This window comes from Hemiscyllium ocellatum, chromosome 4, assembly GCF_020745735.1.
Source record: "Hemiscyllium ocellatum isolate sHemOce1 chromosome 4, sHemOce1.pat.X.cur, whole genome shotgun sequence".
NCBI lineage: Eukaryota > Metazoa > Chordata > Chondrichthyes > Orectolobiformes > Hemiscylliidae > Hemiscyllium > Hemiscyllium ocellatum.
In genome coordinates, this window is record NC_083404.1 from 21,862,997 (window position 1) to 21,935,085 (window position 72,089).

Below are 72,089 nucleotides of genomic sequence, written 5' to 3' on the forward strand. Positions count from 1 at the left end.
ATGTCCTTTACTATGTCCTCATCCCTGGAAAAAGACCTTGGCTATTCACCTTATTCATGCCCCTCATAACTTTACAATTACCTATAAAGGTCACCCATCAGTTTCTGACACTCCAGTGAAAATGGACCCAGCCTATTCAGCCTCCCCCAACAGCTCAAAGCCCTCCAACCCTGGCAACATCCTTGTGAATCAGATTCAAGAGGATGAATGGCCTAGTCTTGTTCTAATTTCTTATGATCTTATGACGATGAATTGAAATAATTTGACAAGGTTTCTTTACTTGCACTAAGCCAAATCCATGACCTCAAATGGAAAAAGGAAACATCAGATGCAGTGGAGCATTATCAGCTTCAGGTTCCCCTTTAATGTTTGCATCACCCTGGCTAGAAAATAGTTACTCCATTCTTTCAACGTCACTGAAATAAAATCACAGAGTGCCCCGAACAATACTTTGGAAGAATTTTCTCCACAATGCTTCAGGAAGGCAGTTCATCACTAACCTCTCAGGGTCAATTTGAGATATTCAGGAAATAATTATTTAAGTAGAATAGCATTAGCACAACAACTGGATTTGTGCTGCACTATATTTAGAAAGCGGTCTTATTGTGTCTTATTTTATTCATTCATAGGAGATGGAGATACCCTTGAGAAGCTGATGGTGAGCTGTCCTCTTGACCCACCGCAGTCCATGAGTGCATAACGTCTTTTATAAATTAATCCAATTTTAATGCAAAACTCTGAGTAGTATAAATAACGCAAGTTCCTGAGAAGTGGAAATCCAAATATCAAAAATTTATTTTTTATAAGTCCATACTGATTTTACTTCCTTTTTATTTCAAATAAATATCAAGCATTAGGCAGCAAGAAATACAGCAGGGATTTATAATCAAAATAAAATCACAATGCTATAATGTTTCCATTTTCCTTACTTGTAGATAAAATAGTGCCATTTGCATTACAAATGATCTTCAGTCTGTACAGAAGCAAACAGTCGCAATTTATATCTGATGCCTCAGATCAGAATCTATCTCAAAGGCAACTTGCATTTGTGCAGGTTGAATAAGCTGCAGCCTCAGCACAGAACAGATTGTATAAAATGCTGGCAATGTTAAAGACTTGAAAAAACTATTTGACTCAAGGAAATTGCTCTTTCTCAGGAAATGTCAATTCTGTGTTCTATACTCCTCATGATATTCAAACGATCACCTTTGGTAGAAATTTGTCAAATACTAAAAACCATACTAAATACCTTTTTCACTATCTTGTCTACCTGGGACTTCATTTTTAAGGAACTACGGACTGAGACTCCAAGGTCTCTTTGTTTGGTGACACTCCGCATGACCTTACCATTAAATGTATAAGTCCTGCCCTGATTTGCCTTTCCAAAATGCAGCACCTCACATTTATCTGAACTAAACACTGTCTGCCACTCCCTGGCCCATCAGTTCATCTGACAAAGCTCCCGTTGTACTCTGAGGTGAGCGTCTTGGCTGTCCACTACACCACCAATTTTAGCGTCATCTGCAAACTTGCTAACCAAGCATCCTATATTTGCACCTAAATCATTTAAATAAATGACAAAAAGCAGTGGATCCAGCACTGATCCTTGCAGCACAGTGCTGGTCACAGGACTCTGGTCCAAAAAAACAACCTTCAGTCTCCTACATTCGCATCAGTTGTGTAGCCAAATGGTTAGTTCTCCCTGGATGTCATGTGATCAAATCTTGCTCACCAGTCTATCATGTGGAACCTTGGTCCTTAGTTTCTTTTAAAGGGTGCATCAAGGTAGGTTTGCACGTGATGGTCTGCCATCAGCTCAGAGGGCGCAGGCCCAAGGATCAAGTGGGCATCAGCTTCACAGAAGCTGAGATTGTTTGCCAGTTCAGCTGAAGAGACCTCACTGGAGTACTTTAAAGGATGACTAACAGAGATGGTCATGTAAATAGAAAAGCTTCATACAGTAAGAGGCCTGTCAGAGAGCTTGGAGTCACTGTCAAGAAGAATTGAGGTGTTTGGCTCCAAATTGGCACATGTCTTTCTGCAGTCTTTAAAGCCCATCCTTTGCAGTGTGGACTGGTGGATTACTACATGAGGATGGTTACAGAATAAATCATGGCACATGGTGTGATGGCCATATTCAATTAAAATTAAAGGAGAAACTACCCAGTGCTGCACCAGAATCTTACTCTGAGGTTATGAATTCTCAGCTTGGAGCGGGGCAAGTTCAGACAGATGTTATCATGGTGGTGGATGCCAGTGTACAAAGGATTTGCAGAGTTTAACACCTGCAGAGATATGTATGTCTCACCAGATTAGTTAGACAGATGAGACCCCACAACACTCAGTCCTCTACCAATATCCCTCCTCACCTGCCATCATAGTGCATGGACCTAGTGTCTACTTCTGGAATGGCAGTATTTACTGCAATTGTGCCAGTGCCCTTTCTATTCCCTGTCAGCCATTCAATCCAGTTGGTTCAGTCTGAAGTGCTAGATGTTCTAAAGCTGTATCTGCTAGATGAACCTTTCAAAGTCTTCTGCAGTCTCCCCACCTCCGAAAGTCAGCAGCCTTGCATAGGGTACTCTGCAACAACCAGAGCAGAACTGCAACGGAGCACTGAGACAGGTAAAAATATCTATAAGACAAGCACCAACGAAAGAATCATCATGATCAGTTGACTTCTGCACAGAGGATATTGGATGAAATATAGTTGATATGAAATTATTATTTTGCTATAGTTCGCATTTAGCATTGAGGCCAGGAAGACTACTCTAACCTCCCATAACTGAGTTAAGATATGCCATGGAGCTGTTATGAAATACAGGTCAAGTTAAGTAAGTGGGAATTGGCAGATGAAGTACAGTGAGGATTGAACAGTAAGGTGGATAATTATTTGAATAATGAGATGTCAGGAAAAGGGGAGCTGCAACAAGAGTAGTGGATGCTGGAGATCTGAAACCCCCCAAATTAGAACATTGTCGTAGAAACTCAGCAACTCGATGAGAAATCTTACCTCTGCCAGATGCTGCCAGACATGCTGAGTTTCTCCAGCAATTTCTGATTTTGGGAGTTTTGAGGATTCCTGCTAACGTCATCTGCAGGACTGGAAGCAAATAGTGTTCTCAAAGGCCTTTCAGTAGCAACCAAAGCCTTTCAAACAAACAGCAGCATTCTCAGCAGATCTTACCAACTGTTATGAACCTTGTCAAACACCCCAAATTACCACAAATTCAGCAAGAATGCAGAGAAAATAACAACAGCTGATCTACACGATGATCTATCTAATTGGCATCAGCAGACACTCAATCATTGCTACTAATTAGTTGTCTTCAAGATTATGCATTACCTAGAGATAAGGTTAAAAAATTCAGGTCTAGTCCAAATGTGAAACACTGCCTGATATTAATTTGCCCACTCTGTGCATTCTGGTGCATACTCAGACTGCCTGCACTCGTGTAAGTTGATCTGGGTATGGGTTGGAACAGTATGTACACCACTTGCTACTAAACTGGCACAAGAGAACTGAATTTTGCAGACAGGTGACCTTTCTTTGCAGGGATGTTTAGCAGAAAAGAGAAGTAGTAATCTGCAATGCAGCACTAAGATTAAGAATGATGTACAAAGATTTTTCACAAGAACTCCATTCACAATTTTGAGTGAAACATGTTTAGAAGCAAAACAAATGTATTGTTTTCATTGAAATAAGCTGTATGAAGAAAATAAAATGTTACTTATATGCATGCATTTGATGGGTCAGATAGTGGAGTTCCTTTGGTGAGGCGTTTCCTGTCTTCAGCAATACTCTTACACAAACTTGCAGTGTTGATTCATGTTGTTGGAATACATTAATAATTTGGCATCAACCTTTCCTGAATGCATTGGAGTTTTTTTGTGTCTAATTCAAAAAAATCAAATAACAAGTTGCAAGTGGGAGGAAATATATTCAAAATTTATGAACATCTCCTGAGTCAGCAGAGTTAACATTCTGAAAACCTTCCAATAACCTGACTTGAACGTACTAACGTGATTTACAATCATTAATTACTTTAGAGACAATCATTTCTTTTAAAGGGTAACAACACTTTTTAATTTATTTTATGACAGAAATAATTACTCTGACTTTACCAGACATCAGCAAAATCCCTGTAAGGGAGCAAACAATGCAGTTTCAATTCTTATAGCAAAAACTGCCCTTCCTCATTGACCCTTTAGATTTATCACATGCTCAATAATAACAGCTATTAAAATGGCCAGGACCATCACCTTTGTCCTCAAGACAGAGAGACACCAATTGTGGAAAATTAGTCATATTTAAAAAGAACATGCAAAACTTTCCCAACCAGGTGGACTTGGCTTGAGAATGTGTGGTGTGGGAATGTTCTAAAAATTGATGTTAGATCAGGGATTTGATGTGAACAAGCCCTGTTTTGGCTTCTCCTGGAGTAAGCTGAAAAGGCCTCAGGGGAGTTGAAGTGTTTGATGCGCTAGCAACAGAATCATTTTTAAAGGCGACTTAGAGTGTTCTAAAGCATGGAATCTCATTCCCCTAACCACATGTTGTTTTCTATTCAAGCCAGTTGATTACATTGATATGGAAATCAATTTTTACTCAGCTTTATGCTTATTACAGAGTAAAACAATGTGAACATATACCTCCTCTGGTCAGCCACATTTATTTTAAGTAAGTATCACTTTAACATGCTCAATTAAAGATTCACTCTCCTGCTCCTAAGTCCCATGCTGTTACCGATATTCTTAAAATCTCAACAAATGCCCTGGCCTTGTATGCAATAAAACTCAATTGCTAGGCATTTCACAGATTCTACTCACTCACCTTAAATTAAGCCCACACTACATTTAAGGCACACAATTCACATTTTATTTCAAATTAAAAGGAACGTCCATACTTTTTGAAGAATAGTACTGCATATTGTAAGATGTCTCTCCACTAAATGCCTGACCTTTATTTCAGACAAGTGATTTGTTTGTACAGCAAAAGGCACTGAATTACTTAATTTCATCATTTAGTTTTAAAGATTTTATTTCTCTTCAACACTTGCTTCAAGCGAGGAAAGCTAATCTGTATTATTTTCATACACACATGATTTGGTAAAGTGTACTTATTTTCTTATAAGGAACAACTTATACTGTTCAGTGGCTGTACTATATTCAGAATATTCCCAGTGTGGAATTTCATTACAATGCTGATAATTAGACTCTCATATCCACTACCTCCAAAAAAAGACACTGTTTTAAAAGCTAAAGGACTTTTAACAACCACTTTTAATTTCTAAGTTTCCTAAGCTAAAAGGCAGCATTTCATATTTTATCTATTAGAAGGATTATTAAACTAGCCACACTCAAAAACCTATCGGAAAGATTAGTGTGTGAAGCATCTTAACTAAATGTGGCTAGTTTCATGTACTTTGAGTTACTGAAATATGGAAATCTTAAGTATGCTTTTTCCCATATATAATTTGTAATATCTTATTTGCCCTGAAAACATCCTCAACATTTGAAACCAATACAACCAGCTCAACTGAAATATTTTCCAGCCAATGAAATATATTCACTGTTGCAATATACAAAATATACTGAACATGATCTGAGAATGTGGAGTTAAAATCACATGACTCCAGGTTAGAGTCTGTTGGGGTTAATTCATAACTGGGGTGCCTAGGTGGGGGCTAGGGAATGTACTATTATTGCTACAACAGGCGTTGCCAGATTCAGTCCCTAAACAGTAAATCACAGCCATGCGGGAGGAAGCGAACAATTGCAAGGCTACCTGACTGAAGCCACATTCCCCATTGATTAGATCATGTCAAAACTAACAAAAGAACCGGTAACTGTCGGGTAGTGTAAATTGGAACGCATTATCGATGGAGTAACTGTTAATGCCCCCCTGACGTAAATCCCCATCGAAACCGGTGATAAATTATAATGCCTGTTAAACCCCCTATGGAGAACTATTGATTCAGTAAAGGAAAACGCCTAGCCAGGTAGACACATAGCAATTAGATTGATCGACCAAACAATGGACTACTGATTACAGAGTCAGAACTGCCGGACCCAGGATGGCTGAACTATTGTTCAGCACAGCAGGGGTAGACAGGCACCTCAGTGCGGCCAATGGAGACACAGATCCCCTCGCACACAACAGAACGGACCAATGAGAGGAACGATCAAGGGAGAATGGACCGGGGACTCGAAGAACCGGGAAATATAATTTCGCCGGGTCCGAAGAGAAAGTCGGAACGCGCCTTCTCCAGCAAGCCTGAAAGCTTGCTGTTACACGGACGTCTCTCTCTCTCTTTTCAAATAAAGCAGTTTTGTGCTTTTGAATCTGGCCTGGTGTCTCACTCTTTTCGGTACGAACACGGAGACGGGAGTCCCGTCTCAACAAGTCCAACAGGTTTAGTTGAAAGTGAAAGCTTTCGGAGCACCATTCCTCCTTCAGGTAGCTAGTGGGACAAACTTGATCTTTAAATAAACCTGTTGGATTATAATCTGGTGTTGTGCTATTTTCAATTTTGCCCACCCCAGTCCAACACCAGTACCTCCACATCATGGGAATATGAAACAGAAGGTACCTTCACTAGTGCATGCACGGTACTGGTTTAGCTTAATAACCAGAGAATCCTCGAGCATGGTAAACTTTCAATGCTGATTGATTTTCAGAAGGAAGAGTGGTCAAGTGGCCAGGAGCAGAAATGGCTATGATATTGGTTAAGAGTGACAATCAAGCATGCTGGGAAACTTGGTCAAGCTAATTTAAGGTCTGACCTAGGATGTGCAGTTGCCAGTGTTGGACTGGGGTGGATAAAGTCAGAAGTGACACGACACCAGGTTACAGTCAAACAGGTTTATTTGAAATCATGCAAGCTTGTGTGATTTCAAATAAACCTGTTGGACTATAACCTGGTGTCATGTAACTTCTGACTAGGTTAAAACAATGACAAGGACACCTTGTGACTTGTCTTGTAAGCTGCGACCTTCAGTTTTCTGTGTTGAACAAATAATGGAGATGCAGACATACTGACACCACTGTTACCTAATAGAGACCATGGTATGTGACAGTTTGGTGTAAACATTTAAAAATTGTTAGAGTGGAGTAGCTTTTATTTGTCATTTCTAGCAAATACAACTGACACAGTAAAAATGAGATAGCATTCCTCCAGGACAGAGGGTGCTACATGGACAGCACAAACTACACACTCTTAGGTGGCATACAGTGCATTGAAGTGCAAAACACGCAAGTTGCTGTGGAATAGAAGAATGATAAATAATAGACATTTTTCTAGCAGCAATTCAAAATCATGCAAAGAATTTCAGATGGGGAAGAGTTCAATCTTACTGCGTTAAGGAGCCTGATGGCTTGGGGGAAGAAACTGTTGCAAAGTCTGGCTGTGAGAGATCAGATGCACTGGTATCTTCTGTCAGATGGCAGGAAGGAGAAGAGTTTGAGTGAGTCTTTCACAATGCTCTAAGCCTTTTGGATGCAGCATGTGGTGTAAATGTCAGTAATGGAAGGAAGAGAGGCCCTGATAATCTTCTCAGCTGTCCCCACTCCCCGTTGCAGGGTCTTACAATCCAAGACGTGCAAATTCCTGAACCGGCAGTGATGCAGCAGCTCAATGAACCCTCTATGGAATGTGGTGATGTCGTTTAGTGGTAAACTCTATTGGCTGGGATAGAACATTGTGATTAGGTTTAGTCAACTCATTGGCTGATTGCCAGAGAAGTTTCTGAAAAAAACCAGCACACTTTGAGATAAAAGTTACCAGCACAAAGGATTTTGTGGGGGTGATCATGCAATGCTCACATGTGAGAAGTATGTGCCTTGAAGTCATCTTCAAAAAGACAAAGAATCATGAGGCAAGACCTGCAGTGAGTACAAAAGCTGGCCGCTACACTAAAATTGAGATGGTATTGGTTTCAAGTCAAACTTATCAAGTTAAAGTTTAGTATTAGGGTTAACTGTGAATTAAATTAAAGTGAGACTAAATGAAGTGAGTTTAAGTTGAAGTTGTTAGATGTTGTAAAAAGTAAATGTTGCAACAAACATGTATTGTATGCTGATTATTGAAAGAGCTAAATAATGAAGTTCTTATTTAATTAAATTTCAAATTGACATCCTGTCACACAGGAAAGAACATCTGGGAGGAGTTTGAAGTATTCTCTTGGATAACAGAAGTATTTGGAAAAGGCTGGGAATTCCTGCATGGACAATGTGAGAGAAATGAATAGGAGAGTCACCTCTAGATGGAGGTCAAAGAATACCTTTTGAGTTGTTTGAAAAGGAACCTTGGAAGCTGTTCAAATCATTTCAACCAGGAATGGGTTGATGTGCATGACCTGAGAAAACAAGGGAAAGAAACAGAAAAAGAGGGATTTCTTTTCATTAAATATTCAGGAGATAAGCACAAAGTGGTATAACCCATAGTATGCCATAAATGCATTTGCAATGCCATCGAATAGATATTCAAGAGGCTAAAGATAAAGAAACATGATAACACAACAATGTTTTTCTTTGCAATGTGGGAGATGTCCTCATTTAAATCCAACCCTTTACCAAAGAATGGCTAATAAATCAAAATCCTTTATGAAAGGACCTACTTAAAGCAATCCATTCATAAAATATGATGAGATTTATTGGATTCATGAACTGTCCACTGCTAAGGATATGCAACAGTATTGGAGCACTGAACAACAATCAACTTTCACCAGAACCAATCCAGCAGATGTATTGATTGCAAAGACAAACATCTTGCATGATTCAAACAGGTTCAGTGAGATTAAGAACCTCATCAGCAAATGCACTGTTGTAATGAATGCTAATCAAAGCATGTTACAGAGCCCTTATAATATATGAAATTCCAGAAAGACCATGGTTAAAGTTTGCAGTAGTCTTCATTCTCACAGGAATTGCTTATTTCATTACCCTTGACTGCTATTCTAAATTCTGGGAGTTAAACTAGCTGTGTTAATAGCTATTAGTGAGATTATAGATTTACTGAAAGCACACCAATCATAAAAGCATCCACCTTGTGATGAGCAACAATGGCTCTCAATTCAACAGTGAATATTTCAGGCACGTCCAAATGATTGGAGTGTTCAATTCCATCCATGTTCTCCACACCACCCCCATCAATTCGGAAGACTGAGATGGTTGTGACAAATGCCGAAGCAATCATAAAGAAATCAAGCAAGTCTAACATGGCAATCTTTGAGTGGAGTGATATACCAAATGAAGGATGGAAAATAGTCCATTCCAAGAACTATTGTCGCACCATTTGCAAACCTCTCTTCCAGTATCAAAATAAATCTAATGAAGCCTGATAATAACAAGTAAGTTGCAAATCAAGGTGAACCAAAAGAGAGCAGAATTTCACTTGGATAAGTGCTGTGCATTGCAGTCTGAGTGCAAACATTCAATGCCCTCAACAAGAGTCAACCCACATAACTTGGGACCAGATTAGAGTTGTCATCTCAATTGTACAGTGCGATTGCAAACAATCAGCTACACCATAGCAACTGCAGACTATTGTGGTGGACCGAAGGGCCTATTTCTATGTTGTAGGACTTTATGACATTCCTGATGAAGAGCTTATGCCTGAAAAATATATTCTCCTGCTCCTCCAATGCTGCCTGACCTGCTGTCGTTTTCCAGCACCACATTATCGTCCCTGATCTTCAGCATCTGCAGTCCTCACTTTTTCCTCTATGACATTAGCTGTTTACAATGAGAAATACGTGAGGTTACAACTGACTATAGTGCTGCAAGACCATCAGTCTGAGAAATCATCCGTTTCCCAGCTACAGCTGTGGACTAGCAATAATAGTTAACATGTCAATAGCACTTGCAATGGGAATGAAATTCTCCAGCCAAGGATAATCACCCCAGGAATCAGTAGTGTGAGATATTGTGTTATCGGTTATTGTTATTAACTCACTCACCAGTTTGCTAGATTCATTAATACCGGGTTTCTGTTCATTCATAACCCTTTACTAACCCATTATTTACTATAACATGTATTTTTTTTTGTCATTCATTCATAAAAACACAGTTCAGTAGTCTCCAAATTTAAGAACATCCTTTTCAAACCCATCACTGCATTTCCACACCTCATCAGCCCCTGCTGGAAACACTGTTTACCTCCACATACTGAACAATACCATCCTCATCAAGTTGCCATGAAATATTACCTGTTAAATACTTTTTAAATGGGCCATTATCCCTTTAAGAAACTAATTGACAAAACAGCACCTGCTTGAAGTTGCATGAATGAATGAAACTCTCACTGGCAAATAGTAAATAATTCTCACCATACAGCTGCAGTAATCAGTTTAATATCCTTATACTTTTATTATGATTTCTAACTTATTTAGAGAAAAAAGGCTAACATGTACTAATTTAAAATACAAAAGAAATAACCTCTAATTATGCAAGCAGACCAGGCAGACATCCCATCAGAAATAGCAGTCAGCAGGTCGCACATTTTTAACCCATCTCCTGTCTTCCAGGACAGAAGACCTTCAAACCTTTGTGTACTATAGAATGGAACTTTAATATAGGTGAGAACTGTGTATAAATAGGCTTTTGTAAGTACTGTATTTCAGGATTCTAATGCCACGTCGAACTTGTGATTGCTGAATACAGAGGAATCTTGATTATCCGGCAAGATCACAAGACCCCGATGTTTGGTTAAACTGTTATCTGGCATTCGATCATCCATAATTCAATTAACTGAATGAAATACTCCCCATCCCTATCCAAAGGATAATCAAGGTTCCTCTGTAAAGAGGCTATTTCGCCAGTCACTGATTCCGGTCATTATTTCAACACGATCCCGCACTAGATACCAGGTGAACAGTTAATGACAACACACAATGTGCACCATTAGAAGCCCTGCATGATTTAAAGGTTATATACAATACAATGCAAGAGCAGAGACAGTTGGAAGTAGACTTAAGAGAATTAACTCGCAATTTTGTAAATATGTTTGCTTGCTAACTATTGATATAAGGTAAGTCAGGTACCTTGTAGATGCAAATATTATTGCATGCATGTTTTAAATTTTGTTTTTATTTATGAAAAGAGTCATGTTTGCAGAAATCCAATTGTACATACTGTACCAGCCAGCTTGCCATAGCCATGTAATCTGTACTTCCACACACTTTCCCTTTAATTTGCCTAGGTTATTGAAGATAGTACTTCAAACAGTCTCTGAATTTTCACTCTGTCTGCTAATTTTATTGCCCAACTGTTCTCCAAATTCCCATTGAACTCTCACCACTTTATGATGCCTCGTCTCCTTTTACTTTCACACAGCTCTTTTATGGCTCCTCTATCCTCCAAACTATCCCAGAACAATCACTGCTTTTATGGCTCTCCGACATATTGGAAATTGATACACAGATGTCCGGAGTTCCTTCGGACCACTATGTCCAATGTCCTAACTTCTTGTACTCGAATCATGGCTTTGTGAAATTTATCCAGACATAGGAATTAGGTGCAGGAGTGGGCAATTCAACTCTTTGTGCTCGCTCTGCCATTTAACATGATTATGGTTGATCATAATCTGGTCTCAACTCTACTTTCCTGCCTGCTCCCCATTACCTTTTATCAGATTTTTCATCAGAAACATTTCTATTTCCTTCTTGAATCTGTTGATTGATTCTGTCTCCACTGCAGTCTGGGGCAGTGAGTTCCACAGATTCACAATCCTGTGAGAAGAAATTTCCTCATCTGACAAATCTTTGAGCAACTAGACAGACTAACAATGATTAAAGTTCTGACAAATTGAGTACATTGTCATTCATCATGCATTCCACACAAGACAGTATACAGCTCTCCTGTAATAGATCATTTTGATTTGATTTATTATTGTCACATATACCAAAACTTTGAGAAAAAGTATTGTTTTACATACTATCTGGGCAAATCATAGCTTACATCAATTTATCAGGGTAATAAAACAGAATGTAGAATAGTGTTCAGCTACAGAGAGGTGCAATGAAAGATCAACTCTAATACACAGCAAAGAGGGTTACCTCAGATTACAACAGGATCTTGATCAGATGGGCCAATGGGCTGAGAAGTGGCAGATGCGAGGTGCTGCATTTTGGGAAAGCAAATCTTAGCAGGACTTATACACTTAGGGAGTGTTGCTGATTAAAGAGACCTTGGAGTGCTGGTTATTAGATCCTTGAAAGTGGAGTCGCAGGTAGAAAGGAGAGTGAAGAAGGCGTTTGGTATGCTTTCCTTTATTGGTCAGGAGTTGGGAAGTCATGTTGCGGCTGTACAGGACATTGGTTAGGCCACTGTTGGAATATTGTGTGCAATTCTGGTCTCCTTCCTATCAGAAAGATATTGTGAAACTTGAAAGGGTTCAGAAAAGATTTATAAGGATGTTGCCAGGGTTGGAGTATTTCAGCTATAGGGAAAGGCTGAACAGGCTGGGGCTGTTTTCCTTGGAGCAAAGGAGGCTGAGGGGTGACCTTATAGAGGTTTACAAAATCATGTGGGGCATGGATAGGTTAAATAGACAAAGTTTTTTTTTCCCTGGAGTGGGGGAGTCCAGAACTAGAGGGCATAAATTTAGGGTGAGAGGGGAAAGATATAAAAGAGACCTAAGGGGCAACCTTTTGACTCAGAGGGTGGTATGGGTATGGAATGAGCTGCCAGATGAAGTGGTGGAGGCGGTACAATTGCAACATTTAAGAGGCATTTGGGTGGATATATGAATAGGAAGGGTTTGGGGGATATGGGCCAGGTGCTGGCAAGTGGGACTAGATTGGTTTGGGATATCTGGTCGGCATTGACGGGTTGGACCGAAGAGTCTGTTTCCATGCTGTACATTTCTCTGACTCCATGACTCTGAGAGATCCATTCATTAGTCTGATAGCAGCCAGAAAGAAGCTGTTCTTGAACATGTTGGTATGTGTTTTTAAACTTTTGCATCTTCTGCCTGATGGAAGAAAGTGGAACAGAGTGTAACTGGGGTGGGAAGGATGGTTGATTATATTCGTTGTTTCCGTGAGACAGCGAGAAGTATAGAGTGTGCCAGTGGAAGGAAGACTGGTTTGTGTGATGTACAGGGCTGTGTACACAACTCTCTGAAATTTCCTGTGGTCATGGGCAGAGCAGTTGACATTCCAAGCTGTGATGTATCCAGACAGGATGTTTTCTATGTTGGGCAGAGTTTGCATTACTGAGACCACTCCATGACTTATTTGAAGTAAATGTTCACCCTTATCAACTGGTGAATCTTACATTGTACCTGACAATTCTGCAGAAAATAAGTTCATATTTTTAAACGCTTTTCGTCTTTGTTTCATGAGCAATTATCCCTGATCTGAGAGGCATATGTGTTAAGTGCTAATGTAACATTTTGGCACGGGGAGATTACTCATGGTACATCTGATGGTGGAGGGATGCATGTAATCAGGTAGGAGAGTGATAGGTAAAGATGCCATGTGGGGTCTATTGGGTTCCTTTCTTCAAAAGAACTCAGTGCCTGATTGAAGGGGTTGGTATAGAGAAGCATGTCACACTGAGAGCCAGCCCTGCCCTTGCTGCCAACTTCCCCTTGATCCCATCTTTTGATCATTTTCTCAGCTATGACCTGGAATCCAGCAAGAATATGAGGCCTCACCCTTGTAGATGTCATGCGTCTCCAATGGCTCTGATTTACCGGCAGCTGTCAATTGGTATAGTTTCTGCACATGGGGTCATTGATGTCCTACAAGGACTTGTTGGTGTTCATCAAAGTTCCTGAGTTGCACTGAGTTCCCTAAAAGAGATGAGTGGGTTCTCCAGTTGGCAGGTGAGACCCATATCATCTCCATGAAATATGGCCAATAGAAAGTCAAATTAGTTTAGCATCTGGCTTACATTGCTTGAAACCAAATTATACTTGTGACATGACCATATTTTTCAGTTCAGCAAGAAATATTAGATCGGTGAGGATTGCAATACTTGCCGCTCATTGCGCTCTCATTATCAATGATGGAACATTCCTATCTTAATCTTCCCCTCTGCCTGAATACCTTACTACCATTTTATCTTGGTAGGAGCTTAAGTTAAAATGCATGCAAAGAAAGGCTTTCAGCTGTTCCACTACAGACTTGAGCCAAAATGAAAGCTGAGAATTAGCAAAACCTTAAACAAAAACAGAAGTTGCTGAAAAAGCTCAGCAGGTCTGGCAGTATCTGTGAAGAGAAATCAAAGATAACATTGAGTCCAGTGACCCTTCCTCAGAAAGCTGTTTTCGTCTTTGATTTACAGCATCAGTAGTTCGTTTGGTTTTTAATTAGCAAGACCTTACTCTGTCATCCTTTGTTCCAACTTCCTACTTAACAATTATTTAACTGAAATGAAACATCAATTCTCTTTGCATTGTTGATGGTGATTAGATGGCCAGGGCTCCTGATGGAAAGTGGAGGAGTAGATCTTTCCTGAGGTCATTAAGAAAATGTGTTCTGCATGGACAATCAGGAAGAAAAGATCTCTCAAAGGTCCTGCTGATGTTAAATTACAGCATTACCTTTGGAGATATGGTTGCACCTATGTCTTTATCTGCACATTTTAATGTGCAATCATAGCGGATCAGCAATGACTCTGCAATTATATTCATTTATCAATTTAATAGCATTCTCATAAGATAATAATGGGGAATGTTTTGAGTAGGTGTGAGGCATAAAAAATAGGGGCAAGAATGATTGTCCATGTAAAGTGCATTCTCCTAATGATCTCATGAAAGATTTACCCTTCCACCTTCTATTAAGAAGACCTAGCCATCTGGTCAGCATCAATGATGGCAAGAGAATTGATGTTTCAATTCAGTCAAATACTTGTTGGGTATTTCGTAGAGAAATTGGATCAACCTCTGTTTTTGCACATCTCCGAGTCAAAAGAAATGCATAATGTCTGCTAGTATTTAAATTATTTTATGTTACAGCTTTTTGTTTGTAATTGAGCAGAAATGTTATTCTAAATGTGATTGGGGTAGTGGTGATGTTGGGGTACAAGAGTATTCTCAGAAACTGAATAGGTTCAAAAGACTTTTGAGATTTACCAGGATGTTGCCTGATATGGAGGGGAGGTCTTATGAGGACAGGCTGTGGGACTTGAGGCTGTTTTCGTTGGAGAGGTTAAGAGGTTACTTAATAGAGACATGCAAGATGATCAGAGAATTAGACAGCGTGGACAGTGGGAACTGTTTTCTTCGGATAGTGATAGCTAGCATGAGGAGACAAAGCTTTAAACTGAGAGGTGAGATATATAAAAGACAGATGTCAGAGGTGGGTTCTTTACTCAGAGTAGTAAGGGTGTGGAATGTCCTGCCTGCAACAGTAATGGATTCATCAATATTAAGGGTATTTAAACGGGCCATTGGATAAACATGGATGATAATGGCATAGTATAGGTTAGATGGGCTTCAGATTGGTTTCACAGGCCAGTGCAACATTGAGGGGTAAAGGGCCTGTACTGTGCTATAATTTTCTATGTTCTAGGACCTTTGATAATTTTACTGTTTCAAAGTTGCTACGCAGAGGCAAATGATATTATTGGAGTGATCAAGTTTGACATGATGAGTGTTTCATTGTTTGATAGAAAATGATAACATTCTCATAAGATAGTGATGGAGAATGTTTTGAATAAGTGTGAGGCATAAATGATAGGGGCAAGAGTGGTTTCCACAGCCATTGATAATTCTTTAAATATTTGCTGTTCCAGGTAACCCAATCACCCCGTGGCTCAACACTTTAACTCCCCCTCCCACTCCACCGAGGACATGCAGGTCCTTGGACTCCTCCACCGGCAGAACACAACTACACGACGGCTGGAGGAGGAGCGCCTCATCTTCCGCCTGGGAACCCTCCAACCACAAGGTATGAATTCAGATTTCTCCAGCTTCCTCATTTCCCCTCCCCCCACCTTGTCTCAGTCGGTTCCCTCAACTCAGCACCGCCCTCCTAACCTGCAATCCTCTTCCTGACCTCTCCGCCCCCACCCCACTCCGGCCTATCACCCTCACCTTGACCTCCTTCCACCTATCCCACCTCCATCGCCCCTCCCCCAAGTCCCTCCTCCCTACCTTTTATCTCAGCCGGCTTGGCTCTCTCTCTCTTATTCCTGATGAAGGGCTTATGCTCGAAACGTCGAATTCTCTATTCCTGAGATGCTGCCTAACCTGCTGTGCTTTGACCAGCAACACATTTGCAGCTGTGATCTCCAGCATCTGCAGACCTCATTTTTTACTCAATAGATGGAGCTCTCAAGTGTCATTTAGTATTTCATGGACAAGGTGGAACATTTTCCTGCTCAATATTAACAGGATTGACGTAATCCTATTCAGTCCTCACCTAAGATTATCATGATTTAAGACCACAACCCATCCTTGCCCCAGTGATCAAGTAGCCTGAACTAAACAATGCACACATTAGTTTCATAGTTTGCTCTGAGCTCAAGAAATCTGACAAGAGGTAGGGCTTATAAGCAATTAAGCTTTAAATTGCAAACATTAATCTTAGTTTATTTGGTGATAGGAGACATCTTGTATCACTGAAGGTGAAGACTACTTGCTGAGATCATTTCTCCCCATCCAATTCCTTCCTCTGCAAACAGCTTATTCCTCTGTTTGCATTATCTTTCTCATGTCTAAGAGGTGGTCTCAAATAGAATAGCTACTAAAACATTTAACTAACCTCACTGCTGAGCTCTGAAACTTCGAATTCCTAGATGCAACTCTTATTCCTGATCATTTTGAATCGGTTTTCATTAAGCTTGTACTTTTTCTAACTTGCTTTGTGCTAACGTTGCCATTGAATTAATAGCCTAAATCTGCTAAATGGTTGCCAGAAGCCTTAAACCTGTTTCCCAGTCTAGATTTCTAGCTTCCCTTTTACTAAGGATGCATTCTATTGTTGGTGTTGTTAATTGGCCTCTTTTCATGGATTCTTGGTACAGAATTATTTCATTGGCTATTAACAAGCTCTTCCTTCTCTCACTGCTTGCTTTTTTTTCACTATTTCTATTCTCTATTACTGACTGTAAGGGATGTTTATTTGCTTATCGTTGATTTGATGGGTTCTCTGCAGGAGTTTTCTGTTCATTGATTAATGAAAAAACTCAGTGGCCGAGCTTCCCTCACAAACATCTGCACCCTCAGCATAGATAGAACCCACTACATCAGTGCAAAAGGTAAGGCTGAAGCATTCACAGCAATCTTTAGTCAGAAGAGCCAAGTGGATAATCAAATTAGACACTTCCAGTGGTCCCCAGTGTTTTCGATATTAGCCTTCAACCAATTTGATTCATTCCATGGCATGTCAAGCATCCTTGATAGTGGAGGCCATGAGTACTGGAAACATTCCTGATGAAGGGCTTATGCCCGAAACATTGATTCTCCTGCTCCTCAGATGCTGCCTGACCTGCTGTGCCTTTCCAGCGCCACACTCTCGACTCTGATCTGCAGTCCTCACTTTCTCCTGGAAACATTCCAGCAGTAGTAGCTGCACTCCTAGCCAAGCTGTTCCAGTACAGTTCCAATACTGGCATCCACCTGGCAATGTGGAAAATTGCCCAAGTGTATCATGTCCACAAAAAGCAGGACAAATCCCAAACGGTTAATTACCATTCAATCAGTTTACATTCTTGTAAATTTCTTTTGAACTCTTTCCAGTTTAATAACATCCTTCCCATAACAAGGTGACTAAAACTGAACACAATACTCCAAGTGCAGCTTCACCAATGTCCTGTACAATTGCAACATAACTTCCCAACTTCTATACTCAATGCCCTGACTGAGCTAAAAGCCTTCTTCCCTGCCCTGTCTACCTGTGACTCCACTTTCAGAGAACTCTGAACCTGAACTTCAAGATCCCTCTGCTCCACTGAACTCTTTACCATTCACCATGAAACTCTTTCCTTGATTTGACTTTCCAAAATGCAACATCTCACACTGATCTATATTAAACTCAATTTGCAATTGATTGACCCACTTACCCAGCTCAACAAGTTCCTGTTGCAATTTCTGATCACCTTCCTCACTGTCCTCACTGCCTTTGACACCAACACTCTATTTAACTGGGCACAGCATCAATGAGCCATAGTAAAACTGGAGTCAATGGGAATCAGGAGAGCACCCTTCCACTGGTTGGAGTTATATCTGGCACACAGGAAGACTGGTGTGTTTGTTGAAGGTCAGTCATCTCAGCTTCAGGACATCAGGAGTTCCTCAGGGTTGTAGTCTAATCCCATCTATTTTGATTTGCTTCATCAACGACCTTCCCTCTATCACAAACTCAGGGTACCATACGGTGACTTGAATCTTTTGCTGGAGTTATAACGCACATGTGGCATGTAAAGTATCAATACATATATGAACGTGCAATGAAGAGTCACCATGCCACACATATAGCCTCAAACATTTTCTTATTGATGTCCCTCCTATGCTTGATTATTCCTGAGGGCTGCTCATGATTGGCAGTGATTGACTTGTGGCCCAGCTATGTTTTAAATATAGTACTAGCAGTAGAAATCCTTGAAGGGCCCAGCAGTAATAGGTACTTCTGTTGTTGGTGAGTGCAGAAGAGAACCAGCTCAGAACCATAGAGGCCTGGAGCATATAAAATGAAGTGAGCCATGGAATTTGTGTGAGTTATCTCACCAAAGCTTACAGAGAGAAACCCTCCATGAAATCCCTCAAAATTGACACAATTGATTTTTTGATAAAATTTCACTGTTTTCCAGAACCAGAAGTAATGAAGAAAGTGTGTTGCTGGAAAAGCACAGTAGGTCAGGCAGCATCCAAGGAGCAGAAGAATCAATGTTTCGGGCAAAAGCCCTTCATCAGGAATGAGGTTTGTGGGTCTGGGCTGAGAGATAAATGAGTGGGGGGATAGGGTTGGGGGAAGGTAGCTGGGAAAGTGGTAGGTGGATGATTGTGAGGGAGAAAGTGATAGGTCAGGGGAGCAGTGATGGACAGGTCTGGAGGGCGGTGCTGAGTTGGAGGCTTATGACTGGGATAATGTGAGGGGAGGGGAATTGAGGAAACTGTTGAAATCCACATTTATCCCATGTGGTTGCAGGGTCCCAAGGTGGAATATGAGGTGTTCCTCCAGGCATCAGGTGGGAATGGTTTGACGGTGGAGGAGGCCCAGGACCTGCATGTCCTTGATGGAGTGAGAGGGGGATTTTAAGTGTTCAGCCACGGGGGAGGGGTGGGGGTTGGAGTTGGTGAGTGGGTGTGTCCCAGAGATGTCCTTCGAAATGATCTGGAAGAAAATGTCCTATCTCCACGATGTAGAGGAGACCACACTGGGTGAAATGAATGCAGTCGATGACATTGGTAGACATTGCAGATCATTTCAAAGAACATCTCTGGGACACCCAAACTCACCAACCCCATCACCCCATGACTGAACACTTAAACTCCCCCTCCCATTCCATCAAGGACATGCAAATCCTGGGTCTCCTCCTTCACCAAACCATTACCACCCAACGCTGGGAGGAGGAACGCCTCCTTGGGACCCTGCAAGTATTTGGGATTAATGTGGATTTCAACAGCTTCCTCATTTCCCCTCCCCCAACATTATCCCAGTTCCAAGTCTCCAACTCAGCACCGCCCTCCAAATCCCCTGTCCACCACTGTCCCCTCTGACCTATCACCTTCTCCCCCAACTTTCATCCACCTATCATTTTCTCAGCTACCCCCACCAGTCCCACTCCCCTCCCATTTATCTCTCAGCCCCAACTGACAAGCCTCATTCCTGATGAAGGGCTTATGCTCCTCAGATGCTGCCTGGCCCGCTGTGCTTTTCCAGCATCCCACTCTAGACTCTGATTGCCAGCATCTGCAGTCCTCACTTTGTCCTAGAAGCAATGAAGTCAATCAAGTCAGTTTCAATGGACTAAATGAACTATTCATGCTCTTATGAATAGTTTTGAAAGGTGTTATTTTAATTGGTCACATTTATAATTCTGATCATTCCAGGAAAAAATACAATTACAAAAACAACACTTGATCTCACCATAAACATAATGGGAAAACTTGATTTAATGCTAACTGTGTCCAAAGTAAAGATAACACAAATCGATTGATCTAATCACACGAGCCAACAGCAGAACTGTGTCCATAAAACATTACTTGAATAACTGGGAAAGAGGCATGGTGATATTTACTTCAATGGTTAAATCTGGAATTGAAGTTAGTGTCATGAAACCATCACCAATGATCATAAAGACTTATCTGATTCAATAATGCCCTATAGGGAAGGATGTCTGCTACCTTTACCTGAACTGACTGCATGTGTCTCATTGTGTCCAGTAATGCAGTTGAACCTTAACTGCCTCTGAAATGGCCTTTCAATACAAAGGCAATCGGGTTAGCAGCACGTGGGGGCAACACTGTACTGAAAAGAAATTTTAAAAAGGCAATCAGGAAAGAACAACAATTACTGTCCTTGCTAATGATTCCTGTAAAGAAACTAATAATATGGCAGCAGGGTATGTGAATTGTTTAAAGATGACAGAGTAGATTAGGACGATCTTTTTTAGGCTGACTGTAAGTAAATAGTGATATTATCATCTCTAACGGATTTGGATATAGGTCATCGGCATAATGTCAATAATAAAAAAACATACAGTTCACATTTCCTAAAATATCAAAGGAGGAAATGGACATTTTATTATTGGAGGTTGTACAGATGTCGAGTGAAATATACTGTAATGAAATGTGAGATTCTGTCAGCACAGTGGCCTGTGGCATGTGGGCAACCATGGACGCACCTGTGTCCTGTACAAACCCAGATCTGCAGCAAGTGTTACCAGATACCAAAGCATCAGCTCTGAGTTCTTCAGCAATACAAATAACTACTTCAATTCCTGATTGAGAGAGGTGGTCACATGGAGTTTTGGAACATAAAGGTAGCATGGAATTGGGGGATTACCAACCAGTCTAAGAAGTCCAGGTGTGTCATACAAGACTCCGCTGAGATGATCTTACTGGTTAGTGACTCTTTCCCATAAGCAAGGCGGGTCTGCCACCCTTGTCTCCAGACTTTGGGAAAATAAAACCCTAAAAGATTTGATAGAAAACAGGTTAAGGTTAATATTAAAACACTTATTAAATTGCCTGCAAAAAATTGAAAAATGTTGCGCAGTTTTGAGCCCCATATCTCTGAAAGGATGTATATGCCATGCAGCATGTTCAGAGGAGGTTCACGAGAATGGTCCTAGGAATTAAAAACTTAATGTATGAGGACTCTGAGTTTATACTCGATGGAAATTAGAAGGATGAAGGGGATTCTAATTGAAACATACAGAATACTGAATGGCCTGGACAGAGTAGATTTTGGGAAGATGTTTCCATTGGTAGGAGAGAGTAGGACCAGAGGGTATAGCCTTGGAGTAAAGGGAAGACTGTTTAGAATGGAGGCACTTCTTCAGCCAGAGAATGGTGAATCTATGGAATTCATTGCTACAGAAGGCTGTGGAGGCCAGGTCATTGAATATATTTAAGACTGAGATAAATAGGTCCTTGAGTATCAAAGGATTTCTGGGAGAAAGCAGGAGAATGGGCTTGAGAAACATGTCAGCCATGACTGAATTATGGAGCAGACTTGATCGCCTGAATGGCCTAATTCCTGCTCCCATGTCTTATCATCCTATAAATGTACACATCACTTCCTGATAGAAAATAAGCTTATGTGACCATTTATGACATTTTTATTTTTTTAAAAACTCAGTGAAAAATAATCATTGCATTAAAATTCCTTCAGCTTATCTCCCATGAAAACAAGCAGTTTATTCTAAGTACTATGCCAACTTCGATGGTTTGACAGCTATTTGACATGTTCGAAGTTCCAATGAGTTTATGTACATTGGAGAGACATTCTTGCCCATGTTAACCTTGCCAAAGGCTGTTATATACTTGCCTGGCCGCCTGACTCTCCTAACAGCAGCTGAAATGCCTTCCTGAGCTGCAAGGTATTCTGGGGCTCCATCCACAAGGGAAACTAAACTCTGAGAATTGACAGCTGGTTATCCAAACTAAATGAATTGAAGTCGTCCCTGCTCTGCCTGGGGCTGCTCTAAGCATTTTGGATCACTGATAACACAGGCACCAACGTGGAATTGAAATTGAGATATCTAAACACCTAAATGGTCAGCATTCTCTGTATGCATAAAAATCCCTAAATTCCCTGTAAAATTCAGAAATGATCCATTCAGAGGCAGAATTGTTGATTTCCAATTTTTTTCACCATGATAGACCAGGTATCTGTTTTTGCAACACCTTTCCTTTTTGAAACTAATTCAACCCCTGGGCTTGACCATAGGAATGTCCCAAATTAAAGGTAAAGATGATTCCAACAATGGCCTGGTAGTAAGGAAGTGAATAACATGGAGGTGAGGAAAATTAATCCATCAAACTGTTGCATTTTCTATGCAGCCCTGAAATGTATCAGTAATTGGGGTGCTCATTAGACAAAGAAAGGGAAGGAAATGAAAATAAACACTGGAGCAAAACAGGATGAGAGTTGAATAACTCTGAAGAAAAACTCTAAAATGCTTATTGGCATAAAAACAAGGACAAATGCAGAGTCAGAAGCAATTGTCAAGTGAATGTGGCATCAAATGTGTGAATTACTGTGCGCTAGGAATGATTGGGACCAAATGGCTTCATGGTTATGCTAGGCGATTTTAACTTTCCAAACATAGACTGAGATTGCCATAGTGTTAAGGGTTTAGATGGAGAGGAATTTGTTAAGTGTGTACAAGACAATTTTCTGATTCAGTATGTGGATGTACCGAGTAGAGAAGATGCAAAACTTGACCTACTGTTGGGAAATAATGCAGGTCAAGTGACTGCGGTGTCAGTGGGGGAGCACTTTGGGGCCAGCGACCATAATTCTTTGTAAAATAATGATGGAAAAGGATAGACCAGGTCTAAAAGTTGAAGTTCTAAATTGGAGAAAGGCCTATTTTGATGTTATTGGGCAAGAACTTTCGAAAGCTGATTGGGGGCAGATGTTCGCAGGCCTGAAAATGGGAAGCCTTCAGAAATGAAATAATGAGCATTCAGAGGATGCACATTCCCATTTGGATGAAAGGAAAGGCTGGTAGGTGTAGGGAATGCTGGATGACTAGAGAAATTGAGGGTTTAATTAAGAAAAAGAAGGAAGCATATGTAAGGTCTAGACAGGATAGGTCGAGCGAATCCTTAGAGTACAAAGAAAGTAGGAGTATACTTAAGAGGGAAATCAGAAGGGCAAAAAAGGGACATGAGATAGTTTTGGCAAATAGAATTAAGGAGCATCCAAAGAGTTTTACAAATACATTAAGGACAAAAGGGTAACTAGGGAGAGAATAGGGCCCCACAAAGATCAGCAAGGTGGCCTTTGTGTGGAGCCTTAGAAAATGGGGGAGATACTAAATGAGGTTGGCTAACGTGGCGTACTATTTAAGAAGGGTGGTAAGGACAAACCAGGGAATTATGGATCAGTGAGCCTGACCTCGGTGATGGACAAGTTATTGGAGGGAATCCTGAGGGACAGGATGTACGTGTATTTGAAAAGGCAAGGACTGATTAGGGATAGTCAACATGGCTTTGTACATGGGAAAACATGTCTCATAAACTTGATTGAGTTTTTTGAGGAAGTAGCAAAGAGGATTGATGAGGGCTGAGCGGTAGATGTGATCTGTGTGGACTTCAGTAAGGTACTCAACAAGGTTCCCCATGGGAGACTGGCTAGCAAGGTTAGATCTCATGGAATACAGGGATAACTAACCATTTAGATACAGAACTGGCTCAAAGGTCGAAGACAGAGGGTGGTGGTGGAGGATTGTTTTTCAGACTGAAGGACTGTGACCAGTGGAGTGCCACATGGATCAGTGCTGGGCCTTCTACTTTTTGTCATTTACATAAATGATTTGGACGTGAGCATAAGAGGTACAGTTAGTAAGTTTGCAGATGACACCAACATTGGAGGTGTAGTGGACAGTGAAGAGGGTTACCTTAGATTACAACAAGATTTGGAACAAATGGGCCAATGGGCTGAGAAGTGGTAGATGGAGTTTAATTCAGATAAATGTGAGATGCTGCATTTTGAGAAAGCAAATCTTAGCAGGACTTATACACTTAAAGGTAAGGTCCTAGGGAATGTTGCTGAACAAAGAGGCCTTGGAGTGCAGGTTCATAGGTTCTTGAAAGTGGAGTCACAGGTAGATAGGATAATGAAGAAGGAGTTTGGTATGCTTTCCTTTGTTGGTCAGAGTATTAAGTACAGGAGTTGGAAAGTCATGTTGCGGCATTTCAGGACATTGGTTAGACCACTGTTGGAATATTGCATGCAATTCTGGTCTCCTTCCTATCAGAAAGATGTTGTGAAACTTGAAAGGGTTCAGAAAAGATTTACAAGGATGTTGCCAGGGTTGGAGGATTTGAGCTATTTTCTTAACAGGCTGGAGCTTTTTTCCTTGGAGCGTTGGTGGCTGAGGGGTGATCTTAGAGAGGTTTACAAAATTATGAGGGACATGGTTATGGTAAATAGACAAAGTCTTTTCCCTGGGATTGGGGAGTCCAGGACTAGAGGGCATAAGTTTAGGGTGAGTGGGGAAAGATATAAAAGAGACTTAAGAGGCAACGTTTTCACACAGAGGGTGGTATGTGTCTGGAATGAGCTGCTAGAGGAAATGGTGGAGTCTGGTACAATTGCAACATTTAAAAGGAATTTGGTTGGGTATATGAATAGGAAGGGTTTGGGGGGATTTGGGCCAGGTGCTGGCAGTTGGGACGAGATTGGGTTGGGATATCTGGTCTGTTGGACCGAAGGGTCTGTTTCCATCCTGTACATCTCTATAACTCTATGACTCTATGACTGTATGATATTGAACTCATTGCACACCAGAAGGCTTGGGTACCAGAAAGATAACACTGATGTCTTCATATGTAACTTTTGGTTTGCTGCATGCAGGTTGGAGTTATTTGGAAATGAATCAATAGCAAGTGGACTACTGCTAATTTTAAAATGCTAAATTGGAAGTAGCAGCAAAGGGAGTTTGTGATTCTCATCTTACAAAAAGCAACTTGAGTTTTAAGTCCCACAAAGGAAAAAGCTGCCTGCAGCATAATGTACAATTTGTAGCTCCCACGCTAGCAAATTGGGGTATTTGAAAGCACTGTTCCTCTGTCAGATTCAGGTAATTCTCTCGTATGAAACATATGTCGTTGCCAAACAGGAGAGCACCACCTATAATAAAAACATGCTTTCCAAACATCCAGATACACTGGGACTGGTCCTCCTTTGTAAAAATCCACATTTAATTCCTCAACTCTCCTTCAAAGCTCATAGGCATCGAATGAACTTAGACAATTTCTCTGAGGATTTTGCAGATCTTTCCCCAAAACCACAGAACACCTACAGAAATTTATCTGCACAGCCTTCAGGTAAGTGATTAATGTGTGGCTTTCACTGCTACATATCTGTGAAGAGCTGATAGTCCCAAGTTAGTTATAATGCAATCAGATGTTATGTTGGAACCAACACTCGAATTAGTAGTAATGTGCAAAGTATTGCAGTCAGTGGTAATGTGAGCGCACGTACTGCTAACATTGATGAAAACCTTGCTGAGAGATTTAGCAAACTTTGTGGAAATTAAGTAATTCTCACAAGATGTCATTGATTGTGCTGTTGTGTAAAGGGAGTCAAGATACAGTGGATGCCACCAGGTTAGTGGAAGACTTTGCTTATAAATGCATTGAAGAGTTTTCACACACAGCCCAACAGGAAACCAGAGCACTGATGATCAAACTGCTTATGGAAAAATAAAACTTTCATGCAAGTAAGATTGGAGTGAATGAAAAAGGTGAAAATAATGCCAAAAATATTTAAAAACAAAACTTGGGAATATAAATAAAAATCTTGCTTGAAAAACCCGGTAAATAAACATAAGGAATACAATTGACAGCATTTCCCATATCTTTTAGAGACAGATAGGCTATTTAGAAGTATTTATAACTCAGTTTGTCATTGACAACCCAGATATACATCACTGAACAAGGCTAAATATTCTCTGGGGATTTTAACAGTCGTATTAAAGCATGAAAAGGGAAGTTCTCAACAAATCAGATTAATTGCTGATCTTGGACAGGAAGAGAAGGAAGACCCATGACTCTTGAGCAAAACAAAGAAGAGAGGCTGCAACTTCAGGATTTCTGAGCTAATTTGCTCTTGCACTAAATTCTGATTTTACATCTTTTTTTTTTATTTATTCATAAGATATGGACATCACTGGCTATGCCAGCATTTATTGCCATTCCCTAAGTGTCCTGGTGCGCTGCCTTCTTAAACCACTGTAATCCTTAGAGTGTAGAGTTGATGTAAAATACCTGAACTCCAGAGATGAAGTAAAAGTTACTACCCTTGACATCAAGGCAGCATTCAACCAACTAGGTCATTAAGGACGTTAGAGGTAGTGAGGACTGCAGATGCTGGAAAATCAGTCAATAAAACATGATGCTGGAAAAAGCACAGCAGAGCAAGCAGCATTAGAACATTAGGAGAGTCAACGTTTCAAGCAGGACTTTGCATCAGGACTGCTGGAGGATCCTTCTTGAAACATCAACTCTCCATTTCTAAAGCTGTTTGATCTGCTGTGCTTTTTCCAGGCTCACAAATCATTAAGAATCGCTAGCAAAACTGCAGTTAATGGAAATAAGTGGGTACACACTTCACTGATTGCAGTAACAAAGGAAGATGGCTGTGGTTATTAAAGAACAATCATTTCAGTTCACAGTTTGTAAAAGCATAAAAATAAAAAAAAGGCACTTTTATGCATTCATTGATATAATAGATTTTCCTTCATATTCACGACTAACAAGGTCAAACTTTATAGGTATGTTTTACCTGAGTATGAAGGAACAAGGAAGGAAAGACAAATAAGATGAGTCTTGTGAAATGGATTGTTTGCAGACCTTTATTATTTACAGTTTATAGCAACTGATTTTACTTTTTTGTAGCTCAGTTATGACTACAAAATATACGAAGATGACATTAAGATTGAAGTCCACTAAGGGCCATGGCACATTATTTAGATTGCAACTCATTAATAAAAAGCTGCTGTCCACTCCTCAGTAACCATTCTGGCTTAGCGCCCAGTACAATTCCACAAATTGCTGGCCCTTAACACCACTCCTGGAGAGCAATTCGGAAAGAGGGAAACACAGTACATCAATTTGGCTTAGTGTGAACTCAGATCTCAGAGGTGGAAGTTCAGTCCTTTTACTATAAATTAAATTAGTTTACTGAAGTTAACATTGCTTCATTGTACACCATTAGTTTCTACAATCTGTTCCATAAAATTGATAGGCAATCCCCTCCCAGGATGTATCAGTGCAGTAGGAAAATATTTTACATATGTTGAACAGTTCATTAAATCTATCCAGAGAAAATAAATGGCATTTCACATGTAAACAAATAAACATATGAAACCGCAGAGACTCAACACGATGTGCAATTTTCCTGAATCGTTTACAGATTTAGATTCAAACTTGGCTAATTTAAAGCAACATGAAGCATAACATGGAAAGTTATAATTGGTGTTATCTTAATATATTGATCTTGGAGGGAGTACAACATAGTATACAAGAATGATATGTAGACCTCAGGGGATAAATAATGAGGAGAGATAATAAAAATTAGGCTTGTTTGCTCTAGCATTTACACAAATAAGTGGTGATCTGATTGAAGTCTTCAAGATATTGTAAGGAAAAGACAGGGTAGATAAAGATAAAGATTTCCATTAAAAACAAATAAATTCTGGAAATCACAACAGGTCAATCAGCATCCGTGGAGAGAGAGCTAACATTTTCAGTCTGGATAACTCTTCATCAGAGCTGGTTGAGGATTTCTGCTGGTTGAAGTTTCTAAAACTTGGGGACAATGTCTAAAAAATAGTTCCAGATCATTCAGGAGGGATATTAGGGGATGTTAGGAAATGCAAAAAAGATGGTGGGTTTTATAAATGGCAATAGATGTGGGATCAGTAATTAATTTAAATCTGAGATAGATTTTTTATTCTAAATCAGTATGAATTTAATTGGTCCAAAAGGCTAGGTGGCCCAGTGCTTTATCCATGTTTAATGCTAGTTCTCTTCCTTATTGTATGCTGTTGGCCATAATATTTATTTTAGACAATATTCTGTACTTTCAAAAATCTACTCCATTTCACCTTTGGGACTTGAGGACAGAAATTTAATTGCTCCATTTTTATAGTCCTACCCATGTCTGAGTCAGATCAGTGGGGACAATTTATAACTTTGGACCTATCACTTCTGAATGAAAGTTACATTGGCATGAGCAGCTTCTTGTTTATCTCCTCATTTCTGCACTGAACAAAGAGCTAAGAGATTTTGTTCGGAAATTATATGCTGCAGCCAGCCTTTCCTCCATAATTGCAGGCTGGGCTTCTTAAAGGGAAGTCACACAGAAGAAATTTCTGTAATTTAAAGCAGAGGAAATTTGAATAGTAGGACTATGACAGGTATCCAAATTGACTGATGTGACCTGGAGGAATTAGAGATGGAAGTGGGTAGGAAGAGAAGCCATATGGTTTTAGTTACCTGTTAAGTCATTTCTAATTTGTATTCATTTCAGTTTTTATTTGTTATGGTAAAAACATTAAGGTGTGAAATCCCGTCCTCCAGTTATTTACATTAGTTACTGAGAAACTCATTTATTTTCTAAATAAATTCTTATCTGCGCCTACACTACATGGACTGCAACTGGTTAAGAAAGTAACTTGTCACCATCTTCTCAAGAGAAGCATGGAATGGACAATTAATGCTGGCTAGCCTTGTTGTTAATGTCCCAAGAATAAATAAAAGAAGGAATTCCCCAGCAGTCAGCAGTTCTGTCTACCATCCAAATAGTCCAGTTCTATTCCACATACATATCAGCCTCACGCCCACATCTTGCTGAGCTATTACTAGCCGTCTAAAACCCAGTAAAGTGGACAGTCTGTTACTCTTTGCTGCTATTGCTCCATCTACTGTAAAGAGTTAAGTTACGCCAAACAGACCAGTGACTCTCTCAAAAAAAACTGGTAACAGGTTGAATTCAAAGGGCAGCTTCTTACAGTCCAGCTCATTGACTCTCACACCCACAGCTGCTAATTTACAGATGAAAATCTGTAATTTGTACATTGACCAGAAAAAGCTCCTCCCAGCAGAAACCAATGAAATGTGACACACTCTAGTGTGCCTCAACAACTTCAGAATGGGAGTGGCCATCATAAAGGTTTTGTGCAGTGGATCACCTGCAGCTGTGACAGCAAAGAAACCAACCTGTGAAACCTCTCTTAGAATGCCCTTGCTAACACTGCCATGCAGTCCTGAGATCTTCAACCCTTGAGTTAGAACTGATGTGGAATACTGGAAAAGAAAGGTGAAGTAACACTGAAACATAGAAGGCACATATCAATTTACCCAACGCATCTGTAGCTTTTAAGCTATGGCAGGCATAGCAGCCAAACACAGTCCTGTGTAATCACTGACAACACGTCTACTCTTTTGTAGGAGAGATGGTCAGATCCTGCTGGGTACAAAATCACCTGCATCCACTGAGACCAATGAAGGTAATGAATCTCAGCATCATGGGGCTGACTGCAACATGGCCATCGCATCTTGATTCACTGAGAAAATTGAGAATAATAGCACAATATTGCCTTATTCCATTCTCAACTCCCATTGCAACCTCATTCTGCTATGGCATGATGAGCAGGTTGCTGATGCTGTGACCTCTTGCTCTACGCTTCCCCGTCCTCTCCCAGTACCAACCTTCTGTTTCTTGCTCATAAATTCACAAAGAAAAACCTGCTTTTGGGTCAGCCACAGCAACTCTTGGAGCAGGAAATAAAGTAACAAAAGAGGCACTGGCATTTGGTCTGATATTCAACAGTGCACATACTTGCATGGTATTTACTCTGGGACTCACACAGAATCCAGCACATGGTAAGTTACTGGATGTAACTGATGTGCAGCCAGGTCAGGGGTAAAGGTTGGTTTGTTTTCCAGTTCATTGCTTTGATGAGCATGCAGTGAGCTGTTGTCACCAGGTAACCACTTGTATTGTCATGTAGGGAATTGCCGTGGGAAATTACATATTGATGGGGTGAGATTAACTAACTATGACATCATAATATTCCTCCCGCCTCTTACTACTGATAATCTCACCTCATCACTCAATACTTGCCTGGAAAATAGGACCTTTTTTTCACTCAATGTCAATAAGCTCTTCATTCTTCATCACTACAATTTTCTCAACATTTTTGTCAATGCCCCAACATTCTGGAGCTAAGGAAAATCTGCCACACATTCCTATTAAACTTTCTGATTCACTTCGAGGGAAGAAAACTTGCTTTACTTATCCAGTCTGGCCATGTGACTCCAGACCAACACCATTATGGGTGAGTCTTAATGGCCTTCTGAGTGATTAGAGATAGGCAATGTAATCTAGCCTAGCCAGTGATGTCCATGTCCCATGCATAGATAATGATATATACATCAGATTGCATGTAGCTCAGTCTCAATCATGGTTCAGCCAATTTCTTTAACCAACAAAGAGCTTTATGTTAGCTTTATGCAAATAATACTTATAGAGTCATAGAGATGTACAGCATGAAAACAGGCCCTTTGGTCCAACCTGTCCATGCCGACCAGACATCCCAACCCAATCTAGTACCTCCTGCCAGCACCCACTCAATAAAAGATTATTAACAAAACAATTAAAGTGTGTGCAAATATGTACAAATAGTCATCTTGGAAAGTCAGGCAGGAATGTATGCACAACTTACAATCCTAGTAAAAGTCTGCAGAATGTTATCTTAAAAGTACTTTGACTAAGAACCAGTTAAAATCAGGAAAATAATTATTCACAGATTTTCCAAATGATGGCATGTAGCCAAAATCACTTTGCTCACAAGCTGCTGGCTGTTGGATGTCTTCCAGCATCAGTCTTTGCTCACTGAAATTGCGTTTCTGGATACAGCGGTGTATATTTTGAATTCTGCTTTAGGAATCCTTCACTTCTGGTAATGAGGTCAATGATGTCTTTCTGTGAGTTTTTAACTCAAAAACTTTCTTGAAGAGGATTTCAGAGAAAGATAGAGAGGGCAAAGGCTGTTGCTCCAAACAAATTACCTCTGCCACTGTTCAAATCCAATAGCTTTATTACACCTACATGGCAGATCAAGTAATTTCTCTCTGAAAATATTGTAGTCGCAGTGGTTGCAGTCAAGCAGCTTGTGTTCTCTGCAAATGCAGTATATTTCCCTCCTGCAGCCAGTCTCCTTTGCTTTGCAATACCCTAAAATTCAAGAAATAGTTATACGCCCAGCCATTGATATTCTAAATTAATATTTCAAACAACATATCTTCTTGTGAAGAGCCATGGAATAAATTTACATCAGCAGTACAATATAAATGCAACTTGTTCAATACTAATTTTCAGAAACATAATTATTAATAATAATTAATTCACTTTTTTCACAAATATTGATCACCTTTTTTAAGTCTTACTTATTAAACATACCATTAACTTGTACATGTCTTATTTTAAATAATCTTTACTGTGACCTTTCTGCTGTCAGTGTAGGTCTTTTATGTTGACTTTTTTTTGTTGCTTATGAGATTATGGTACTGAATTGTAACAAAATCTTTGGTGAATGGTTTGTGGCTATCTGTTAAAAAAAACTTCAGATCATTAATCGTTTCAGTCCCATCAGCAAGACTTGTATGGTGGCATTTTACCAACAACTACTTTTATTCGATTTCAGATTATCAGAGCCCTTGACCTGACCTACAGCAAACAGATGGCTCAGAGCCTTTTCAAAAAATTGTCTGTGGACTGTACATCATTTTCACTTCTCCCTATATATTTAAGTAATGGGAAAACTGTTACTTCAGATAAATGTTATCTATCTGGACACAGATATCTTTAAACTTGTTTCAAGGATAATGTCACAATAAAATTAATTTACTGGAGCATCTTTTTCGAGAGCAAAGACACTAATCAATCTGTCAGAATTGTGGGTGTCAGGGTCAAGGGAATATTTTCCTTTGTCATGCTTAAAGCAGCAAGAAGTTTAAATAATAATAGCATTGTCAAAGAATATTTAGAACCATTGTCAGAAGTATAGTTTATTTCTAAACCAAAAATCAATACATATATAGCCACAAATAAGTAGAGGTTCAAAGTTCTTGTACAATCATAATAAATCAATATTATTCACTTATGATTTCAGCTTTTGCCTTATGAATGTAAAATAACTTATTTTCATATGTTTTCTTTTTATGTCTTTAAGATCGTATGAGTGCTTCAGAACCAGTTAAGTACTCTTTGAAAGATAGCTTCCATTTTACTGGAGGAAAATGTGACAGCAAGTCTGAGATAAAATTCCACCATTAGCAATGAAATAAATGATGATGTAAGCTGCTTCAGTGGTGTTGGTTGACATATGACGATTGACCAAAGCAACTTGCTGGCCCCACTCCCCCATGGTACACACTAAATGAGAGCCGTTCAAATTGTTATCACATAAAATTTTGCGCATCGAAGTGTAAGTTCATGAAACTAGCGTGTTTTTAAAAAGTACAAATGATTAACTTAAACAAAGATGCATTAAATATTGTTCAATTACAATTGAATGGAACTCATTCGAGGAATTTTATGAGACGTTGTACAGGCATCTGAGAACATAGACATGGCCTTAGTATCTGTAAAATGACACACATGGCTGTTACACAAATATCTCTGCACTGTCTGTTTCATTAGCAGGAAATGATACATGAAAGTCCTACTTCATTCGTCACACACAACAAAATGCATAAAATTTGCAGATCCTGTAGGTGGCACTAATGTTCATTAATGGTTTCAAATTATTCCCTGGGAAACACATACTGAACCTAATCAATCATCAGTGCATTTCAGTAATAAAATATGAATGCAACATGCTAAACAATTAATTTTTCTTCAATAAAATTGATCATCATTTCAAACTACCTCAGAATCACAGACTTTTTATGGAGTAAAGGGAGGCCTTTCAGCCTATTGTGCTTCCTTAGCTCTTCAAACAAGGATCATAAACTGGTATCACTCTCCTACTTTAATCCCATTCCCCTGCACACCATTTCTATCCAAATAATTAAACAATGGCCTCTTGAATGCCTCAATGGAATTGTATTCTACCACGTTTTCAGGTGGCAGGAATAGTTCCTACTTATCTTGGATTAGTAGTGCTGGAAGAGCACAGCAGTTCAGGCAGCATCCAACGAGCAGCGAAATCGATGTTTTGGGCAAAAGCCCTTCATCTATCTACCCTATCCAGCGTGCTGAAGATTTTGAAAATCTCCATCAATGGTTCTTCTCTCCAAAAAGAACAGTCCCAATTTCTTCAATTCATCCTAAATTATCAGTTACCCATGACACTCTGTTTTCAATCACTCAACCAATTTTATATGCTATTGTTCCATTTATATAATGACCTATACTGTAATTTTCTTCTGTTTTGTGGTATTGTATCAAACACCTACTGAAAATCTGTGTCTACTACATCAACAGTGTTGCCCTCTTCAAGCTTTTCTGTTACCTCCTAAAAAAAGTGCTAGCAAGTTAGTTAAACACATTTCCCCCTTTAGAAATCCATGCTGACGCTTGTTAATTAATCAACCTTTTTATTTTAATGTGATGACTAATTCTTTCACATTGCATCAAGAAGCTTTCACGCCAGATGAATTAAATTGTCTGTTATGTAATTGCTGGGATTATCCTTACAGCCTTCCTTGAACAAGGCTGTAATATTTGCAAATCTTCAGTATTCTGGTACCTCCCTGAGTCCACATAAGACGAAAAGATGATGGCCAGCGACACTGATATTTCTACCTTCACTTCCTTCAAAATTCCTTTGCTGAAATTTCATCCATTCCTGGCATCTTGTCAACTTTATGTATCAACAATCTGTCTGAGACTTCTTCCCCATTAATTTTTGATTAGTTTTTAATCTAGGAGAGATGTAAATGATTTATAATCCAAATATTAACATGCATGTCACTGTGGTACTTACAGTATTTTTGATTTGAAAAATGATTGCAAATTTATCTTTTTCAATTGACTGCAACTACACTGGGAAAATTTCTTATAAGTCGTTGATAACATTATGTCACTCAATTTATATTATGGACTTTGACTTAAATTGTACACCAGTGCTGGATGTTCCTAGACTATGCTTAATTTTTATTGGATGTGCTGGCGTCTTTTTACAATTCATGTCAGTAAATATAAGAATAAACACCTTCCATTCAAAATGATCATTACAACTTTAGCATATCAAACAAAGTGCTTTACAGCTAATTAAGTAATTAGAAATGTGGCCACTATTGCAATGTGGGAAATGGGATCCATATTGCCTGAAACAAATTTTCATAAGCAGCAATGTGAAAGTGACCAATTTGACTGAGAGACAAATGTCAGTTGGAATATTAAATAAATTAGTATCCATTTCTTTGATATAGTGTCACAAAATGTTTTTTTATCCGTCTCTAGTTTAACCAAAATTGATGACCATAACATCTGAAAAGCAGCATCTCCAATAATGCAGGATCTAATTAGTAGTGCATGGAAGAATCACACTTAATCTCTCAAATTTATCAGTTTTAATGCACTCGGTGATGTTGGATTCCACAGACTCTGTCATAACCAGTCCTACGTTGCAAAAAAAATCTCCTCCATAAGACTTGATTGATGCAGGTATTCTGGCCCCTCCTTGGTTTTTGTTTGCTCCCTCACATTTTTGGCACGTTGTCCTGAAAAAAGGAGTTAAGAATAGAGTGATTGTGTCTCATTGCGTTTTGGCAATATAGCTGATGGTATGTAGAAGCAGGGAGGGTTGAGTGTGAGACTGGAAATGTTTCAAGCTAGGTGAGGAAAGTGAAAGTATTAAAATGAGTCCTATGTACCATGAATTATGCTGGGTGACTGGTTGATGGATGAGGTTGTTGCACATTGAGCAACATGAGAGACTGCTGATGTGGTGCGAATGGGATATTATGCTTAGATTCATCCACAAACTTTGACTACCCATGTGAAGTCATCAGACTTTGTTACAGCACTACTGTTCGATCATCAAGAAAGTCTCCCATGCCACTTCTTCAAACCTTGTCTGAGGATTGGATCTAAGAGGTTATTGGCTTCCTGCAGAGCCAGGCATCTTCCTTCTCACCAACCTCCACTCTTGAGGCTGTCAGTGTGACATTCATGACCAGGACAGACAATGGGCAGGAAAACCAACATCCCAGGATGAACTCAAAAAAAACTGAAGCCCTACCTTTGCCTTGATTTTCCTGTTTTCTTTTTTCAATTGTAGCTGTGGTCTTCAGCAACAGCATCTTGCCATTCAGTTCAACTGCCCAATAAAAAGGGACAGATTGGCATTAAAAGCAGAAGTGTGATGCCGCCACAGGCTTTCAGCAGAACATAATGCACCAACTTTACTTTCTGATCTGTGTGTAGCTAATCCAATGCTCAACATAGCTGCAGTAAAACCACTTCCTCTTTACGTTCTCACGATAAACTTCAACCATCCTTTTTGTTCATTCTTTGAGGAAACGATGCAAAGCTGACCACGGGTTCATCATGCCTGAAGTTTGGTGGGATTCTAGTGGATATGTCAGTGACTGTTAAGGCCAATCTGTGCCTGGAGGTTTCTGCTGCACATAAGACAAACTACCACAGAAAAAAATAATTTTATACAAGTTGTGGGCTCAGAATTTTCTCTCCTTGAGATTTCTCCTCAAACCTGCACTTGTTTTTTAAGGAGGCTGCACTATTTTTTATTTGGTTGCTGTAGATCCAGTAAACAAAGCTTCGCCCAGGACTAGAATTCAAAATCAAAACTCCGAGAGGCAACAGCAAGATTTCCCTGCAGTGCCTCCTTTGATCATTATGAGAGCACTCCCAAGACACAAGCTGCCCATAGGAGATTATCTTTGGTAGTGAGTGACAGGCATTCTGGCCACATTACTGGCTGTGACTCCCTCAATATGATGCAGATGCTTGATAAGCCAATTTGATTGAGTACTGGGTCACCCAATCAGTTGTCCGGCCTTCTGATTTTCAGAAGATACTAATGGCAATTCAAGTGAAAGTCTTTGAGCTTCTTAGTTTGCCGCCGGTATGAAGTACAAGTTTTGTATGGATAGAGCAGAGCAGGCAGAACTATTGCTCAAGAGACAGTCAGTTTGGTACTTGTCTTTCTGTTTAGATTAGATTAGATTTGACTTACAGTGTGGAAACAGGCCCTTTGGCCCAACAAGTCCACACCGACCCGCCGAAGCGCAACCCACCCATACCCCTACATTTACCCCTTACCTAACACTACGGGCAATTTAGCATGGCCAATTCACCTGACCCGCATATCTTTGGACTGTGGGAGGAAACCGGAGCACCCAGAGGAAACCCACGCAGACACGGGGAGAACGTGCAAACTCCACACAGTCTGTCGCCTGAGTCGGGAATTGAACCCGGGTCTCAGGCGCTGTGAGGCAGCAGTGCTAACCACTGTGCCACCGTGCCGCCCACCGTGCCGCTCTTTGTAGTGATTGGAATAAGGTCAGCCAGAATATGAGTTCCTTGATTGGGGCTGTTAACTTGGTACCATCAGGGAACCCTGGCTGACAAATATAAACAGAAATTTCAGAGATTCTGTTCACTCTGAGGGCTGCCTCTGAGGAAGTTGGACCATTGCTGAGTACAACGCATGTGTAATGGGGTGCTGGGATACCAACTTTTGTGGTATTATTCCACTCTTCATTCCCAAATTGATGTTTAAGTGTACTGAAAGCTACACATACTTTGCCAATGTGTACCACATTTTATTGATCTGTTTTCAAGGAGCCATAAATCTCTGAAGGTCTATTAACCAGGACTGGCATAAAAAGAGAGCAAGTTGTGGCCTATCTAGTTATTGGCTCTGCTGTTCTAAAGTTATGAGTTGACAGACAATCTTTGCTACACACATAAATGTGGCCTGGTACAGTCAGCTGAACAACTGACAGTGAAATGTCTCAAAGACGACAGATATGGTGCTCCAAAACAATTTACAGCCAGAATCTCTGTGAATCTGTTTCAAAAATCTCTGTTGTGAGAATTATAAATCACTTTCTCAAATGACATGGAATCATTGCATAAATTAGAAATGGGTCTATTGCACATATAGATCATGTCATCCTGGATTATGCTGTGCACAGAGTCTTGCTTTGGTTCATAGTCAATATTGATTTCCATACATTGGCAGGAGAAAAAAAAAATCAGAATAATCCAAATACTGCAATTGAATCTTAAGCAGGTTTCCTCATGTGATCTGTAAAGAAAGTCAAAAATATGAATTGAAAAACTATATATCTCGAATCAGAGGGGTGTATAATATTTTTGCCACAAGATAATCATGTGAAATATGGACTGCTGAAATACAGTAATTAAAGTTTTCTGTCCCATTTAGGCTGTAAAGGAATCGTGTGGCTGGGTCACATAATGGAAAAAGTAATGCAGAGCTGTCAAGTCACATGTCAGGATGCAGCAGAGACTGTTCATCAAGCAAGCTATGCATTGCCTGAGAGTCTATAAACTATAGACATAAGTCGATACGCCACTGTAGAGGACAAGTGAGTTGGAAGTAGTGTATGACTAGATGGTTATCAGACACTAATTACACATATAGATCATTCCTAAGATCTGCAAACAAAGGCAGACATAAAAAGACCATGTTGATCACATTCATTTATGTAGGTTAAGTAATGTGCAGATTTCTAACCTGCTGATCAATCTATCTTTTTCTACACATTCCAAGATGCAAACTACAAATCATTGTTGCTGAGAAGATCATGGCGGAAAGGTCGTGGAAAATTTGACATATGAGATAAAAATGAAATAATTTGCTGTCAAGCGCTTTTGTAACCTGTCTGGAAATCATCCTTTGCAATGCACTTGCCTTTGAAGATCCAATAATATTTGAAAGAAGTTAGAAATGTGCTGTAAAATGAGACTAACAGATGAAAAAATGAACAATGATTTTCAAAGCAATTTTGCTTTATTACATATCACAGATTTATGCAGAAATATCATCCCAGCTTGCATGTGTCAGCTTTAACTTCCAACTCTTATTGTAGCTTGTTTACTATTCCCTCAGTCCAAATCCAGAATAAACTAATCATTAACAGCGAGGATTCAGTAGATACCTCTTTTGCATTCATTAGCGTGTCATGAATATTCATTAACACCATAGCATGCTGGAATTATGTGCACATACACAATCCTATTAGGCAAAAATAAAAATAAAGTGTGTACCTGGCTGTGTAGATTTCCTCATGGACTGTATACTACTTTGAGTAAACTATTTTAATACCGGGGTCCTTCTTAACCAAGATGTTTCACGATTTAAACAGGGATGCAGACTGTCCCATCCTCCTACTCATTGGAAATTTCATTTATTATAATTCTTGCAGGACAGGGTTGCAGACTGCATTTTCTCCTTTAGTTTGTCCTTGCTGATCCCAACAAACGTGACAAAGCCAGCGAAAGGGGTTCAACACAAAATACACTTAACACAAAAGGGACTTGACAGAAAGGTTGCTGATAAAGGTGGAAACTTATGGTCACTGAGATAAACCTAAAGGGTGCGGTTGTTAGGGGTGACAGGAAGCTTTTGGCAAGAGAATTAGGCAAATGGGAGAAAGCGAGGAAAGTCACATGTCACAAAGTTGGTCCCTTTTTTCGAAAGGTTGTTCCTTTTCTCAATGATACTGTGTCCTTGGTTTTATTAGAGGGGTAATAAAACGTTCCTGCTTCTGATTAGACTGGTGTGGGACAGAGATTAAAGGGTATTTAGAGGCCTTTTTGATTATATGTAAACAGATGAGACTTCAGGCCAAAGTGATCATGTTTTAGAAGTGATCTGTATAATGAAAGGGGAGTGGTCACCTTTCTAGCTGAGCAGTTCACTTCAGAACTAGTTGGGAGTTCAGCAGTATACTGTGTGAGCAGCGTCTCTCTCCTTTTGCCCTTCAAACCTTAACCTGTAAGTATCTGTTCCATTTGTATTGTTTCTCAGGGGGTTTGCTTATTGGGACTGTTGTGTATATTTGGGACAGCGTAATTAAGTCTAGTTTGGATAGACTGAGTTTTGTCGGGGTTCTTTATTCTGTTCTTTGTGTTTCATTGTGTCATTTTGTGAATAAATTTTTGTCTATTTTAAAACCTGGTAGTCAACCTCGCTAACTTACTCCGGGTAATTTCATTGTACACTTACTGAAACAAATTGCAAAGTTATGGTCTGTGCTGCCTGCTGAAGAATGTTTTGAGTGGTCTGGCTTAGCCAAAACAGGTTGGGGGTTCTTTGCGGGATTTTAAACAGAGAGTGGTAGGTGCTAATGTCTCTATTTTGAGTGGTGGTTTGGTTGGGTAGACAAGGCTTGGTATAGCAATGGCTCTTTCCATCACCAAGAGTAGATGTGGTGACTTTGGAAGTTTTGCAAAAGGTGAATATGACCTGCAGAAATTAGCAGACAAGATGGAATTGGAACTGACTGTTTCTGTGAGGAAAGAAGAAATAACTTCAGCAGTAGCTCTGCATTTAAACTTGCTGGAGAAATCATCAGAATCTGTAGGGTTGGCAAGAATTCAATTGCAAATGACACAGCTTGAGTTAAAGGCAAGAGATAAGGAAAAAAGCAGCAGAAATGTAACAGTTTGAGTTACGATTAAAAGTAAAAGGGAGAGTAAAAGGGAGAGCAGCAGAACAGAGGGTAAAAGAGAGTGTTTGAACTTCAAAACTAACATTTAAAAAGGAAAGCCAGCTTAAAAGACTGATGATAAAGGCTGAGGGTAGGCTTAGTGAGAAAGTAGTGCAAACTCATGTGGAAGAGCAGAAAGTTAAAACAAGGTTAGCAGCTGAAATGGCTGATGATTATGAGCTGGTCCATAAAACTTAGTTTGGCTTCCAGAATCAATTACAGTCCACGAGGGATAGAAATTGGGCCAAAGAGAAATCCTCACGTGGAAAGGGAAAGGTAGATCTCAGTGAAGATCATAAGGATAAATTACCACAGGGTAAAAAAGAAACCCTTGAGGTGGATAAAGAAGTTAAAAAACTTTGCTGCTTTCATCGTAATAAATTGGGCCACACAAAATCACAGTGTTGGTGGGCTTGGAGAACATCAGATGTAGGAAAACCGGACAAACCTAGGAGTTTTGTTGGACTAGGAATAAAAAGCCCAAGGGAAGTTACACAACTGCCTCAGAATGTGCAAGATGATCAGAGGGCGGTTCAGGAGGAAGTGCCAGATCTGCTTAAAAATATAAATGCAAGGGTAAAGCTTATTCACATAAATCAGGAGTCACAGGTAAAGCGGCTATAATATTAAGGGACACAGGATCCTCTCATTCTGTAATGCTGAAGGATGAGGGGATATATACTCCTAAGGGGCTATTGCCAGAAAAGGTAAGACATTGTGAGACAAAAAGTGCTCAATTATGTAAAGTGAGGCTAGAGAATCCAGAGAAGAGTGGAGAATTTGTGGTAGGAGTACTGGATGCACATTCAGCTCCAGGGATACAGTTTGTCCTTGCAAATTATATAGCTGATTCACCGGTGGGTGTGCTGCCTATTTTAGCTGAAAAGCCAATGGAGACACAGGCAACTGAAGAAATGAAGGATGGTTTTGTGCGATCACAGGGTCACAGAGAAACAAGTTGAAGCAGGAGAGATCAAGAGGCACAGATAAGGAAGCTGACAGTTTTATCAGGTAAGTGGGACTGAGCAGGAGTAACTAGGTAAACATGGAAGTATGTTTAGCTTTGCTATGCTTATTGAGCTATAGCATAAAGATGAGAACTTAAAACAATTGTATCAAAAGGCATATACAGAGAAGGAGAGTGAATACATCTCTGTGTGTTATTACTTAGCAAATGATGACTTAATGAGGAAATGGAGACCATCACACATTCAAGCAGATGAGAAATGGGCAGAGATTCATCAAATTGTTTTGCAGTAAGGTATAGAAAGGAGGTGCTGCGATGGCACATGAACTACCACTTAATGGTCATTTTGGGGTGAGGAAAATACAGACTAAAGCACAAAGACATTTTTCCTGGATACAAGGATGTAGTTGAATTTTGCAAGACGTGTCATACATGTCAGCTAATCGGAGAACCACAAGCAGTAGTAAAACCTGCACCTTTAACACCTATTCCAGCATTTGAGGAACCTTTCACAGGAGTCTTGATTGATTGATTGCACAGGTCCCCTACCTCAAACAATCAGATCAGAATCAAACTGCACGTGCAAACTATTCAAGGACGTTAGGGATAGTTTGGGAACAAAGCAATTCAAATCTACTCCATACCATCCTAAATCACAGGGGGTGCTGGAGAGATGGCATCAAACACGAACAACCATGTTGAGGACTTACAGTCAGGATTATCCAGATGATTAGAATGAGGGAGTTCCATTTATACTTTTTTGCAATCAGAGATGCATAGGATGAATCAACCAAATTAAGTCCATTTGAATTAATTTTTGGGCATGAAGTAAGAGGACTATTAAAATTGATTAAGGAGAAATTAATAAGTCAGAATTCAGAGACCACTCATTTGGACTATGTGTCAAATTTTAGACAATGATTAAATCGAGCTGGAGAGTTGGTATTTAAAGGTATCACAGCACACAGTGAAACAGGAAGCAGAGTGGATCAGAATTCACAAATTTGCAATTATGCAATTGGGGATAAGGTATTCGTGTTACTTCCAGTGACAGGTGAGCCTTTAAAAGCAAGGTTTAGTGGACTGTATCAAAATCTGATTGAAGATTTGTAGCTCGGGTATCCGTTGTTGTGGTTCTGCTCGCCAAGCTGGAAGTTTTTGCTGCAAACGTTTCGTTCCCTGACTAGGGAACATCATCAGTGCTGTTGGAGCCTCGTGTGAAGCGCTGCTTTGATGTTTCTTCCGGTATTTATATTGGTTTGTTCTTGCCGCTTCCAGGTGTCAGTTTCAGCTGCAGTGATTTGTATGTGGGGTCCAGGTCGATGTGTCTGTTGATGGATGTTCTTGCCGTTTCCGGGTGTCAGTTTCAGCTGTAGTGGTTTGTATATGGTGTCCAGGTCAATGTGTCTGTTGATGGAGTTTGGGGATGAATGCCATGCTTCTAGGAATTCTCTGGCTGTTCTCTGTCTGGCTTGTCCTATGATAGTGGTGTTTTCCCAGTCAAATTCATGTTGCTGGTTGTCTGAGTGTATGGCTACTAGAGATAGCTGGTCGTGTCGTTTTGTGGCTAGCTGATGTTCATGGATGCGGATTGTTAGCTGTCTTCCTGTTTGTCCTATATAGTGTTTTGTGCAGTCCTTGCATGGTATTTTGTAAACTACGTTAGTTTGGCTCATGCTGGGTATTGGGTCCTTTGTTCTAGTGAGTTGTTGTCTGAGCGTGGATGTTGGCTTGTGTGCTGTTATGAGTCCTAAGGGTCGCAGTAGTCTGGCTGTCAGTTCTGAGACGCTCCTGACGTATGGTAGAGTGGCTAGTCCTTTTGGTTGTGGCATGTCCTCGTTCCTCGGTCTATCTCTTAGGCATCTGGTGATAAAGTTGCGTGGGTATCCGTTTTTGGCGAATACCTTGTATAGATGTTCCTCTTCCTCTTTTCGCAGTTCTGGTGTACTGCAGTGTGTTGTGGCCCTTTTGAATAGTGTCCTGAAACTGACACCCGGAAATGGCAAGAACATCCATCAACAGACACATCGACCTGGACCCCACATACAAATCACTGCAGCTGAAACTGACACCCGGAAGCGGCAAGAACAAACCAATATAAATACCGGAAGAAACATCAAAGCAGCGCTTCACACGAGGCTCCAACAGCACTGATGATGTTCCCTAGTCAGGGAACGAAACGTTTGCAGCAAAAACTTCCAGCTCGGTGAGCAGAACCACAACAGGACTGTATCAAATTGAGAGGAAATTGAGTGAGGTGAACTACTTGATAAGGATAAGGAAGAAATCTCACAGTGTGTCATGTGAATATGCTCAAAAGATATTTTGATAGGCAAGGAAAGCAAGAGGAGAAGGTGTTAATGATTACAGCACAGAAGGAAGAACCAAGTTCAGAGGATTCTGAATTGAACATTCCTCAAATCAAATTGGACAATGAAGAAGTTGTCAAAAATTGGGATAAATTATTGAGTTACCTTCCACAAAGAAATCAAAATGACCTGAAAGAGGTTTTACTATTGCATGGGGAGATATGTGGAAATAAACTGGCAAGTTCTAACCTAATTGTGCATGATGTAGAGTTGTGAGAGCTGTTCCAATTAAGCAACATCCTTATAGGCATAACCCTCGAAAGTTGGCACATGTTCAGAAGGAGACAGAGTGCATGCTCCAAGATGGCATAATTGAAGTGAGTTACAGTGACTGAAGCTCACCCATGGACTATATCAGTTCAAAGTCATGTCACTTGATATGAAAAACGTTCCAGCTATATTTCAGAGACTGACTAACAAGGTCATTGTTGGGTTACCCAATTGTATTGTTTGTACTGAGGACCTGGTAATTTTTACTCACTAATGGAAGGAACTTTACAGCATTTATTGGACTTTTTTGGTCGACCTCACTAATTGTGAATTTAGCCCAAGTCACCTTCCTGGGCCATATTATTGGACACAGACAAATGGCCCCATGGGATGTGAAAACAAAAGTAATTGGGCAATTTTCCACACTGTCAATGATAAAGCAGTATTATGATTCCTGGGATTTAATGAATTTTACTGAAAGTTTGTGCCGAACTTTAGCAGTATGGATGTTCCACTCACCGAATTGTTGAGAAAAGGCAAGACATTTATTGGACACCTGTTGTGACATGAGGCAAACTCTCCTGCTTAATTTCAAACTAGCAACACAGAAAAGATTTATCCCATGCAGTAATCTGTAGAAATTCCATTAGCTAAGAACTATTTAAAGTAAAAATAAACAACTTTATTTCGTAAAGTATAACAGAGAATAATTAACTAACAACTATGTATAAGTCCTTACTCTAACCTATCTTTTATCTTCCCTTCTATAATACTAGTCAGATAAAACTCCTGATTAAAACAACACTTTTTATCTCAAAATCAGGTAGCTTTCAGTTCTTCTAGTTGGATCTTCCTGTGTCTTCTTTTCTTCTTCTTGGAGACTCTGCTTTACAGATTATTGATCAAGGAAGGTACTGAACTACTTTTCAGGCACTCGTTTGCCAACTAGGGTTTGGCAATTCTCCTCCCAACTGTTCAATTTCCCCCTGGTTTTATACCCCAGGGCATCGGATTGTGTCATTAGCTTTTAAGATTGTCAATATACACAATTTAAACTTGATTGGAAATTGGTATTTTTGAGGGGAATAATTTAAACTGATTGGCCTAATTCAAATATTTTTTTCCCAGGCAACCTGCTAATCGAGTTGTTTGACCAAGTGTCAGATTGTTATATTATTGAGAACACTTGGTGCTGAGTATGGCAGTTCTGCTGCTTTTAATGCTCTTAAAGTACACCCGCATCTTCATAACAACACTAGGTGATCAAAATGCATTTAACAGCCTAAAAACTGTGTTAACGACTGCCCCAGTATTAGCCTCACCAGATTACACAAAGCCTTTCAAGGTGGCTATCAATGCCAGTGATGTGGGTAATGGTACGGTGCTCCTGCAGGAGGATGACGAAGGGATAGACAAACCAATTGGGTATTTTTCCAGGAAGTTAAGCATTCATCAACAGAAATACCAATGATGGAGAAAGAAATTTTAAACTTGGTGTTGGTGTTGCAGCGTCTCAGTGTTCATATTACCAGCAATGCATCTAAGGCAATCAAATGATAACCCATTGATGTTCGTGAAAAAAATTAAGGACAGAAATGCCAGACTGTTTAGATGGAGCTTGTTGTTTCAGCCATTCAATTTGACAATTGTACATGTGACAGGTTGCAAAAACATGATTGCCGATGCATTATCGAGGCTCGAATGAGCTGTTCGGTGGCGGGTGTACCATGGCCTGAATTCACATGTAGTTGTGTATGTTTGCATGTGTATAGTTAGCATAGTACTTATGTATGTTTTAGACTACTAACCCAGTTTGTTTTTGAAGGGTTTTAAAAATGAAGCCATCTTTTGATGGTTCATTTTTTAAGGGGGTGGAGGTGTCACAAAGCTGATCCCTTTTTTCTAAAAACTATTCCTTTTCTCAAGGATACTGTGTCCTTGGTTTTATCAGAGGGGTAATAAAATGCTCCATGGTCCAATTAGACTGGTTTGGTACAGAGATTAAAGGGTATTGAGAGGCTTTTTTGTTTATATATAAACGGATGAGCCTTCAGGGCAAAGTGGTCATGTTTTAGAAGTGAGCTGTATAATGAAAGGGTAGTGGTCAGCTCTCTAGCTGGGCAGTGCAGTCCAGAACTAGTTGGGAATTCATCAGTGGACTGTGTGAATAGGCTGTCTCTCTTTCTGCCCTTCTAACTTCAACATGTAAACATCTGTTCCTTTTTTAAAAAATGTGTTTTAAAGGGGTTTGCTTATTTGGACGGTTGTGTATATTTGGAACAACACAATTAAGTCTAGTTTGGATCAGAGTTTTTTATTCTGTTCTTTGTGTTTTATTGTGTAATTTTGTGAATAAATTTTAAAACCTAGTAGTCAACATCACTACCTTACTCTGAGTAGTTTTCACTGTACACTTACTGAAACAAATTGCAAAGTTATGGCCTGGGCTGCCTGCTTAAGAATGATTTGAGTGGTCTGGCCTAATCCATAGCAACAGCTTCAGAGTTAGAGAGACAAGGAAGGATGGGAGCTATAAATTGGAATGAGGGAACACATCAGAGTTATGACATATACTGGTGAGCGTGAAGGAGCAGGTGAATTGAATAAGGGCATGGTTCAAGCCTAATGGGGGCAGAGGGTACTGAATGGGTATTGGCTCAAGGGAAGATCCAGAAGGTCATAGAAATTATGAATAGAGTCACAGTAACAGGGGCAAGTGAAACATAATAGATAGCATGTTAGAGGAAAGGGGGTAGAGAGTCTACAGTAATGCAGGGAAATGTATACATTAGAGGGGTAAGATTGAGTTTGAAGTATCAAAATAAATTTTTACACTCAGCAATTTCTTCTTCAATCTGGTCAAGTTTAATTTGTTAACAATAATGCACTGCAAAAATGGAAGGAATCTGAGGTCAGTTGGCCTGAGTTCCCCACATAGCTCAAATATCCAATGAGTGTGAAGCAAAACCGAACCCAAAGAAAATGAGTACACAAGCACTCAGTTAACCTGTTTATGCTGAAGTGAAGTGTTCAAGCAACTCATAACACTGACATCTCAGTCAGGTTCTGTAATGCATTGAATTCTGAGCTACTCACAATCAACAATATTGCAGCTGATGGTGGGGGCATGGTATATGTTAAACTGTGTAGAAAGGTTCACTGGTGTGGGGATCTGAATTGTATGGATATGAGAATGAAGCTTTTGTACATGTTGTTGATTCAAAGATTTCAGGGCAGTGTCACAGGAGATTAAAAACATCACCAATATCAGAAGTGAGCAATGTGCCACATCCATAAACACATTATAACGCTTAAGATTATAAATTCCTTTCAAATGGTTGAATGAGGAAGAGAGTAAGCAGTCACAGGACATGGGTCATGGGTTACGGGTTTAATCATGCTGAGGTGGCGCACAGAGCAGACTTTCCCTGAACAGCAACCGGATAAGAGACTAAAAGGTTCTGTTGATAGCAGCAACATCTCTTTCCTGCTCTCTGATTCAATTTCGGATTTTATCATCACATGTGTTTTACAGTAAGAAAACAATAAAATATAATGAAAAGCTTTCACTTGTCATGATGATTATGTGCCATTTTGGATAATTTAAGAATAAGGGGAAAAAAAGAAAGATATAGCTTGAAGGGATTGATCTATATTCCAATGCTAAGTGTTTCGACAGCTAAACAGAACAGCTGTACTGGCTTTGTTATGTCTATGAAGGAAGCAGAAGAAAAGGCAAAGGGCTACCCAGCAGCAACACCAAATACCTGAGGCTCTGGAGGCTCTACAGATGAGGAATCAATCTGATGATCTTGCCAGTGAGAAGGTGCCGAGTGAGGCACACACTCCAGATGCCTGAAATGGTGAGGAACATGTGATTGCAGGCTGGCAGGGAAGGCGCAGCCAGCCACTCATAAAATGTCATCTCAAAACATTCCAGAAATCTATGCATCCCAACCTCTGAACCACCCCCTCTCCAACCCAGAGAGCCATTGCCTCCAACAGTCATAGAATTAGAGAGTCATAGAAATCTACAGCATGGAAACAGACCCTTCGATCCAACCTATCCATGCCGACAAGATATTCCAACCCAATCTGGCCCCACCTGGCCCATATCCCTCCAATGTTGCAATTGTACAAGCCTTCACCACTTCCTCTGGCAGCTCATTCCATACATGTACTACCCTCTGTGTGAAAAAGTTGCCCCTTAGGTCTCTTTTATATCTTTCTCTCTCGCCCTAAACCTACGCCCTCTAGTTCTGGACCCCCCGACCCCAGGGAAAAGATTTTGCCTATTTATCCTATCCATGCCCCTCATGATTTTGTAAACCTCTATAAGTTCAGCCCTCAAATTCCTACGCTGCAGGGAAAACAGCCCCAGCCTGTTCAGCCTCTCCCTGTAGCTCAAATCCTCCAGCCCTGGCAACATGCTTGTAAATCTTTTCAGAACTCTTTTCAAGTTTCACAACATCTTTCCGATAGGAAGGAGACCAGATTTGCAAGTAATATTCCAACAGTGGCCTAACCAATGCCCTGAACAGCTGCAACATGACCTCCAAAATCCTGTACTCAATACTCTGACCAATAAAATAAAGCATACCAAACATCTTCTTTACTATCCTATCTACCTGCAACTCCACTTTCAAGGAGCTATGAACCTGCACTCCAAGGTCTCTTTGTTCAGCAACACTTCCTAGGACCTTAACATTAAGTGTATAAGTCCTGCTAAGATTTGCTTTCCCAAAATGCAGCATCTCACATTTATCTGAATTAAACTCCATCTGCCACTTCTCAGCCCATTGGCCCATCTGGTCCAGATCCAGATGTAATCTGGAGGTAACCTTCTCCGCTGTCCACTACACGTCCGATTTTGGTGTCATCTGCAAAATTACTGACTGTTACCTCTTATGCTCACATACAAATCATTTATGTGAATGACAAAAAGTAGAGGACCCAGCACCGATCCTTGTGGCACTCCACTGGTCAAAGGCCTCCAGCCTGAAAAACGACTCTCCACCAACACCCTCTGTCTTCTACCTTTGAGCCAGTTCTGTGTCCAAATGGCTAGTTCTCCCTGTATTCCTTGAGATCTAACATTGCTAACCAGTCTCCCATGGGGAACCTTGTTGAACGCCTTTCTGAAGTCCATATGGGCGGCATGGTTGTACAGTGGTTATGGGTGGCATGGTGGCACCTGCTCTGCCTTATTTTCCAAGAGTAGATCATGTTTTGCACCTTCTTAAGTAGCTACATCCACATACTGAATCAGAAAATTGTCTTGCATACACTTAACAAATTCCTCTCCATCTAAACCCTTAACACTATGCAAAGGAGACTGCATCGACAGGCTGAGGCCCTCTATCTAAAGGATCACTCAAAGATAACTACCAAAGACACTCGAGGCAAGATGATAAAGCATGTGTGAGACTTTCAATTTCAGCTGTGGCTGTTGAAGTCACAAAAGGAGGCAAGCATAGAAATAAATGGTGGGAAGAACCTTGAAGCCAGTTTGTGTGTGTGGGTGTCAATGACATGTAGAACCATACAATAAATATAGCACTTTGTTAGATTTTTGTTATCTCTTCAGGTTTCTGATTGATTAGTTTTCTCTTTTCGCAGCCTTGAAGGATATTGATCAGAGGCACAAATGCGCAACGTGTGGAGCACTGATGCTGAACACGGTCTCAAGGAAGTATGATTTCTGAGACAAAGGCCCTCTCTCTATACTGGCTTTATCCAATCCTTTATTACAAAGGCAATGCTCGCTGCTTTTACTTTTTGTCTATCTCTTCCCAAAATCTCGAAGTACTGGTATACTTCATAGAATCCCTACACTGTATAAGCAGACCATTCAGCCCATTTAGTTCAAACCAACTCTCTGAATGGTATCCCACACAGACCCATCCCTCCTACCCTATTCCTGTGATGCTGCATATCCCACAGCTACTCCACCTACATTTCCACAACCAACAAACAGATCCCATCACCAAGAATATATTTTCCTTCCCACCTCTATCTGTGTTCCACAAAGTCCATTCCCTCCTCTATTCCCTTGTTAGGTTCACACCCTCCACCAACCTACCCTCCCCTCCCAGCACCTTCCCTCGCCACCACAAGACGTACAAAACCTGCACCCACACCTCTCCCCTTCACCTCCGTCCAAGGCCCCAAAGCATCCTTCCACATCGACAGAGATTCAATACATGTCATCTACTGTATCCATTGCTTCCGATGCGGTCTCCTTTACACTGGGGTGACAGGATGCCAACTTGCGGAATGTTTCAGAGAACTTCTCTGGAACACATGCACCAATCAATCCCACCGCTCTGTGGCCGAACACTTTAACTCACCCTCCCACTCTGCCAAAGACATGTAAGTCTTTGGCCTCTTCCACTACCAAACTCTAGCCAGTCGGAGGAATGATGCCTCATCTTCTGCCTCGGGACCCTCCAACCACATGGGATCCAGCATCCTCACTTTTCCACCCCCTCCTTATCCCAGATCTAAACTTCCAACTCAGCACCACCTTCTCGAACTGTCCTACCTGTCCGTCTTCCTTCTCACCTATCTGCTCCACCCTCCTTTCTGATCTATCTCCATCACCCTTCACCTTCATCTACCTATGACATTTCCAGCTACCTTCCCCCCACAGCCCCACCCCCTCCCATTTATCTCTCAGCCCCCTTTACCCCCCATTCCTGATGAAAAGTGTATGCTTGAAACGTCGATTCTCCTGCTCCTCGGATGCTTCCTGATCGACTGTGCTTGTCCAGCCCCATACTCTTTTACTCTGATCTCCAGCATCTGCAGTCCCCGCTTTCTCCTCGAAAATGAGGTGCTGTTCTTCCAGTTTATGCTGAGCTTCACTGGAGCCCTGGAACAAGCCTGAGACAGATGTTGACCACGGAGTAAGGTGTGTTGAAAGGGCAGGCAGCAGGAAGTGTTCTGTGAAGCAGTCATGCAGTCTCTGGTGGAGCCCTCCTAATAGAAAAGCTCTTTTTTTTCCCCTTCTACTTATTCTGATGACCCACAAGTTGAACTTCTCAGTTTCCTGCACTGCACGTACAGCCACACATTAACCTTTTAATCTATACTTATGGCAATCTCACTCACTAAGCTTCACTAAAGTCCTTTGCCATCCTTACCTGGTCTGGTCTACATGTGACTCCAGACCCGCAGCAATGGGGCTGACTCTTAAAACTTCCCTATGGGTGATTAGGAATGTGGAATAAATGTTGGTAAGCCAGCAACACCCTCCTCCTGTGAATGAGTTAAAAAAAATCACAATTGGCATTGTGAAACGATTGAAGACACCATTAAAAAGGGAATGTTTAGCACATTGCAAATGCAAATTTGTCATCCAATCTAATTTGCAAATCAACTTTACTTTACAAAATTGTGACAACATAGTGCACAAAAGCTAAAATTGGAGCGCAAACACTCAAGAGTGAATGAGATATAATGGAAAGAATTTTCTCCCGCCTTCAGGGAAAGAATGAGAAGGAAGATCAACACCAGATGCCCATGGAAAACTCATTATCCTGCACAAATTTGAAGCATTGCCTCCCACCTAATGGGATCAGAAGGTTTTGTTTGCAACAACCTCACAGGAACTATTGCATATGCAAACTCATCACCGACTCCATCTGCCAGCACATGCACCCTTTCTTCCACCTTTGTTGTGTGACTATTGTCTCTCCCCCTCAACACTCCATTGTTGACCCCTTGTTCAAACGCTTTGACATTTCCTTAAAATTTTCTTTTTTTATTTCCCAGGGATATATCCTGAATAATAAATAATTTTGTTCCAAATTTCTGCTCTAATTCAGCATTAAAACCAGAGGCAAATTCATAAGGTAGTCATGTTCCATGCTACAATTAGCTATGTTTGGAAATCATTTGTCAAAACTAAGATGGGTAAGGATCTAGTCCCATAAGGATCTGAGTCTATATTTATCGTACTGTTTGATTTACTGTGTACTAATAATGTCTCTAAAGATTACAGCTATCAATGCTCACATGCAAATGATTCTTACAAGTGGTTCCACTATGCTCTTAATTTTGTTTTTATATTGAAAAATATTTATGTGAAAAACTGTGGGAGGGAAAAGAAACAACCTTCATTAATTAATGTTTGCAACCCTTTCAAGAAAATAGGTCCAGCATGTGCCTTTGCAATCAAGGAGCGAAAATCCTGAGATATTGCCAATAAGTTGGATGGTATAGTGGCTCAGTGGTTAGCACTGCTGCCTCACAATGCTCGGGACCCTGGTTCGATTCCCGTCTTGGGCAATTGTCTGTGTGGAGTTTGCACATTCTCCCTGTGTTTGCGTTGGTTTCCTCCAGTTTCATCTCACAATCCAAAGATGTGCAGGCTAGGTGAATTAGCCATGCTAAATTGCCCATAGTGATAGGTGCATTAGTCAGGGGAAAATATAGTGTTGGGGAATGAGTTTGGGTGGACTACTCTTCAGAGAGTCGGTGTGGACTTGTTGGACCAAAGGGCCAATTTACATTCTGTAGAGAATCTTATCTAATCTAAATATGTGAACAAAATCTAAAATGATTTCCGTATTCTTCAATTTTAAAACAAGGCAAGGTTTCTCTCTTTGGCACCTGTAGGAAAATTCTGGAAACCCAATTTGCCTGGCAAAAAGTAATGTTTCAATAAGGGGAGTGAATAGTACAGGAACAGATTATTATCTTTGGTAAAATAGTAAACAAAATATTCAAGAAAGCATGTTACTGAATATGCAACTGGTAATATGGGACAGCAAATTGTTAAGTGCGTTTCTCCTACTGTGTCCCGTGCAAAATGCTTGCTTGAGTTAATTGGTCAGTTGGTTTAACGATTCAACAAGAAACTGCCCCTTACAGTAATACCTCTTCAAAGGCAATTAGGCAAGGGGAAAAAGGGTTGACATGGCCAGAGACAAACACATCCTATGAATAAGCAATAAATAAAGGCAGACAGGATCAATTGATGGACTGTGTTGTGTTGGTTTCAACAAGAGCTAAACTGAGGACTTAACAATTGCCTTCAGCAATTCTGTATCCGGTCAGAACAAAAAAAAACATAGCTTGTGCCTTCATTCTTGATCACTGACTTGTGTGACCTTCTTACAAACTCATGTATATAGCAATCAATAGAGACAAAGTCAAGTTCTACTCACTCGTTGAGGTTTTGTCCTGTGGCATTAGCCACTTGAGTGAGATAACAAATGCTGCTGACACCGGTAACATTGTGGTAAGTCTTACTTGGGAGCAGGAAAGACGAAAATTGGTTCTTTAAAAAAAAATTAGTAAGTCATTACAATGTTGCAATGTTTTCTTAGGGAACATTAAATGTCAGAACTCCCAAGTCAGGCACTGGGTAGTAAACGTATTGGATTTGGACTGAGAGGGTATTGCATATGTCATTGCTTCATCAAAGTTTTATGATGTGTGAGATCTGTCATTTGTTAAATTGGTGTTTTTAGTTCACTGGCTGTTATCATTTATCACCGTTCTAAATCTGTTTCAAATATGTGAAGTGATGCTCTCAGTTAACACAAAGAATATATGACTATGTCTAGTAGTTATTGGACCCTAAGGTTATGGACTTCACAGAGTCTGTTACTGGACAATTCCTTACATTTTTCACTCTTGAAATAAAATCCATGAGGAAAATTACACAGCACTCGTCCATTGGAAAATCAATGTGATTACTTTTCTTCACAACATCTGCATTGCATTACTTTCCATTCACTGAACTATCTTCTATTCCAAAAATAAGCCATCACTCAGGTAGCTGATGGTCTTTTCTGCCACACACCAGTTAACATAAAGTTCAGCAGCATCAGCTATTCAGCAAAGCACTCCAGAAACCTAAAGCACCACTTAATATAGTCATCATCATTTATCTTCAGACAGTGCCCTTTCTTTTCTTAATAGAAAGGGAAGAAAGAATTTGCATTCTTATATTGCAACAATCCAAAGTTATTAAGATTAATCACCTTCGAGCATATTTAATGTTGCTTTAGGTTTAATTCTCTTTGCACAGGAAGAAAGCTACACTAAAGCAAACCACAGCATTGTTATGATACTGAAGGGAACCATTTGGCCCATTGTATCTGCACTGGCAGGAACGAAAATGGTCAATTAATTTCTGATAGTTTTTGTTGAAGCATGAACATTGGCAAACACACACAGAGTATTGCCCTTCACTATTTGATGCCTGTTTGCTGCTGGATCTCACTGCAAAGTATCCACTGCAACACACCCACCTGGTTCAGAACCGGTTCAAAACTTTATCCAGAAGATAGCACCTCTAGCAATGTAGCATTACCACAATAGTAAACTGAAATGTAGGTCTAGGTGATCTGTTCACACTCTGATGTGGGACTTGAACCTGCCGGAAATATTGATTTTCCTGCTCCTTGGATGCTGCCTGACCTGCTGTGCTTTTACAGCACTACTCTAATTAATCTAGACTCTGATCTCCAGCACCTGCAGTCCTCACTTTTGCCTAGTTTCACTCAGTGGTAAAAGTACTGCTGTTGTGATTCCACATAATGCTGTTGCTAGAACAAGTCAGATCCAGACCACCTGTCATCCTGTTTTACTTTCAGTTTCCATGAGTGACCTTTTGTTGAAATACCAACACAATGTTCTAGACGCAGGTTTATCTTTGAAACTATACTTTACTACACTAAAGAAACCAAAATAAAATAGAAAAATACAAACTATTTACACTCTTTTACATCTACAGGACTGTTTAATTTGTTCATACAACACTATGGGGAAACATAGCCACATTACTCTCTAGGACGTCTCACTTTACTATTATGCTTTAAAAACAATCACCACAGCTTTAGAAAAACTTACAAGTTAATCATTATACCCTTTCACAGACACACAGACTGAATCACAGCTTAAAAGCAAAACTCTAAAATGAATAATGCTAAATATGCATAAAGCATGCCCCTTCCAACACATCTAGCCCAAAGAATGAATAAAATGCATCTTCAAATGCATTGTGGGTAAATCACCCCAAGTTACCTTCAATTCAGCTACTTAGTAAGAAACCTCACAGACAATCAAGTACTGAAACTGTGATTTAAACTTTATTAAGACCCCTCAAGTAAGGCAGAGAGACATTTTAATTATTCCTTTAAATTGTGTTCACATTATTTTTATGTCATGGTAACAAAACAACGTATTAACCATATAACAAGTTACACAGCAGTCAAACCTCATATTAATTCAAGGGTACTAAGTCACTCAATGTCCTTGAAAAGTGCAGTCAATAAATGACCCCCCATAACATTTACTTTTTCAGTTACATATGAATGATTTTCAAATATTAAGAATTACACCTCACCATAACAATTATAAGTACATGCCCTGAAACATTTCTAACAAAATTAAAGGACTGATGATAGTGTTTCACACGCATGCAGAAGTACACTTCAAAATAATATAGAGACAAGACTCAATTCATTTGTTGAATAGCTTTGCTGACACGCATCAGTCTCTGAAAAATAACCAACATACCATTCAATTCCCAACTCATCATCTTCAAATAAAACATCCTCACACTATTGTCACTTGGATTAGTAACCAGTTTAAATACTTTCTCATAATTAGGCATGGCCAAATTTGATATAGTTATCAGCATAACTATCAATTTTTCAAACACAAACAAAAGCAAATTGCTGGAGAAACTCAGCAGGTCTGGCAGCATCCGTGGAGAGAGAAACAGAGTTAGTGTTTTGAGTCCAGTGACTTTTCTTAAGAACTAACAGCAGCTGGAAATGGTGGTATTTATGTAGAAGACCAGGCTGGGGGATGGGGCAAGGGGTAAATGGATACGTTGAGAGGGAATCCAATGATAAAGCGAAACAATATGAAAGTTATTCTGGCAGTTATGTAGTTAACTTAGTGTTGCAATGTATGCCCGGGATCATGTTACTGATAATGGTAGTGCATTGTGATAGGTTAGTTAAATCACAGGGAGATGATCTAATGCTGAAGATGATGGTGTTGTAATGTGATAGGTTAAATGTGATTAAGGGAACTAGTGTAGGGGACGATGATTAAGTTAGAAAGGCAAAGCAAGCCAGTTAGATCATGTATACTAATGAGATCAGATAAGTGCGGGAAGAATAACTGTATAAATTGCAGGAGAACAAAGAGATTGTGGGGAGTCAGGAAGACATTTTGCTGGCTCCCACAGCTTTGATTTTGCAAGATTAAAGTTTAATTTCATGAAGGATTTTCTGCGTTACCTGGTAATTTTTTTTTATAGAGCATTGAGTGATTCTTCCACAACCATGACCACTAGGTAGATAAGGGGATTGTGGACTCAATAATGCTTCCTACAGCTTGAATAACAAAATATCCAGTGGAGTGATCTAAATCTGTGGGATGCTGAGTCGCTGATTGCTTGTAGCTTTACCAGACTGTAAAGTTGCTTTCTCATTGCAGAAAGAGAGAGGGATGGCTGGTCATTTACTCTAATGGTCACCAGACCTCAGGCAAGGAGAGAGCTGGAGAAGGAGAATTGTTCATGGCAGCCTTAGCCAGAACATAATCCCATAATGGCTGTTGCTACTCTACATTCCAAACCAGCTGACCAGCCAACTGAGCTAAACCAACTCCCAACTGAACAAACACACATCTGAAGTCTGCGATTGAACCAGGGACCTTTAATGCTGTGCCAGTTGAGCTATTTCAGCTGAGCATGATACTAAACACAAAATCCAAGACTGGACTTCCCTCTGTACATTAAATTAAAAGACAATGCATGAAAGCTTTGCTGTTTTGCTTCTCTGGCCTAGAATTCCTTTACCTCCATTTCACATCAGAACCATCTTTCCTTCCATATAAAGCAGAGAGAATGAATTTAATTCTGATTCATGGCAGTTTTTCTTTCCTAAGGTCAATTCCAAACAGGACTATTTCGCAGAACAATGTCTTGATGTTAGAAGTGATAGGAAACGGAAAACAATGGATCAACGGATAATTTGCAGGCTGGAAGAAAGTCAATGGTGATTTCTCAGGGGTTTGTATTGGGAATTTTGTTTTTCCTGATTTATCTTAATGATCTGATGCATATTGCTCAGGGGACAATTTCAAAGGGAACACAGGACCTGGGTTATATGTGCTCAGATCATTGAAATTGGCAAGACAGATAGAGAGACCAGCAAGCAGATAATATATTATCATCTGTTTTATTAATAGGAATATAGAAGACAAGACCAAAGAGGTGATGTTTGACTTTTACAGTAATGAGGAGAGATTAAAGAAGTTGAGATGCTCTTCTTAAAGACAAGAAGAAGAAGAAGAGATCTGATAGAGATTTTCATAATCATGATCTGGCTGGATAAAGTAAATAAGGAGAAACTATTCCTGCTCATAAAAGGAACAAGCACAAGATGGCAAATATTGAAAGAAATCTTCAAAAGAAGCAAAGCTGAAGTGAGGAAAAAGCTTTTCATTTAGCGAGTCGTGAGGGAATGAAATGCACTGCCTAGACATGTTATAGAGGCAGGTTCATTTGAGGCATTCAAGAGGGAGTTGAATGATTATTTGAATTCGAAATAATGTCCAAGGGTGTGGGGATGGAGCAGGAGGTTGGCACTAGGTAATGATGCTTGTTTAACAAGCCAGTGCAGGCACATTGGGCTGAAAGGCCTCCTACTGCACGGTAAACACTTCCGCGATTCTGTGATATCATGGAGTATTCACTCATTTTTTAATTTCAAATCTGTGCTTTATTCATTTTTTAAAAATCTATAAGTACATACAAAAGGTGCTCAAACATTTCTGTACAGTTTTTGCAGAGAAAAAGCAAACCATACCTTGGAATTTGAGATCCTTCAGAGCTTCCCTGTAGTTACAAAGCAAAGTCATTTTCTACTCATGCAGGAAACTATTTACATTTATTTTGAGTTAATAAGGTTGATGAACAACTGAAAAGGACCCTCGTTATACTTTGACAGAAAGACCCTAGACAGTGGCCTTTCCCCACTGCACCTTGGCAGCGGCTGCTCCAAGCTGTAGTCCTGGACCTTGGAATGTGCCAGTCTGCCATACTTATGGAAGTCAACTCTTTACACTGCAAGACTGTAGTAGGGGAATGAGAGGTTTGGGTCATTTTAGGGTAGAGAATACTCAAAAGAATGTCAGGATTATCTGATTTAACCAAATCAGGAATTTTATATATATACTTAATAAAAACAGAGGGGGTAACAAACTGATTCCAACAGCTGGGTGTTGAGATTTCACTCACTATTGTTGGTTTACTCATTCATTCATTCAATCTCACTGAAGCACTATTTTGATAGTAACTTTCTTCAAAGGGACAAAGGTCCTATTCAGGCATGTATCTAACAGGTACACGCTGATAAAGAAAACTTGCTTGATGTCCTACAGGCTATTCAGTTCCCAAAAGGTGGTGCTGAAGGAGGATTAGTAGTATAATCTTTTCATAGTTTTGGGTGACGTAGTGTGATGGGGAGTGGAGACACGACAGTTTTATGAATGAATGAATGAATGAAAGGTGGTAATAGTAAAAACAGAGTGCTTGTGACTGGATTGGTAAAACAACGGATATTAGTACAAAATTAAAGAAATTCCTATGTGATTTTATGATGTTGGTAAGCAGGGCAGACATTTAGCAGATCACAGGATATTCAGGGCCAAAGGTTCCAAGATAAGCAAGTGACTACATAAGCAAACAAGCACCGTGTGTTTGAATCCAACTCGGAGCTATGTAATACACAATGATTTGATCTAATCAAAATGGCCAGTTAATTGAATTATAAATTTGATGTAATTATTTATAGACCTGATGTATTTAACTGCCTAGTCAAATGATTTACCGACTTCGCTTAATTGATTGACTTATGAACTAGACCTTTTGATGTAAGAAGGTATAAAGATAATATTGTGTAGGTGTTTGACGGTATGAACTCGATCATCCTACATGATGATCTTGAGTTTCTCTTCTTGCTGTAATCAATTACCACTCAGAGAAAGTGCTGTTCCTGCTGAATTCTCAACACCTTTAGAGTCTTCTTGCCTCAGAGACCGAGGTCACTCCTATAAAGACCAACAAGGTTTGGACTGATTAAAGAGGGTCTTTCACCAGGTGATGGTCTTTCAGGCATAGTTGATGTTTGTCTGGATGTGCATCCCAGCCCATAGTGTACACAGTCCTGCATCACGGAGCTGCTTAGGATGTACCTCGACAAACGCCACTGCATCTTTCTCCAGACATACATATGTATATACATAGATGCTTAGATTAATTAATTAATTAATTCGTTAATTCATTCATTCATTCATTCATTCACCAGGTCCCTCATCCCCTGTGTCTGTCCCTCATGTGTCCAATAGGTAATAGCATCTTCCACTTGTATTCACTTCCTTGCAGTGACAACAACGCTGGTGTGGACTTGCCTGCCATGTCAGAATTAGCACGTTATGCTGAAAATGTCATCAGTTTACATGTGGGTTATTCTGTTTCAAAATCACTACAAAATGTCCTTAAATTCTAATTTTAATATGCATCAGCCAAGGTAGCTACAGATAAAAAGTGGCACATGTACAGTTCAAGTTTCAGTAGGTGCAAGATTAGGGAAGTCAGCCATGCATTCTCTAATGGTTCAAATTCACATTGGAATAAAGCATTCAATTTGTCATCTTAACATATCTGGTCATCATGATGGTTAATATTTCACAATGTGTATTCATTAGTGAACATGATAGAGTATGGAGAATCATAGATTCAAACTGCGATTTCCTGATGTCATGAAGAAAGTAATTTTGGAACGGCAGTCTGATCACGATGGCATGGTATAATCCTTTTCAAGTGAATCAAGGGTTATATCAGTAGGGTTAATTTGATCATTAAAGGAAAAGTCCTTATTAATACCTCCACAAGAACGGTTATATTCAAATTTTCTGCTCCAAATTTTCTGCAGGATGAGATGTAAGTCTTTATTGCAATGAATTATACTATCGCTGTTGATGATCATTGTTCAATCAGCAGATGTCCTGATGGTTCATATGAGGTTTATCATTTTAATCAATTTGACTTGGACACTTTATTTTCCACAAATGTTAGCTTCTCATATTGAAATAACTACACAGAGGCTAGTATCCCGCCACTAAGTTACCCTTTATTTACTTTTGCACAGAACACCAGCTGTGGCCAGCGAGCAGGAGTTAGTCGCCTCAACTAAGGAGATTCTAATCTCCTGGTTACATATATATATTTTTCCAGTGACAATGCTGCCTCCTGTTTATATTTTCCTTCTTTAAAATACTTTTTTAGGAGATTCTAATCTCCTTATTATATATATTTTTTCTTTCTTTATAAAATTCCAACACCACCGCCTGACAGTGGTAGTGCTTATTTTTCCCCAGCACCCATGTTGTATGTGTGTGCAGGTGTAGGACACAGTGAAGAACAACAAGTATACAAATCTTTATTCAGTTGCCACCACCAGGAAGAAAGGAAACATCCGAATGGCCAGTGACAAGCAATGCCCTCCTTGTCAAAGAGCAGTGCTGCATGATCAAAAAAGCGAAGGGGAGGGCAAAAATTAAATCAAAATAGAGTTGAAGGAAAAAATGAGACACTCCACACCCTGTGGTGCCCACCTCTCCCTGAACAGCTCGAGGGTGTTGGTGGACACCGCATGCTCCTTCCCTGGGGAAATCCAGGCTCATCTCCTGTTTTTTTTTAAGAACGTATATTTTTTTTTTAAGCATAACTGCTGACTCCTTTTTTTCCTCTTTTTTGTTTTTTTTCTGAATAAACAGAACCTCTGACACTTCTTTTCTTTCTTCATTACCCCCCCACTACTGCCTAACTGAGGTAGTACTTATATTTTCCCCCGCACTCATGTTGTGTGTGTGTAGGTGTAAGACACAATGAAAGGCATAAGGTGAACAAATCTTTATTCAGTTTCCACCACCAGGAAGAAAAGAAATACCCAAGTGGCCAGTGACAAGCAGTGCCCTTCACATCAAAGGGGAATGCTGTGTGATCAAACAGTGAAGGGGAGGGCAGGGATTAAATCAAAATAGAGTTGGAGGAAAATAATATACCCCACTCCCTGCAGTGCCCACCTCTCCCTAAACAACCCCAGGGTGTTGGTGGACACTGCGCGCTCCGTCTCTGGGGACACCCAGGGTGCCTCCCAGTTTTTTTTCTTTTAATATTAACCCCTACACTAATGCCTAACTGCAGTAGTGCTTATTTTTTCCCCAGCACCCATGTTGTGCATGTGCAGGTGTGAGACACAGTGAGAGACGCAAGGTGTACGAATCTTAATTCAATTTCCACCACCAGGAAAAAAGGAAACACACAAGTGGCCAGTGACAAGCAGTGCCCTTCACATCAAAGGGAAATGCTGAGTGATCAAATAGTGAAGGGGAGGGCAGGGACTAAATCAAAATAGAGTTGGAAGGAAATAATATACTCTACTCCCTGTGGTGTCCATCTCTCCCTAAACAACCCCAGGGTGTTGGTGGACACTACGTGCACTGTCTCCAGGGACACCCAGGCTTGCCTCCTGGTTATATTTTTTTTCTTCTGACACTCCTGTTTATTTTTTTTGTACTTTTTTTTATTTTCTTCTTTTAACCCCCACACTACCACCTCACTGCGGTAGTGCTTATTTTTTCCCCAGCACCCATGTTGTGTGTGTGCAGGTGTGAGACACAGTGAAAGACACAAGGTGCACGAATCTTTATTCAATTTCCACCACCAGGAAGATAGGAAAACACCTGAGTGGCCAGTGACAGGCAGTGCCCTTCACATCAAAGGGCAATGCTGTGTGAACAAACAGTGAAGGGGAGAGCAGGGATTAAATAAAAAATAGAGTTGGAGGGGGAAATAATGCACTCCACTCCCTGCGGTGCCCATCTCTCCCTAAACAACCCCAGGGTGTTGGTGGACACCGCGTGCTCTGTCTCCAGGGACACCTAGGCTTGCCTCCTGGTTATAATATTTTATTAAACAAATTACAAAACAGTTTACAAAAAACATTTACAGTTGTACGCAAGAGACAGCAATTTTACAAGGGAGAGGAGCAACAAAGCTAGGCCCAAACCCTACCATTCAACATTTTACAGGGAGATGAGGACAAACCTCAAATCCCATTTCCACATATGACAAGACAGTGACAATGACATTTGTACATTAGACAATACTGTTACATACAAAAGTGTATATAATACAGACCCAGAAGGCCCTTGTCCCTTCCACCTACTGACCACTCTAAGGCAGCCCGCCCCTACCCACCTTCTGGCTCTAGGTCCACTCTGACACACCTTTCGACCACCTCTAGGACAGCCAGCCCTGGTAGCCGCCCTGGGTGACAGCAGTGAGGACGGCCTAGCCTCCTTGTTATATATATTTTTTAAAAATTAAACCCCATACTACCGCCTAACTTTGGTAGAGCTTATTTATTCCCCAGCACCCATGGTGTGTGTGTGCAGGTGTGAGACACAGTGAGAGACACAAAGTGCACGAATCTTTATTCAATTTCCACCACCAGGAAGATAGGAAAATACCCAGGTGGCCAGTGACAAGCAGTGCCTTTCACGTCAAAGGGCAATGCTGTGTGATCAAACAGTGAAGGGGAGGGCAGGGACTAAATCAAAATAGAGTTGGAGGGGGAAATAATGCACTCCACTCCCTGCGGCGCCCACCTCTCCCTGAACAACTGCAGGGTATTAGTGGACACCGAGTGCTCCTTTTCCAAGGACACCCGGGCTCTAACATAATCGCGGAAGAGGGGCAGGCAGTCGGCCCTAACGACTCCCTCCACGGCCCGCTGCCTGGACCTGCTTATGACCAGTTTGGCCAAGCCCAGGAGCAGACCCACAAGGAGGTCTTCAGACCTGCCCTCCCTCCTCCGCACCGGGTGTCTGAAGATCAGGAGCATGGGACTGAAGTGCAACCAAAAGCAGAGGAGGAGATTTTTCAGAGAATCAAAAAGGGAGTGCAAACGCCCACACCCAATATACACATGGTCCATGGATTCCACAGCCATCTTTAGAAAGGGATGTAAATGCTGATTGCTCTTACTCTTAAGGACCTTTTCTGTATCATTTGCTTTCTACGCAGTAAGATTGCAAATGTGAGTGGTGGATCCAGCCACAACTGGGGTTATCGCGATCTTTACTGTGATGAAAGCATGACATAGAGAAACAGAAGAGGAACTGATGGGCTTGTGAGCTTAGGAGAATCAGAAATCTGCATTAAACCCTAAAAGTGTCCAGATGAAGATTTTACAGCTAAAGGTCCACACAGGATGCACAGGAGATACATGGCAATCAAGGTCTTTGATGCCATTTTCTCAAGATGAACGAGGTGAAGTGTTGGCACAAGTTGAGCATGTCCAAGGGGCTATGCCAACTGATGAATTGGTACTTGTGACATAACAGAGTGGGTGGCCTTTCTTTGCTAGTAGTACACAGCTTGGCAACTGTGTTGAATGTTGATGAAGTTAGCTGTTTCCAGGGATCCACTGAGGACTTCCATAGGATCTGTCAATTGTCCACTTACTAATCCATCCAGAAATTAACCAATTCTTCCAGATCACGCTGCTTCATCACAGTGCTTCTGCTGAGAAGGTCATACCATAATGCAGCTGGGTTCATCGATTGGAAAAGATTCCATCCCATCAGTGTACAAATGAGTTATGATTGCCGGTTCCACTGCTTAGAGGTTTGCACCCAGAACTTTTGGAGCTGTTATGATTCATACATCCTTGAGAACTCATGTATCTGTGCTGTGCTTGAGGATCTTTTTACAAGGCTGGTTACTGGCAGACAATGGTCACCCACTGTGACCTTGGTTGATGAGGAGTGCAGATACAATGCAGGCCTTTCTTTGACCAGGGTCATGAGGGAGCAGACTATATATTTGAAGAAGAAGAGGTTCTGTTGCTTGGACTTGACTAATGGGCCAAGCTGTATACTCCAGACAGTGAGTTGCATAATCATGGCACGTTACAGTCTCTGGAGCAGGCAGAGAAGGAATGTGATAGATATGGATAAACTGGGAAAGTGGGAGCAGAGAAGAATAAGGATAGTAAGCAGAGGGAACAGTACTTTGTGGATAATACAATGCAACTATAACAGGTGTTACAAGCCAGTCATGGGCTTGGTGCAGTAAGCAATTTCATTGGTACTCACTCATGAGCAGTTTGTTTGTGTTCTGAGGGGCATCTTCAGATTACTTGCTTGATTTCTCATCAGTTTTGATGATTGCATATAGAAGTTAATTTTTTTGAAGCATTTGAAGGTTTTTCAGTGTGAGATGTCCCCACGTTCATTACTGATAAAATGGTGAGCATTCAAGAAAGCATAACTTTGATGTAGAGAGGCTTATTAAATGGGTTGTGGTTAAGGATTTAAGGAGTTGTGTATCCTGGATCTTAAATAGCCATAGGTGTAAGAATGTGCACTTGTATATGCAAAGAACAGTGCTACACATGTGCTATAAGACGTATTGGTTTGTGATTGCTGTACCATGAAGGGGAACTCTGGACTGCCAATGTTTACCTGGGAGCACAGCTGGGGTATACAAGAAGGTGCTAGCATCACTACCAAGAATGCATATGCTGGAATATCCCGGCAGTAGTGGATACAGCTAGCTATGGTGAGTTGCAGAATCAGGCCAGCATCAGATGAGATGGGATGCTGGAAGATGAAGTAGATCATCAATGAGAGGGGTTTGTGGCAATGAAGTGAGAAACTTCAATAAAACCCATTGAAAATGACACTTAGATAAAATATGGTAAGATTCAGCTCTGATGGTTTACTGTAAAGCCAGATATTAGCATTTAATCTGTTGGAATAGGAAACTGTTGACTGACAAATATATTTATTTGTTGAGTTTTTGCTAGCTGAAATCATAGAATAGGTAATTACAGTCTAGCTCATTCATAACACTTAATAGACCAAACATTAATGTTCTCACTGGATAAAAGCAAATTACTGCGGATGCTGGAATCTGAAACCAAAAGAGAAAATGCTGGAAAATCTCAGCAGGTCTGGCAGCATCTGTAAGGAGAGAAAAGAGCTGACGTTTTGAGTCTAACTGACCCATTGTCAAAGCTGATTCATGTTTTCAATTGTCCCTCAGAGCATATCCTTTGTGTAGCTGGTAACTGCACTACTTCTGGACCAACTGCTGCTACTGATTTAGGTGGGAATGGTAATGATGCTGAGAGGAAATTAAGGACCCACAAGCTTCACATCTGTTGAACTTATGCCGCAACATCTAAAAGACAAAGGCAGTTTATTGATACTTCTGATCATTAATTATTTCATTGGAGATGCACACAGATGATGATTTGACTTATCATTGCTTCAGGAAGAATAGTGTAATAGTTCTGCAGGGGTTAATGGTCAGCTTCAGAACCATTTTCCTGTTGTAACCCCATCTTAAAACTTGAAAAGTGTTGCAATCCCTCAGTGAAAATGGAGAGTAGGAGTTGGGGAACTTGGGGTTTACAAAGTAGAGGTATGTTAGAGTGAGGGACTAGCTGTTATAAAATGGTCAGAATTCTAGTGTCCTTTGTTGTGACAGAGCTCACAGTCCTGGTTTCTGTTTTGGGAAGTCCTGGGTTAAAGTTCATGTTACATTCACATGGGCCTTCGTATTGATGTCACCCACAGTCTGTAAAGACAGCAAAGGATCTCTATGTTCGGAAAATAAGATTAGGAGGAGGCCATTCAGCCCTTTAGTCTGTTCTACCATTCAATAAGGTCATGGATGGTCTCTGGCCCAACTTCATGTCCTTACCTTTGTCCCATACCCCTTAATACTTTTCCTTAACAAAATAAAATCTATCTTAGAATTCAAGCTAACAACTGAACTAGTGTCAATTGCTCTTTGTGGAAGAGAGTTCCAAATCTCTACCATCCTTTGTGTGTAGAAGTGCTTCCCAACATCTCTCCTAAACAGCCTGGCCCTAATTTTTCAACTTTGTCCCCTAGTTCTAGAATCTGTTACCTGGAGAAATATTTCATTTTTTGTCTATCCTGGCTTTTTCTTTTAATATAATGTTCATTGCTCAGTCCAGAAACAGATCCTTTGGTCCAACCAGTCCATGCCGAACATAATCCCAAATAATTTAGCCCCAACTGCCTGTTCATGGCCCATATCTCTCCAAACCTTTCCTATTCATATACTTATCCAAATGTCTTTTAAATATTGTAATTGTACCCACATCCACCACACCCTCAGGAAGTTCATTTCAGACGTGAATCACCCTCTGTGTAAAATATTTGCCTTTTAAGCCTTTTTAAAATCTCTTTCCTCTCACCTTAAAAATGTGCCCCCAGTTTTACAAACCCCCATCCTCAGGAAAGGACAACTACTTTTAACTCTACACACATCCCTCATTATTTTATAAACTTCTATCAGGTCACCTCTCAACTTCCTACGCTCCAGTGAAAAAAGTTCTAGCCTTTCTTTATAACTCAAACCTTCTACACCTGGCAACATCCTGGTAAATCTCTTCTGAACCCTCTCCAGCTTCATGATATCCTTCCTGTAACTGGGCAACCAGAACTGGACACAGTATTTCAGAAGAGGCTTCACCAATGTCCACTACAACCTCAACTTGACTTCCCAAATCCTATACTCAAAGGGTGTGACTGGTGAATTCACGGCATATTTCAGAACATGTGATTGGGACGTCATAGCTAGTACAGAAACTTAGCTGAGAGATGGACAAGTAAAAAATGAGGTCTGCAGATGCTGGAGATCACAGCTGCAAATGTGTTGCTGGTCAAAGCACAGCAGGTTAGGCAGCATCTCAGGAATAGAGAATTCGACGTTTCGAGCATAAGCCCTTCATCAGGAATAAGAGAGAGAGAGCCAAGCCGGCTGAGATAAAAGGTAGGGAGGAGGGACTAGGGGGAGGGGCGATGGAGGTGGGATAGGTGGAAGGAGGTCAAGGTGAGGGTGATAGGCCGGAGTGGGGTGGGGGCGGAGAGGTCAGGAAGAGGATTGCAGGTTAGGAGGGCGGTGCTGAGTTGAGGGAACCGACTGAGACAAGGTGGGGGGAGGGGAAATGAGGAAGCTGGAGAAATCTGAATTCATACCTTGTGGTTGGAGGGTTCCCAGGCGGAAGATGAGGCGCTCCTCCTCCAGCCGTCGTGTAGTTGTGTTCTGCCGGTGGAGGAGTCCAAGGACCTGCATGTCCTCGGTGGAGTGGGAGGGGGAGTTAAAGTGTTGAGCCACGGGGTGATTGGGTTGGTTGGTTCGGGCGGCCCAGAGGTGTTCTCTGAAGCGTTCCGCAAGTAAGCGGCCTGTCTCACCAATATAGAGGAGGCCACATCGGGTGCAGCGGATGCAATAGATGATGTGTGTGGAGGTACAGGTGAACTTGTGGCGGATATGGAAGGATCCCTTGGGGCCTTGGAGGGAAGTGAGTGTGGAGGTGTGGGCGCAAGTTTTACATTTCCTGCGGTTGCAGGGGAAGGTGCCGGGGGTGGAGGTTGGGTTGGTGGGGGGTGTGGATCTGACAAGGGAGTCACGAAGGGAGTGGTCCTTGCGGAACGCTGATAGGGGAGGGGAGGGAAATATATCCTTGGTGGTGGGGTCCGTTTGGAGGTGGCGGAAATGGCGGCGGATAATACGTTGTATGCGCAGGTTGGTGGGGTGGTAGGTGAGAACCAGTGGGGTTCTGTCTTGGTGGCGGTTGGAGGAGCGGGGCTCAAGGGCGGAGGAGCGGGAAGTGGAGGAGATGCGGTGGAGGGCATCGTCGATCACGTCTGGGGGGAATCTGCGGTCCTTGAAGAAGGAGGCCATCTGGGTTGTGCGGTGTTGGAATTGGTCCTCCTGGGAGCAGATGCGGCGGAGACGAAGGAATTGGGAATATGGGATGGCGTTTTTACAGGGGGCAGGGTGGGAGGAGGTGTAGTCCAGGTAGCTGTGGGAGTCAGTCGGTTTATAATAGATGTCTGTGTTGAGTCGGTCGCCCGAGATAGAAATGGAAAGGTCTAGGAAGGGGAGGGAGGAGTCTGAGACAGTCCAGGTGAATTTCAGGTCGGGATGGAAGGTGTTAGTAAAGTTGATGAACTGTTCAACCTCCTCGTGGGAGCACGAGGCAGCGCCGATACAGTCATCGATGTAGCGGAGGAAAAGGTGGGGGGTGGTGCCAGTGTAGTTGCGGAAGATGGACTGTTCCACATATCCTACGAAGAGGCAGGCATAGCTGGGGCCCATGCGGGTGCCCATGGCAACTCCTTTAGTTTGGAGGAAGTGGGAGGATTGAAAAGAGAAGAGCCCTCCTAACCTGCAATCCTCTTCCTGACCTCTCCGCCCCCACCCCACTCCGGCCTATCACCCTCACCTTGACCTCCTTCCACCTATCCCACCTCCATCGCCCCTCCCCCTAGTCCCTCCTCCCTACCTTTTATCTCAGCCGGCTTGGCTCTCTCTCTCTTATTCCTGATGAAGGGCTTATGCTCGAAACGTCGAATTCTCTATTCCTGAGATGCTGCCTAACCTGCTGTGCTTTGACCAGCAACACATTTGCAGCTGAGAGATGGACAAAACTGGCAGCTCAATGCACTGGGTTTTAGATGCTTTAGGAAGGATAGGAAATCTGGCAAGAAAGGAGAGCGACTGGTGTGTTTGATTAAGGAATACAATACTTCTGTAACAAGGGAAGATTATTCTGAAATATTGTCCTGTGAAAACGCACCTCTGAAGAAGAACTCATGTTATCACAAACAATGCAGTCCTTCAGGGAAACTGAAACTTGTAAATTGGACAGGAGCTTTATTTGTGGGTTAGGGAAATGGGACCTGCTCACTAACTCACAGTTAGATGACATTGTTACGCTAAGAGGTACGAGTGTGCTAGTTCAGCCTTTGGCCGCCTGAGGGAAAGTGCGCTTAAGGACAACAATATCAGATCCAACACCAAGATCATGGTTTGCAGAGCTGTGGTGATCCTGCTTCCCTAGATAGCTCTGAGATGTGGACTGTCTACAACAGACACCACAAGGCAATAGAGCACCATTGCTGCCTGCGCAAGACCCTGTAAATTTACATGAATTGACATAAAAAAGTTGCACCAACAGCTGAGTTCTTGACCAGACCAACATCCCCAGTGTTGAGACACTGACCACCCCACCTCCCCCACCCCCGCCCCTTGATTGGCTCTGATGGGCTGGGCACATTGTCTCTATGACAGACATGAGACTCCCCAAGCAGGTGCTCTACTCCAAGATCCAAAATGGCAGGTGACCCCCCGCCCCGTGCAAGGTACACATAGGAAGGGCTTCAGAGATACCCTCAAGGCCTCACTGGCGAAGTGCGGCATTCCCACAGACACCAGGACTCACTGGGCCAAGAATATCCTGAGAGGAGGAGGAGAACCTGGGAAGGTATCGAGCACCTCGAGATTTCCTGTTAGGAAAAAGCAGAAGTTGGGAGCAAACAGGGAAAGGAGTGCGTGCCACGCCAACACCCCACCCAAGTGTAACAGAGCCTGCAGAAGCTGCATTGGTGTGTACAGCCCCCATCGACTCACCCCAAGAATGGAAGGAAGTCATTATCATTTGCGAGGGATTGCTGCTGATGATGAATGTGCAGCAAGATATCAGTCACAGTGAGAGGGCGGGGTAGGGGGTGGTGGGGTGGATGACATTTGTCCTATCAGTGCTTTTTGGGAAATCTCCATATCAGTGCCAACTCTGTCCAGCTATCATAGTTGAATGTTGTCAGGTGGGTGATTTTCAGGTGATTTTCTGAAACAGCAATAGGAAAGTTCAGAGTGCAGCAAGACTGTTTCAAAACAGACCACTTCAGTTTGCAACTATTGGAGAAATAGATGCAATCAAAGAACAATTGTCATTCTTTTAGCGTTTCAGACATCATCATGCATGTAATGCTGAGGTTTGCACGTGGCGTGGCTGTACAATAACACAGCCTGCTTCTATGTGAGTAGTGACTGCATTTCCCAACTGACATTTACATGGACTGACATAAAGTATTTTAAGGTGCTAAAAACAAATGTTTTGTTATTTAGATCAGTGACTGGTTTCATTGCTGTGGTCCTGTTCTTATTAATATTAATCTTTACTGACAAAACACTGTGAATTGAAAATGACCACAGGGGATGCAAGCAGAAATCAGTTAGAAGTAAAAAAATCGTGCTTGCTGATTTAAACTGACTTATGTATACAGAAACTTGTAGCTATCACAATGTTGGTTGTGTCATTCATATTAACCTTTGGAGTGGTTGTGAACTGTTATGCACAGAGACAAGAAGTAAATCTTCCATTAAAGAGGTGTTGGAAACATTTCTATGTTCCACATAGATTAGTAGATTTATGTTATGTTATCACTGATGTCAACAAATTGTTTACAGGAGTTCAAACTTTTATTTACCAGATGGATAAATTTACAATTCAAGAGCTTGCATTAACTTGTGAAAGTTCTTGAAAGTTGTCTGGGAAGCTAATCCCAGTGGTGGGAAAGATGCTGGAGTCAATTATAAAGGATGAAATTATGACGCATCTGGATAGTAGTAACAGAATAGGTCAGCATGGATTTATGAAGGGGAAATCATGCTTGACTAATCTTCTGGAACGTTTTCAGGATGTAACACTGAAGGTGGACAAGGGAAATCCAGTGGATGTAGTGCACCTGGGCTTTTGATAAAGTCCCACATAGGAGGTTAGTGAGCAAAATTAGGGCACATGATATTGGGGGCAAAGTACTAACTTGGATTGAAAGTTGGTTGGCTGACAGGACACAAAGAGTAGTGATAAACAGCTCCCATTCGGAATGGCAGGCGGTGACCAGTGGGGTACCGCAGGGATCATCAGGGAATATATATTTATGATATAGAAGATGGTATTAATAGTAACATTAACAAATTTGCTGATGATACAAAGCTGGGTGGCAGGGTGAAATGTGAGGAGGCTGTTAGGGGATTACAGTGTGACCTGGACAGGTTTGGTGAGTGATCAGATGCATGGCAGATGCAGTTTAATGTGGATAAATGTATGGTTATCCACTTTGGTGGCAAGAACAGGAAGGCAGATTACTACCTAGATGAAGTCAAGTTAGATAAAGGGGCAGTACAAAGAGATCTGGGTGTTCTTGTATACCAGTCACTGAAGGTAAGCATGCAGGTACAGCAGGTAGTGAAGAAAGCTAATAGCATGCTGGCCTTCATAACAAGAGAGATTGAGTATAGAAGCAAAGAGGTTCTTCTGCAGCTGTACAGGGCCCTGGTGAGACCACACCTGGAATATTGTTTGCAGTTCTGGTCTCCAAATTTGAGGAAAGACATTCTGGCTATTGAGGGAGTGCAGCGTAGGTTCTCAAGGTCAATTCCTGGAATGGTGGGACCATCTTATTTTGAAAGATTGGAGTGACTGGGCTTGTATACCCTTGAGTTTAGAAGACCATGAGAGGATCTGATTGAGATGTATAAGATTATTAAAAAATTGGACACTCTGGAGGCAGAAAACATGTTTCTGCTGATGGGTGAGTGCTGAACCAGAGGACACAGCTTAAAAATAAGGGGCAGGCCATTTAGGACAGTGATGAGCAGAAACTTCTTCCCCCAGAGAGTGGTGGCAGTGTGGAATGCTCTGCACCAGAGGGCAGTGGAGGCCCAGTCTCTGGATTCATTTAAGAAAGAGTTGGATAGAGCTCTCAAGGATAGTGGAATCAAGAGTTACAGAGAGAAGGTAGGAACAGGATACTGATTGAGGAGATCAGCCATGATCATAATGAATGGTGGTGCAAGTTCGAAGGGCAGAATAGCCTACTCCTGCACCTATTGTCTACTGTACAATAAAGCTGTAAGCAATACAAATTTCCTAGGTTGAAAGTGAAGACTGCAGATGCTGGATATAGAGTCAACAAATGTGGTGCTGGAAAAGCACAGCTGGTCAGGCAGCATCCGAGGAGCAGGAGAGTTGATGTTTCGAGCATAAACTCTTTATCGAAACATCGACTCTCCTGCTCTTTGGATGCTGCCTGACCAGCTGTGCTTTTCCAGCACCACATTTTTTGACCACCAACTTTCCTAGGTTTGTTCTCTGGTCTGAGCAAGCTGATTTCTGTTGGGGAAATAATTGAATTTGGATATTTTGATTGCTTTCAATGAAACATACTGCATCCCTTGATCTCCGAAATCTGATAATGTTTACATTGAAAACAAATATTTTAATGCAGCTTTTCTATACATGACATTTCTCTGATCACTACATAATCATGCATTATTCATTGATGCATTGTAAAAAAAATAATTTTCATTTGCATTTATGCAGAGCCACCATAATTTGGTGCCTGTTGACTTTGAACTATATTGTTAAGATTAATCTCCCTGAAATAACTGAGGTATTTTTCTTCTGACCTTTTGTGCTTCTTTGGCTATAACTGTTCCATCATTAAAAATCACACAACACCAGGTTGCAGTCTAATAGGTTTATTTGGAAGCACCAGCTTTTGCAGTGCTGCTCCTTCATCAGATGGTTGTGGAACATTTAACAGTCCATGGCTGTTCCATAACTGGTGATAACACCTTCAGTTGAGTCAGCACAACCTCTTGAAGTCCTTTTCTGCACATCAATGCCTCACTTCCTACTTTCCTCCTTTAAGGCATGCATTGCTAAAAGCCTGCCTCTTTGACCATAT